General features: G+C 39.0%; 5 protein-coding genes and 1 long non-coding RNA gene across 12 annotated transcripts in view; 3 read left to right on the top strand and 3 right to left on the bottom strand.

The window, feature by feature from the left end:
* LOC140934639 (uncharacterized) overlaps nt 1-3,324 on the top strand; it is a 6,062-nt gene extending 2,738 nt beyond the window's left edge. Inside the window, exons 3-5 of the mRNA XM_073384230.1 lie at nt 1-25; nt 1,583-1,801; nt 3,008-3,324. The exon at nt 1-25 is cut by the window's left edge and continues 353 nt beyond it. Of these exons, the coding sequence (XP_073240331.1) occupies nt 1-25; nt 1,583-1,801; nt 3,008-3,324 (561 nt within the window). The remainder of the gene's footprint in view (nt 26-1,582; nt 1,802-3,007) is intronic.
* A 2,829-nt stretch (nt 3,325-6,153) lies between these two features.
* On the top strand, nt 6,154-11,232 carry LOC140935630 (uncharacterized). Of its 2 annotated transcripts, XM_073385200.1 has the most exons (2): nt 6,154-6,304; nt 9,341-11,232. In XM_073385200.1, the coding sequence occupies exons 1-2, from the start codon at nt 6,206-6,208 to the stop codon at nt 10,838-10,840; spliced, it is 1,599 nt and encodes a 532-aa protein (XP_073241301.1). In that variant the 5' UTR covers nt 6,154-6,205; the 3' UTR covers nt 10,841-11,232. The 2 variants fall into 2 exon arrangements, with proteins under 2 accessions (XP_073241301.1, XP_073241300.1); XM_073385199.1 differs by lacking the exon at nt 6,154-6,304 and having other exon boundaries at nt 9,131-11,232.
* Nucleotides 11,233-20,552: 9,320 nt separating this feature from the next.
* LOC140935627 (uncharacterized) lies at nt 20,553-22,242 on the bottom strand. Its single transcript, XR_012165228.1, has 3 exons — nt 22,110-22,242; nt 21,008-21,119; nt 20,553-20,685 (listed from the first exon to the last, which is right to left on the bottom strand). It is a non-coding gene; the product is annotated as an uncharacterized lncRNA (long non-coding RNA).
* Nucleotides 22,243-33,200: 10,958 nt separating this feature from the next.
* On the bottom strand, nt 33,201-45,849 carry LOC140935623 (NAD-dependent protein deacetylase sirtuin-1-like). 2 transcript variants are annotated; one of them, XM_073385189.1, is made up of 12 exons: nt 45,540-45,849; nt 44,361-44,446; nt 42,887-43,042; nt 41,779-41,931; nt 41,224-41,371; nt 40,503-40,582; nt 38,921-38,981; nt 37,046-37,113; nt 36,397-36,457; nt 35,092-35,351; nt 34,731-34,950; nt 33,201-34,194 (listed from the first exon to the last, which is right to left on the bottom strand). In XM_073385189.1, exons 1-12 carry the CDS (start codon nt 45,841-45,843, stop codon nt 33,485-33,487), a joined length of 2,307 nt encoding a protein of 768 aa, XP_073241290.1. In that variant the 5' UTR covers nt 45,844-45,849; the 3' UTR covers nt 33,201-33,484. The 2 variants fall into 2 exon arrangements, with proteins under 2 accessions (XP_073241290.1, XP_073241292.1); XM_073385191.1 differs by having other exon boundaries at nt 34,731-34,920.
* A 2,624-nt stretch (nt 45,850-48,473) lies between these two features.
* Nucleotides 48,474-57,417, bottom strand: LOC140933515 (ubiquitin-conjugating enzyme E2-17 kDa). Its single transcript, XM_073383099.1, has 6 exons — nt 57,261-57,417; nt 56,961-57,024; nt 56,728-56,759; nt 56,527-56,604; nt 51,394-51,499; nt 48,474-49,893 (listed from the first exon to the last, which is right to left on the bottom strand). The coding sequence occupies exons 1-6, from the start codon at nt 57,282-57,284 to the stop codon at nt 49,754-49,756; spliced, it is 444 nt and encodes a 147-aa protein (XP_073239200.1). The 5' UTR covers nt 57,285-57,417; the 3' UTR covers nt 48,474-49,753.
* Nucleotides 57,418-66,722: 9,305 nt separating this feature from the next.
* LOC140933519 (A disintegrin and metalloproteinase with thrombospondin motifs 2-like) overlaps nt 66,723-71,439 on the top strand; it is a 33,802-nt gene continuing 29,085 nt past the window's right edge. For all 5 annotated transcript variants that reach the window (XM_073383103.1, XM_073383107.1, XM_073383105.1 and 2 more), the window contains exons 1-2: nt 66,723-66,868; nt 67,002-67,038. In XM_073383103.1, coding sequence (XP_073239204.1) covers nt 66,797-66,868; nt 67,002-67,038 — 109 coding nt within the window. In that variant the 5' untranslated portion in view covers nt 66,723-66,796. The remainder of the gene's footprint in view (nt 66,869-67,001; nt 67,039-71,439) is intronic.

Here is a 71,439-nt window from a genome sequence, read left to right as displayed (position 1 = left end):
GATCTCATGTTCCAACAAAATCACGGTTAGTCAGAATAACTTTTCTTGTATCTTGACCAGTGAACGCACTAGGGGACTGGGACTGGAGTTGCGGGCCTCTTTATTTATTGTTTGTTTAGGTTATAATAGTTTTGAATATGGCAGTTGCCTAAAACCAGTCTAGTATCTATCCAGGTAAGGCATCGTTATGAACTCAGGGTTGTGCTGGGACTTACGACTTTACAATACAGCACTTGAATCTACCAGGAGAAATATCAGTTTTTAGACATGATTGAAGATTGTTACCTCAAGTACAAATTTTAGTGCGTCAAAAGAAAATCTTGCTAACAATTGTTTGTAATATCAGTTTTTTTATTATTTTAGTGTTAATATGTAAAGGGTAAATAATAGAAGTTACAGAGACTATATAACAATTATTCACCGAAGTGGAGGTGGCTAGTAATTTACCGAGGCTGCGTAGCGGCGAGTTAAATCCCACCACTAGCCATTGATACTGAGGTGAATAATTGTTTTAGTATGTACTAAAACAGTCAGATAATTAAGCTCAAAAATGATGATTTTTAACTCATTTACTGTTGCGAACGATTACAATTTTGGCGCGCAATGACCGAACGGCCGCGGTCTCCGCTTTTTCTTGCCGACAGATAAGACTTTTGAAGGCTTTGTTCAGTTCTTGCGGGGAAATTTCTTTAAAATGAGTTGTGAATTATTTTTGTAGTTAAAATCATTCTGTAAAAAAGATTATTAAATTTATGACCAAGTCCACTTAATAAAGTAAGGCAAGACTTGAGCTTAATTAAACATTGGTACACAAAAGACTTTTTCACCGGTTTTATCGATAAATTCAAGTCAAAAAGACAAAGCTTTACCTTCTAAACTTCGTCACCTTCTTCGTGTATTTCGGGAACAGCTTGCTTGATTAGTTGTGAAATTTCTTGTTTGTAACGGCAGCAAACCGGGAAGACATTTTGCTCGCAACTTACGCGAGTATGGCGTCGCTCGCTCGGAGGAACTGGAGGTGAATCAGTGAATAGTTTTGGTTTTCAAAGTCGGTGCTTTTCGCTACTAGTTTGGCTATAACAAATAGCCTAGTAGTAGCTCAACCAATCAGAACGCAGCATTGATAATAGCCCTCTGGTTGGATTTTACTGATGCAGGATATTCACTGACTGGGTAGCCAATCAGAGCGTGCGAAAAACACTATCCACTGTTTTAGTATATACTAAAACAATATAAGGCACTAGTCATTTTTTTTCATCGATCCATTGAAATGGAAATATTTTTAGCTGCGTTGGTATAAATTTGTTAAGGATGTCACATCTCTTAAAAGAAGCGTGAGTGGCTTCTCGATCCTTCTCGATCCTACTTTGTTTACAAATATGCCTGAAATAGGGGTCAGTCACCTACGCAGCCGTTATCTTTGGTCGCCAAAAATAGCTGCTGCCCAAAATATATCAGCTGCTGCGTAGAAGATTGGAAGAAAGGGTCTTTGAGGCAATAGGATAGCCTAACATTATCCCTTAGTCAAATATTTCATGTCAGGTATACTATCGGTTTCGTTCTTTCTTATCCTTTTCGACAGCTGCTGATAACATCAGCCAGGAAGGTGGCAGACAACGAAGGAACTCAGATTCATTTCTTTGTCTTTCTCTCAGCCCAAAGGAGGATGAAGTGACTTTGATGCTACTGAACCAGGCGGAAAATAAATGGAATTTCAAGATGCAAATTCTTGAAATTGAGATTGACAAACTAAAAACGGAGCTCGCGATATGTGGGAAAGATGGTAGGAGTATAAACAAATGTCAGCGGACTTATAAACTAATGACGTAGATAAAAGATTCTCTCAAGTTCAGCAAACCTCCTGTCTGACGAAGTGTTCGTGGTGTTATAAGTCAGCACAAAATTTCCTATAACATTGCCCGTATAGCTGAGTACATGATGACTATTACATTGATAAAAACATGTTACATTTTTGAGCCTACGATGAAATCTATGTACGTATACTTGAAGAGGCATATAACTGCAGCAGGCATACCGCCATCGTTTAAATTTCTGTGCAACTCCTTAGCCTTAATACTGTTGCCTGTTAGGCTCAGTCAAAGGTGTATACATCAAATCAAGTCTATTATAACGCGACGGGTATGCTCGTTGTCTCGTTTAGGGGTGTAAATTGCAGATTTTGGTCTCACTTGGGGTGTTTGGGACGGAAAGTCACTATATTTGCCCATTCAGATATCGCTTTGGGCTGTGCATAAAGAGGTTTACAAAAAATGCCGTGATGTCATCGAGTTTAGTATGGTCTAATTTAGGGGCCAGTTTAAGCTTGAGCCACACCCACAATGGCCTTCCTTAGGGGTTTAATTTTAATTTACCGACGAGTATCCCCATCCCCCCGCCCCCCTCCGTGGAGTAAACCCTCACCTATTCCTCTTTGAAATGTCGAGGCGTGTAAAGTCACAACCGCGCTGAAAACAAAGCTACCGTAGTAAGGCCAGCGTACGTCATATTGACGAACAAGACTATAACAATGCCTGTTTTGATCCAATGACAACCGAAACACGAGGTAATTCATGCTGACTAGTAGATTCAGTTGAAAAATGTGTCTAAAAGAGTGTCCCCAAGATCTTCATATGTCAGAGTGGAAGGGTGATAAGAAAAGTCATAGATAAAAGCCCGGAGGGGAAACACCCTACTGTAAAGAACACTAAAAAAGAACAGAAAAATTATATTAAATGAAAAACGACTTAATCGCAATTACTCTAACTCGTAGTTTGGCTGTCTGGTTTTGGTACCCTCGAGGTGGCAGATAAAGTTAAAGCTATGCACAGGTTATTTTAGTCTTCTTTGGGGTTAACTTTGAATTTTTCGACCAGCATCCCCGTTCCCTTCACATAGATGCGACACGGCTCCAGGGAAAGAAGCCGAACATACCTTTATCTCAGTAGTATTTTCAAACCCAATGATCCACTATCCTTTTTTTTCATTTTGATCTTTTTCATGTAAACAGCCTTAAAAGTCGAGGAAAATGTCCCTTCAGCTGTATATACTATAGCAAAAGAAAACGATGTGCCAGCTGCCGTCTTCCCGCAGACAAAGGAAACAACGCTTAAGTTTCATCAGGTTAAGGTAAAACAGCTAGAAGAGAAATTCTGGAAACTGAAGGAAAAGTTGGAGGAGACAACCAAACTAGCCATGGAAACTAACCAGACTGTTGCGAAGATTTCTGTTTTTGCTAGTCTGGATAAAGGTACTCCAAAACAAAGGATGGAAATGGAACCTATTGGACACATGGCTCGAGAGTTTGACGGTGAGTGGAACACTTGAGTTATAGCACTATATCTACAATTGTGTTTATGAGTTTAAGCGTAGAATAAGAAATTTCTTTTTTCCTTTTGTTTTTCTTTTGTTGTTTCTTTTCTTTTCATAGATATAGAAATAAATTTAATTTAAGTAAACTTGAGTTTCTTATTGCTTTTTCTGTGTAACCTGGGCTCAAAAGGAAGGTTACCATCTCATGGACTCAAGTGATCCGGGTAATCAATATTGCGTGAGAAAACTGCATGTAAGCCCGGTTTAGACGCCGACCTTTTCATGAGCCGAACCTAATACATTGAATTAAATAAGTACATGAAAAGTTCGGCGTCTGAATCAATTAGGAACGCCTGTTTCAATTTGGAACGGCTCAGCCGTTCTTTTCGCCTAGCCCGGCCGAGAATTTCGCCTTTGGAGCGAGTTTGGAACGCCGGGCTTTGATTCAGACGCCGAACTTTTCATGTATCGAACCTAATGCATAAATTATTATATCGTATTTTGTAAGCAGTTTGACCGAACTTTCGCCTTTTGAACTTAGTTCAGCTGCAATTAAGATCAGCGTCCGAATCAATTCAGCCGGTCTAAATAATTTGGGTCGGCTTTAATTCGAATTAGGTTCGGCTCATGAAAAGTTCGGCGTCTGAACCGGGTTTTTTTACTCTCTGATAGTCTACTGATTGCGTGTGAGTGGGGGTTTGGAATTATCCATTTAGATGAGCTTATTTAAATGCTGGCGCTCACCACGCAAAGTGAAGTCATCGAGTTTTCTGAGCGCACGCCAAATTGCCCAGAAAGAAAGCTTTCAAAGCATTTTCCTACCAAAAACCCATCCCAATACCCATGAGGAGGGGAAGAAATGAGAGACTTTCCTGGCCTTTAAGAATTTCGCGCGTTTGTGTGCGCTGTTTTTTGATGCGGGAGCGGAGATTTGTGAATCGAGTTTGCACACAGTAACCAGCCTTGATTCGCATCATATGTAATGTTTGTTCAACACTGAACAAACAACGAGCCTCAAAACCGTAAAAAAAATTATGGCCATGAAATAAGCCCAGTTTACTCAGGAAAAGCAACAACAAACCCAAGTTCGCTTTTGCGTTAGTTTAATTTATTTCTATATTTATGCCTATATTTCTACGCTTTAAAATAACTATATTGCATTTATTCTCAAACGAAGTTTATAATCCTTCGCAAAACGGTATTAAAACGCAAGGTAATTTATGCACCGAGCTTGGATCGGCCTGTGTTTAAAGCTATTCCTGAACGTTTTGACATAAAACTATGTGAAATTGCATTTCTTATGCCCTTTTTCTTTAATAGAGATACTATGACAAGTCCGATGTCGTCGCATAATCAATGTAACACTTATTATAAGAAACTTTTCGGCTTTAGCTAATAGCTCTTGGCCTATTAAATATCTCTTCAGTGTATGCAATATACATTCTAGGAATTCTTGCAATTCTTTCACTGGTGTTTATCTTTGTCTCTTTTACTTTTTTCATTCATTTATTTACTGCACTAGAAATACGTAACTCGCATTAACCCTCACGAAACTGTGCTCTTTTTTACAGCGCTCTCAGGTTAAGTCGTGTGGGGCAGAGTTAGAAACTGGATGGGTTAGGGTAAAGTAACGGCTCCTAAGTATTACAGTCGCACTTCTAATAATACGGACACCGAAGGGAAAGAGTGAACTGTCCGTATTAGAGACGTGTCCGTATAAACGAGGTCACTATGATGACGTCACTTTATGACTCCACTTACAGTTTTAGGTGTTCAGTAGCAAAGCCAGGCTCACACTCGTCTTTAAACTGCGTTTAAGGTTATTAATTCACAGTACAAAGACACTGTCTTTCAGTAGCATACAACATTGTACACAAAAAGAAACGAGCTACAGCGCAATGCTGCATGTAAAAAGTTGTAACGTATACGTAAAGCACAATTGTGAAAGCGTCTTTCGCTGTTTTGCAAGTGCAGCGAACCGTAACTAGAGTACAAAATGTGATAGAAAAGATCTTTATGCTAACTGTAGTTATTGAAGCCTTCAAAAAGTCGGTTATGTTCCTCTGTACACCTTTCGCAAATCGTTGTTTGGTATACAGCCACTGGGGTTTACATCACCTTGCATATCATCAGCCAGACTAGACGGGATTCACCCTGTGCATATTTAACTGATCGGGATTCGGGATTCACCTGATCACCGCAGTGTCCGTAATAAACAGGTTAATTTTATATGAATTTACTCTCTGGGGCCAAGATTTAGCGTCCGTTATCCGTATTAGAGAGAGTCCGTATTATAGAGTTTTTTTAAGAAAATAAATGACAATTTTGTCGAGACATTGGAAACTGTTCGTAATAGAGAGGTGTCCGTACCGAGAGGTTCCACTGTATTTCTTTTCTTCTTCGATTCTTTTTCCTCTTGTGCTATTTTATTTTTTAAATATATGTATTGAAATCATATTAAGCATTGTTTCGGCCGCCATTTATTAATTCAAACACGGTGGGTTCGCGTGTGGGCCAAAGTACAAGGTACAAACTTTGATCCATCGGCAAGAAAGCACCAAAATTGTGACATGTGTGCTTTCCACGGTGTAAAATGAATTCCTCGTCGGGCAAGGCGATGTTGTCCCAGTGCTCCGTGCTGTCTTCTTCCCCTTCGTTGCTATCGCTGAATTTAAGGGTCGCCATTCTCGCTTCAGCGGAGTTTCGGTGGTAAATCGTTCAGGGCCAGGGTTTCCAGCAACTTGCTGGCACACTCAAGCACACTCATTACACAGTTAAAAACTCATGTGAAAACTCTTGTGTTACTCCCTTGCTCTTCATTTTCCAGAGGATAGAGCATTTGAAGTCAAACGGTGGGAGAAAAGTACATTTGTATGGAAAATGGAAAGATTTCTTTATGATCAGCCACAGATGTTTGTTGAGCCATCGGGAAAATCTGACAGCGGTGCTTTCAGTCAAAGTGCTTTTTCTGAACTGCAGAGCGAAGAAGATAAAGGTAATTACCAATTTGTTGTTGTTGTTGTTGTTGTTGTTGTTGCTAGTTTAAACTACACATACTCATGTTCATAGCCGTGGCGGAGTTGTCTGACAAATAATAAATGCAGCATGTCTTTATGCCGGAACTAAGAAGCTAGGCAGAGATTTTTCTTATCAAGTGCAACAACACTACACGAAAAGCGTAAATGGATATATTATAACCAGGGACAGATATAGTTATTTTATGAGTTTAACTAACTACATTTTCATATTTTGGCCCAGTCTTGTTTCCAATCGTCCTCGGCGATTTCAGATGTGATGTCATCCGTTAATCCAACCTAGTTCCCAGGGTTCTCTCCCTTGCTTCGAGAAAGAATCCTAGTTGCAGCTGGTCATATGACTATCTGTGACAATGAACTCCTCACCAGGGAAGGGCTAATGCCTTTATCTTTATCTGTGGTCCATGTAGTAACTACCCTGGTTCCAGAGGTCTGTTCTCGAAGTACCAAGGATGATGAGAAAAACCGTGCTTACGGTTTGATATAAGAAATTAGGAAAGAAACAAAAAAACTCTGGCATCCAGGGTATGGAGCAACTGAATATGAGCTAAAACTCGAGGCAGTAATATGTATATATACATGCTATTTGTGTTAAGGTAAATAAAGGAGCGACAATTATACTGTTCATCACGCTTTAATGAAGTGCTTCGATCGTGTACATTACACATATGAAATATTACGTTTGAGCTTTTCTAACAATCCTGTCAAAACACTACGAGATTATTAATAAATGAAATTCAGCTGAGTAGAATTTAGCTTAGAGTTTCTGATTCGGTCCGTTGCTTTGCTAAGGTTCATCATTTAAAAGCTATTTAAAAGACAACATGAAGAAGTAATATAAATTACCTTTGATTCATGCTGCATAGTTTTTAAGGACTGAAGACTGGTTTCAGTTCGGCACCGAGGCTAGCCTGAGAAAACAGCTGACATTCCACGACACCACCACTGGTTTCCCCGCGAAAAGACGTCTGAAAAACGAGTGCAGAAATTCCATACTGTTGACGTGTCACCACCCAGAACTGGGTAGTGCCTCTAATTGGTCGCACCGCGTGGGAAATGTGCTTCAACCAATCAGAGGCACTACCCAGATCTGCGTAGTGACGCGCCATCGGTGTGGAATTTCTGCGCCCGTTTCTGAGTCGTTATTTCGCGGGGAAACCAGTGGTGGCATCGCAAAGTGTCGACTGTTTTCTCAGGCTAGGCCGAGGCTGGCCGTTCACGGCCGTTGAGTGCACTGACTAGTTTGCATGAGAACTCGGCGTTTGTTTTTCTGCAACGACCGGCGGTCTTACAAATTCTTGATGAGTGAAATTCTTGTATTCTCTGCCCAGATTCTCCGAAGATGCCAAAATTTATTTGTATACCTCTTCATCTCATGATATGATTTCGAAACCTATAAGGCTGACGGCTTCCGGCTTTAGTTTTTCGGTAACCCTCGCTTCATACCACAGCCAAGAAGAATCGAAAACTTTCAACGTAAATACTTTCCGCGAGTCAAAAGCAACTACAACCATTTTCAAGTCGAATGCACGTGTATAATATGGAAAACTTTGGCTATAAATTTGTTCTTATGACAGACATACTTCAAACAGTCAAAGCAATCCTTTTTGCAACCTCTCCAGTGTATTTTGTATCTTTCTCACAACAGCGCCATTTTTATACTTTCCTACCCCTTCCATGAGGTAAATCTTTGTTTGCCTACAGATTTTGGGGGTTCAGGTGACCAGCCGCAATCAGGATTCTTTCAAGCAAGAGAGAGAACCCTGGGAACGATGTTACCGTTAACCTCGTCGCGGGATGTTGTCGGGAGGATGCGCCTGGCCAGCGAAATCCAAAATGACTCCAAAATGGCGTCGCCCCTTGACTAACCATTCTGTGAGAGAAATAACAGCCACTACATTTTTGGTTTCTATCATCTTAAACGGTACAAAAATGATCGGAAGGGACGTATTTAACTTACACAGTCGACAAAATCATCTTCAAAGACAAAGGAATAAAATTTTGTCGCGTAATTCAGTCTGGGACTTTTTCCCGCGAAAAGGAGCCAAAAGGAACTTTTTGTTTCATTTTTTGACAGGCTTCGCGCTGGCTGTAGCATTCGGTTTCAAGGCTCCTCTGCTCACTAGCATGGCGCTTGGATTGAGTATAGTGAGTTAAGAGCTTCCTCCCGGGTCCCAGGTGCAGACTAGGAAAGTGCCTCTATTCTGCAATGCGCCCGAAAGCATTTATCTCCAGACAGATCCCCCAACATTTTTTTAGCTTTGCCGTAATTTTGGCTGCGTAGATTACTCTGAAATATTACATTCCATCACCTTCAGACTTCACTGAGTTGAACTTGAAAAAGCTATCAGTTATCCCAAGAAAAACCAGACGTAAAGGCACCGTATAACTATTCGAACAATTATGCAAGCTGGCGGTTTTAATGTTCTCAGTTTTCGTGCTTAACTTTTTTATTAATTTTTAGTTCATGCATGGGTTATATGTAACGCTGAAACAACTAACAATGTCGTTAGATACTATAAGAGATTTGTATTCTTATTTACTTATTTTTGCCGGATCCATGGTGGTCAGGAGATCCTTGCCTCCACCCCAACTCTTAATGGAGTCATCACATAATATACTTTTCTATTTTACGGATTGACTAAGTGCTTTAAAAATGAAATTGCTACCTCTTAATCATCAAATACCATTTGTATAATCAAATTTGCCTTTAAGAAAGTATACCGGGCCGGTAAAACATGTGAACGGTGAATGAAGGTAGAAGTTTGGACCCCCACATAAAAAAACGTCCTAGATCGGCCCCTAATAATTGAGAGTTACGTATTTACACAGAAAGTGTCATGCCTGTTGGAAGCGAAATGAGAGGTGAAGGATTGGAAGGGGGGGTGAAAACTCGGGGACTCAAAGAGGAAGAAGCCGCTAACGCTGAAAAGCTTGGAATTCAGTTCAAGTTTAACAGTGGTGATTATCTCCAGGCTATTGAATATCTCCAAAAGGTTCTAACTATTAGACAAGAAATAAGGGACAGAAAAGGAGAGGCATCGGCTCGTGTAAACCTTGGATATGTGTATTCTCGTTCTGGTGACTACGTTATAGCCAGAAAGTACCTTGATAGTGCGCTTGAAATAACAAAAGAAATTGGGGACAAAGAAGGAGAAGCTAATGCCTATGAAAAGCTAGGAATATTGCATCATGTTCGTCGTGACTATCAAAAGGCTGTGGACTATCACGAAAGAGCACTTAGACTTAACCAAGAAACTGGGAACAAACAAGGGGAAGCTGCAACTTATGGAAACTTAGGAAATGTGTACCATTCTCTTGGTGACTATCAAAAGGCTGTGGACTATCACGAAAGAGCACTTAGACTTAACCAAGAAACTGGGAACAAACAAAAGGAAGCTGCAACATATGGAAACTTAGGAAATGTGTACCATTCTCTTGATGACTATCAAAGGGTTGTGGACTATCACGAAAGAGCACTTAGACTTAACCAAGAAACTGGGAACAAACAAGGGGAAGCTGCAACTTATGGAAACTTAGGAAATGTGTACCATTCTCTTGGTGACTATCAGAGGGCTGTGGACTATCACGAAAGAGCACTTCGACTTAACCAAGAAACTGGAAACAAACAAGGGGAAGCTGCAGCTTATAAAAACTTAGGATATGCGTACCATTTTCTTGGTGACGATCAAAGGGCTGTGGACTATCATGAGAGACAACTTAGACTTAACCAAGAAACTGGGAGCAAACAAGAGGAAGCTGCAGCTTATGTAAACGCAGGAGTTACGTACCACTCTCTTGGTGACTATAAAAGGGCTGTGGAGTATCAAAAGAGAGCACTTAGACTTAACCAAGAAACTGGGAACAAACAGTGGGAAGCTTTAGCTAATACAAACTTAGGAATTGCGTACCATTCTCTTGGTGACGATCAAAGGGCTGTGGGTTATTATGAGAGAGCACTTAGACTTAACCAAGAAACTGGGAACAAACAATTGGAAGCTTTCGCTTACAGAAGCTTAGGAATTGCGTACCATTCTCTTGGTGACTATCAAAGGGCTGTGGAGTATCATGAGCGAGTACTTAGACTTAACCGAGAAACTGGGAACAAACAAGGGGAAGCCGCAACTTATGAAAACTTAGGAAATGTGTACCATTCTCTTGGTGACTATCAAAGGGCTGTGGACTATCACGAAAGAGCACTTAGAATTAACCAAGAAACTGGGAACTTACAAGAGGAAGCTGCAACTTATGGAAACTTAGGAATTGCGTACCATTCTCTTGGTGACTATAAAAGGGCTGTGGAGTATCATGAGAGAGCCCTTAGACTTAACCAAGAAACTGGGAACAAACGAGGGGAAGCTTTAGATTATAGAAACTTAGGAATTGCGTACCATTCTCTTAGTGACGATCAAAGGGCTGTGGAGTATCATGCGAGAGCACTTAGACTTTATAACCAAGAAACTGGGAACAAACAAGAGGAAGCTTCAGCTTATTGAAACCAAGGAAATGTGTTCAATTCTCTTGGTGACACTTAGACTTAACCAAGAAACTGGGAACAAGTTGAACAAGAGGAAGCTTCAGCTTATGGAAACTTAGGAAATGTGTACAATTCTCTTAGTGACTATCAAAAGGCTGTGGACTATCACGAAAGAGCACTTAGACTTAAACAAGAAACTGGGAACAAACAAGAGGAAGCTTCAGCTTATAAAAACTTAGGATATGCGCACCATTCTCTTGGTGACTATCAAAGGGCTGTGGACTATCACGAAAGAGAACTTAAACTTAACCGAGAAACTCGCTTAGTCAGTATTTTTATTAACAGAAAATACGTATCCTTTTTGTATATAAAGAGACATCACATGTTAAATTTACTGAGCTGTCTGGATTTCGTCTTCGTGTTTCGTGTTTCGTGTTTTTAATTTCGTTTCGTGTCCGAGCCGCCACATGCGGTACAGTCGACTCCCAATAACTCGAACCTTCAAGGGAAATCGAAAAAAGGTTCGAGTTATCGGGAGTTAGAAGAAAATAGCCGACAAAGGTAAAAAAAAGGTTTTTACTGCACAGTGAACATTTTAATCACATTTAATCGTAGAAATGTCAAGTGAAAATTAAAAGATACTTCTAGATTATAAATCAGAACGTAACATAACAAAAGATAGCCTTAATAGAGCATGCGTTTTACTTTTTTGAGAAGAGAAGCTGCTTCACGTTAGCCTGTGACATTCAACATCAGCTTCCACTAGTAAACTATCCTGCTACAACACGTCAAAAGGAAATCCAAAATTAAATGTTTCCGACGCCAGTATACGGCTTTTTTCCCGAACTTTTAAGAGCTCAAAACGTAGTTCGAGTTATTGAGGGTAAAATTATATAGAAAATGACCTGAGGGGAAACAAAAATTGGTTCGATCGAGTTAGCGGGAGTTCGAGTTAGCGAGGGTTCGAGTTCTCGGGAGTCGACTGTGTTGTTGTTCCTTCTCTCGGGTACGCATCAACATTTTAAAACAGCTTTGGTGTTATAATCTGTTACAATCTTGTTACAGGCAAGATGTCGCAAAAATTATATTTTCCTTGTTTTCTCAAAATAAAAATCTGGCCAAGTTGAGAGTACATTTTAAAGTACAAGTCGGCAACCCGTGAACCAAATTGACTGAAACTTGGCCAACTTACGACCAGGTAGTTATTCGAAAAAGCCCTTTCTGCTAATTTTGACTTCTTTTATCGTTTTTTAGTTATAGTAATTTTTCCACAGGCAATGCTTATGACTTGTTATCCCTAACGTCATCTGCTTATTACAAAAGAACAAACACACTTGCCAAAAAATCTGAGCCCCGTTTTTCAGTCAGACGCGTCAAGAAGAGAATGCGATCTTAATCTGTTTCTAATGCGTTTATTGTTTTCGACTTAGCCTGATTCTCAGACGTCCGAGATCGTTCAATTTACAGAGATATATACTTTTGCGAAAAGCTCGTCATTTCTGAAACTCGTTAGCATTTTGGAATTTTTAAAGAAATTGGCCGTAATCTCCAACTATTTAAAGCTTTTAGAAAACGTACGGTTCATAAGGGTAATTATTTTAGCATGATCCGCGCCAATTAAGACGGTACTGATACCTTAAATACCGAGGAAATTCTCTTGCTTCTATTGTGTAGACGACTAGAACGGGAAGTTCGTAGGAAAGGAGTGGCGTAAAAGTTACTGTACATGTTATGAACATGTTATGGCTTGTGCAAATCATTTGCATTTGATTTTTGCGAGGTGTTCTTTTTCAAATCAGTTCATTCGTTGAATAAGTAGTTTTCCGTCTCAATATGGATTCTAAAACCTTTTTACTGTGTTATTTAAATGTCTTTTCTAAACTTTCTCTCGGTATTAAAGTAAAGAAACTTTGGCAACTATAATATAGGGAGAAAACAAAATTATTTCGCGTAGAATAATTAATTACTGCTAATAATTCTGAATTTGACTTCAGATATTTGGAATTAGAACTTAAAGCTTTAAGTTTAAGTTTACGGCAAACGTCAGATTCAAGTTGACAATTTTTAAAATAGAAAATGAGCAGATAAAAACAGCTCAAAACTATCCTTATCACACGCTACTTTCGAAATAGAGAATTCCAATTTTCAGCAATACCATCAATCAGTTCCGGACTGCCAATTCTCTTATTGCCCTTCGTGGCTTGTGACCAATGTGGTTAAATATCGGTTTAGAATCAGAAAGAGGAATACATGCACTGACAATTCCATTTATAGAGGGGAGTGTAGGTTTTGAAAGTATTTTGATGTAGGGGTGCTATGTATGGTAGCCATATATCTGTCCTTGTCCATTGTAATGGAGTCTATATTAAGTGTAATATAGTTCCGAATGTTTTAATCCTATAAGAACCGTGAGTAAAAAAATATCACAGATACCTTATACGAGCAAAACGACACAGCAAAATCGAGGTGTTATGGTAACACCAAAAAAGTGTAAATTTGTGTGAACACCAAATAGGTGTTCAGTTAACACAACTGTCGTGTATATTTACACCAAAATGGTGCAAATATGACCTACATACGATCCTGAATGCGTTTAAAAACACCTTTGCAGTGTTACAGCAACACTGACCTGGTGTATATTTTTTCTATATTGGTGTTTAGTAACACCAAAATTGGGTTAACGTAAACCAATTTTGGTGTTAAAATACACCAAAAATATGTCTCCTTTACACTGTTCTGGTGTTTTTGTTACACTAAAAAAGGGTAATGATGACACTGAATATGTGTAAAACCCATTGCAGCTGTGTGCACACCAAAGTCAGGTAAATTTACACTACTGGAAATTTTACACTGTATTAGTGTAGATCAACACTTCCAATTGTGTTATAACACACCGTTTGAGTGCTGAGCCAACACTATTTGTAACTCATGAAGAAGTCTTAAAAGTAGACAAAGTAACAGCTAAGACAACAACCTGTAAATTTACTCCCATTTAATTGCTTTACCCTGAAAGTAATAAAAACTTTGATCTCTTCAGAATTCAGTAAAACAGCATGAATTAAAACAAGTGTTAAAAACTAAGAGGGCTGTACACCGTAGGTCTTTCTTTTCTAAGACTTTTTAGGGAGGTTAATACGACGATGACGGCGACAAAAATGTTACGAAAAAAGCAATAGATTTATATTAGCAAAACAACATCTTTGCATGTGCATCACATACTTTTGCTTATTGTCTTGCCGTTGCTGCACGACTACGACGTTTAACTACCTAATTTCACCAGTTTTGCGGAGGATGAGAGCACACTGCATGAGAGAACGATTTTCTCATGCAACCTTTTTTTAAAAATTCAAATATTAATATAGTCCTATACGGAACTACAGAAGCCGGAGAGATGAAATTTGAAACAACGTGGATCTACTTTTTAAGAGACGTTTTTGCCACCGTCGTTGTCGTATTTCGGCTTAGCTATTGATGTGGAAGGCAGATTACACAACAAGTCGTGCAGATTTAATTTTAGTTTGCTTTAATTACGAGCTTAGAACTGATTCAGTTCATTCATGAGCTGTAATACCTTAGTCGGTATAGTTTAACATTGTCCATTCAAAACTTCTCCTTGGGACAAATGAATATGAGTGTCTGCATTCTTCCGCATATGCTATATTACACACAACATATATTAGAGTGAGCAAGGCGTTGGTATGTCCTCCATTAACCTTTAGAGGGAGATTCCTTTCCCCACTCAGGTATATATCATCTGGGGCTTGCAGTTGCCCCTCAAAGATGATGAAGTGCGTCATTCCCTCCTTGCTGTTCTCGGCAACTTTATTTGCATCAACACCATTCTATAAAGAGGAAAAAAGAGGCAAAAGAACACTTTCAATAAATGTGTTTTCTCAACTGCAGCATAATAAAAGTCAATAAATATTGAAATGAAAAGTTTTGTATGTTCATCCAATTCTTCAGATGGCCCGAACCTATGTATATGCACGTTGGGTATGTTTTTGAATCGCGTTTTTCATTTTTGGCATCCTTAATAAAGAATAAAGCAAATTAAAGAAAATGTTGTCTATTTTTGTGTAGGTTTAACTCTATTTGAGATATCAGCTTATGTTTAAAACCGAATTTTTACAAAAACTGTCAAAAACATCACAGAAATCGGTTGAATGGTTCCCACACATGTCCAATACTCTCGACCAGATTCCAGTGGACAAAACCTGGAGTCCGACGGAGTCTAGTCGAAAAATAAAACCGGAAGTACAGTAGAGTCCACTTGAGTTACCGGAAGTTTAGTCATGAGTGAAACCGGAAGTGTAAACAATACTTAGAGGAGGGTTGGAAAGTCGTCCGATGGAGTCCATCGGATCCATTGGAAACACATCGATTCCGATGGAATCTCAGAAAGTCTAGTGGTGACATGAGTCAAAACAAGCACACTGCACGTGTAACATAACTCGTTCTTTAAGCCCTAAGTCGAGAATGTCAAGCCTAACAGGCAACAGAACTCGCCATGAGTCGAAACAAGCACGGACGTCGGTACACATAAGTCGTTCTTAAAGCGATGAGTCAAAACAAGCACGCTACACAAAAATATAACTCGTTCTTAAAGCAATGAGCCGAAACGAGCACGCTACGCGAATGGCATAACTCGTTCTTAAAGCCAAGAGTCGAAACAAGCACGGTACCCACGTAACATAACTCGTTCTTTAAACCCTAAGTCCCCCGGGCCCTTATTCGAGACGGACTGGCACGCTTAAAGCCACGAGTCAAAACAAGCACGGTAAAGCTATGAAACGGGGCAAAAGCCGCGCGAAACGAGGACAGTACACAAGTATATGCTTCGTTCTTTAATGGTAACTATAATATGAGCTACACTTGAGTAGAATTATTAAAAGAAACATACTGGTAGGGGGTAGGCATAACATTGAAATTGACATTACATGGATACAAAATGTACTAAGTTATTGAACTTTTACGCGCGCTCGCGTTTCGCTCGCTCTAAATATAAAACCGGAAGTACAGTAGAGTCCACTTGAGTTACCGGAAGTTTAGTCATGAGTGAAACCGGAAGTGTAAACAATACTTAGAGGAGGGTTGGAAAGTCGTCCGATGGAGTCCATCGGATCCATTGGAAACACATCGATTCCGATGGAATCTCAGAAAGTCTAGTGGTGACATGAGTCAAAACAAGCACACTGCACGTGTAACATAACTCGTTCTTTAAGCCCTAAGTCGAGAATGTCAAGCCTAACAGGCAACAGAACTCGCCATGAGTCGAAACAAGCACGGACGTCGGTACACATAAGTCGTTCTTAAAGCGATGAGTCAAAACAAGCACGCTACACAAAAATATAACTCGTTCTTAAAGCAATGAGCCGAAACGAGCACGCTACGCGAATGGCATAACTCGTTCTTAAAGCCAAGAGTCGAAACAAGCACGGTACCCACGTAACATAACTCGTTCTTTAAACCCTAAGTCCCCCGGGCCCTTATTCGAGACGGACTGGCACGCTTAAAGCCACGAGTCAAAACAAGCACGGTAAAGCTATGAAACGGGGCAAAAGCCGCGCGAAACGAGGACAGTACACAAGTATATGCTTCGTTCTTTAATGGTAACTATAATATGAGCTACACTTGAGTAGAATTATTAAAAGAAACATACTGGTAGGGGGTAGGCATAACATTGAAATTGACATTACATGGATACAAAATGTACTAAGTTATTGAACTTTTACGCGCGCTCGCGTTTCGCTCGCTCTACTATCCCTGAGGAAAAATGGGGGACTACTCGTAGTCTACTTTGCATGTGAAAAGATCACCATTGCTATGGTACAATATAACAACTCACACCTTTTACAGAAAAAAATTATTCATTTAATAAGTGAAGTTAAGTATTTCAGTGGTATAAAATAAATGGAACATATTGCATGGCCGCTCGGAGATATGAAATTTCTCTTCTCATGTTTGAAACAATATTTCACTGCTTCCAGCAAGGCTTACCCTTCCTTCTCTGTTGGATTGCTGTTAATCATACCTTTGTTGAGAAAAGCATGGACAAAATTCTTATAACAAGTTAGAGTTAATTTGTGTTTTTCATGTAAAATCATGCATGCCCAACCCTATTCTGCACCCTACAGGAAATAATTACGTTGGATATATGCACGCAGTTTCAATATGTAAAGGGTGTGGGAAACAGTGATAGATTAAGTACAGGGTATTTTTCAAAAGGGTAGCACCTGGCTATGAGCCAGGGCACAAATAAATTACAAATACTCAATCATTGTTCCAAAGACTTTCAATGCAGGATTGTAGCTTTTATCCTGAATATTAGACAGTGGTATTACATCTTAAGAAGAGACAGTAAATTCCTTTTAGCTTGTGTTTTGCTTTCCCCAGTGTGAATGAAGAGGTGTTCTCACAACAATTTACCCATCATAACCTTAAAATTTATATAGGTCTTGTGTCCAAAAATTATTGACGTGACTTATACACAATTTTAAAGAAAGCATTCTTTGGAGCACTATCACATGGCTAGGCTTGATTTCCATGCCCTAAATGTTGTCACACATGACCTACATTGGGGAAACATAGCATCTGCGGTAAAAACCACAAGCTAGTAAAGGTCTTTACTATTACTTCTCCTCTCATAACTGTACTTAACAAAAAATTTTCTTTGGCATTGTATCATGCACTGTATTTTACTAGCTTTATAGCCACTGCACTGCTTTCATCCCATTCTCAATGCCCTTGTCAAAGACAACTTTGAAGAAGAGGAAGAGTGAGCACAAATATTCAGTAAAGGGGCCAGAGGAAAAGACAAAAAAACCATGTAACATTGATTTAAAAATTGCAAAAATAATTATGTTTCAATTAACCAATCACTTCCTGCTATCCTACTATTTAAAAGCTTTCCCAATATTTCCCCACCCAAATGAAGCCAGTAACAGTGTCCATTGAAAGAAAAAAAGGGTAGCAATAAAAGCAAATAAAGAAGGGAAAGCGAAATTTGTGACTCCAGCTGAGTTCCTTTAAAACCACGAAACCATCTCATGATTTCTATGCATGCCCCAACTTTTGAAAATAATATTTTCAATTTGCATCTGTAACTGAACGCTGTGAACTACACGGCTTTTAAGTAGTCTTCTGGTAAGATTTAGCTCATAAGCCAGACAGTGACTAGAAAACGAAGCCACTAGCTTCAAAACAAGTTTCTCAGCAAAATTCCCACGAGAGGAATGGGATAAAAAACAAAACAAAAACAACAAAACAACGATGAGCTGAACTAAAAGGATAACTATTACAAAGGGGACTCAGGAATGAAAAAAGGTTTATCAGACTGCTTTGAAGGGGCTGGTCTCACTTGTCCGTTTTCATCAGCCAGCTCTAGGAACTCCCACACCTGGAGCTGACTGATCCCTGGCCTTTCCAAAGCTCCCAGCAAGGCCTGTCCCTTTGTCCTTCTTTCACCTGTCACCATCTGTGCCTTCTTCAGGAATAGCCGCCTTCTGCAAATAAGACCTGACTTGTTATCTTCATTGTCAGAATTGAGAGGTGGGATAACAGCTTTAGTAGGTACAGGGGAGATTTCTGATCGGTTTTTGAGATATCCTCCTTGTTCCTAAGGTCATTGGGGGAACCAGACCTGATAGGTTTCTTCACTTCCTCATCTCTCTTTACCTATGAAAGATTGCAAGAAAAAGGTATGACAGAGAAAACAAAATTAAATAAGGTGGCTTGACTGGATTTTTTAGGGGGGATACCTTCCAAGTTTTAAAGCATTAACTACATCAGCATGAGTAAAGATATGGGAAAAAGGCTACCAAACATTACTATATTATATATACATGAAAATTTCTTATTATCTAGGTTTTATTGCAAATGGAGTCGCCATGGCAACCTAATGAAACCAATATGTTTTTTATTTATGTTTGTGTTTCTCTGTACCAGGGGTGTTTTTTAGAAATGGCTTAAGGGAGTATGTACCTGCCATAACTGCTTCAATTATGCAAAGTTTGAACAAATCCTGTGAGAGCATTTTCGAAATATTTTGAAACAAGTTTTTAGAATCATAAAAACAGTGAAATAGCATGCTATACATCCACACAATTAGCTAATATGTTAAGAAAATGTTAAGCTTTCGAAGCACGGTTTCATCTCATAATGATTTGATTCCGTTGAAAACTGTGTACAAAAAAAAAAAGGGGAATTGCTCTGGGTGATCGCGAGTGAGAAGAATTTTATTAACCTACATTGAGCTGCTTTTGTTACAGTTTTTGCACATAATTTGGTCCATGCCTGCAAATTTCACATTATTCAAAAAACCACTTGATAAATTTTTTCATAAACTTACCAATCTCAAGGTCAATTGTTAATAAATATACCCTGCAAGTTTCAAGAACATTGAAAACAGTGAAGGCTTTTAAAAAAGACCTCCAATATAACCAGGGTTGTCAGAAAGTTTTGAAGTAGATGACTGAGTTGTCAAAGTAAGCCGCCAGCTTAGGGATACTTTATTTAAAAAACGTCATCTGCAAAGAAATGCTAAGCAGAGTAGGCGGCCGATACTAACCAAGTAGGTGGCACTTTTCACCGGCAGCCTGCTACTTTTGACAACCGTGTATAACCAAATTTTCCCTTAGTGAGTGTCCTCATTATTCAGTGGCATTGTTTTCAAGTTTCATATGCACATGTACAATTTTTTTTTAGCAAAAGAAATAAATTTACATTTAAAAGAACTCTAAATTACTTTCCAAAGAAATATCCGGAAAATGCTAATAATTGTCTTGTGTCATGGATAGCAGTGAGAATCGAAACGGTGAACATCACGGCTCATCATGTAGGATGTAATACAACTAACTACATGTACGACAGAACTACTGGAGAACTGACAATTTGACTAACAATAGACGACTGTTTAACTGTGACAATAGACGGACCAAAACGCACCAATTACTGATTACGAGTCTTCATAGCCAATAACATCACGGCTTAACTGACAGACGACCAATAACATTGCAACGTAATTGACCAATCAGATCAATAGCCAGATATAATACCATCGACTAACGTGATACAACTCACTTTGACTCTGAAGATGACTACCGCACAGGTTGTCGAAACTTCAGTCACTGTCAACAACAACAGTCCTATTCAGGACTACGTTCACCCGGACGATCAAACTCAACCTGCTTTTGAAATGACTCCTGGGTTCAAACCTTTCACAATTAATTATCTTACTTGGGTTACAACATCACAGCAACTTTTAGAAAGAGTTGCTGCGATTTTCTTAAAAGATTAGCTAGTTGTGTGGATAGCATGCTATTTCACTGCTTTTATGATTCTTAAAACTTTGTTTGAAAATACACTGTATTTCCAAAATGCCTTAATTGAGGCAATTATGGCAGGTACATAATCTCTTAAGCATTTTCTTAAAAACACTCCTGGTACAGAGAAACACAAAGATAAACAAAAAATGTAATGGTGTCATTACATTGCCATGGTGACTCCGATAATTGCAATAAAACCCAGATCATAAGAAATTTTCATCTTTATATAATACAGTTGGGGTAACCTTTTTCCCATGGATATCTTTACTCATGCTGACATAGTTAATGCTCAAACTTGGGGGGTACACCCCTAAATCCAGTCACGCCACCTTAATTCTGGCTCTGTTCAACAAAAAATAAAATAAAATTTTTAACAATCTAAAGTCAACAGTTACATGTATTACAGTACCTCACTGTAGCTATTTTCTTTCTCTCTTTTTCTCTTGAGGGCATGACAAGTCATAAGAGGCCCAGTAGAGGTCAAATATCTGACATAAAGAGGACATAGCTTGATCCTCTTGTTTTAGCTTGAATGTGTTTTCTAAAATAACATAGAAGAATTCCTCACATCAGATGATGCCAGAGAGTTTCTTTTTCTATCTGCTTTTACTCACTGCCATAAGAGTTTCTGAGTTGCAAAACACACCCTAATACCAGACTCAATTTGATTGGAGGGGGAGGGTGATATTCTGCAGATTAATTTTGTTGGAAAAACGTTTTGTAAGAAAATCTCTCTCTGATCATGAGCAAAAATATAGTATCAAGGTCATTTCATGCCAACATAATTACTGAAATTTGTTTAACACCTTCTGGTAGTTTCTTATTCAAAATCAAGACAAACTTGCAGAAATTATATTCTATACCTGATGCTATATGTGGTGTATGTGCTGTAGCTGAAATGCATTCTTGTCTTAAATCAGAGCTTTCTTTAGACTAATTTTTCTGTGCTGGAGACTTTCATTCTATTCCTCTAAACTACAATGAACAAGTTATTACTAGTGTTATTGTAATAATAAACTTTTAAGAGTATTGTTTCACTAAAATCTGTTATATTTGATTGTTGCATTGTCAAATAGAAGTCCATGACCGAAAATAGCATTGTGTACATATTTATGTTGCAGATTGGGTTCTCCCCACTTTGTTCAGGTATAGCAGATAACAAAAAGTAAATACTTTATGGAAAATGGAGTAAGTTTGAGGGCTTGCTTTTTTTTTATTGGTTGCCCATGGGAAAATTTAACCTGAGATCAGCTCCAATTTTAGTGGTTCTCAGAGCATGATCTCTGGTTAGGGAAAATTGGAATTTTAGGTGACATCTTTATTGCCTCTAGAAATATTACATGGCCATGGTTATATTTCCACTCGAGGGGTGTAATTTGCAGGTTGCAGGTCAGAATTTGGAAAAAAAATGTCCTGAACGGTTTACAGATCTTCCCAAGCTCTTAAAAACAGAACATTACAATGATGTTTTGGTGATATCATATTCTTCACAGGGTCACGCAAAACTGGAAATATCAGATCTCAGTTCTATAAATTGATTCTTTAGTCCCAGGTCTTTCAAGGCAAGAAGGAAGGTTTTAAAATTGTCAGATCAGCTGATCTCATCACTCCTGCCAAAGGTAGCATATATACTTAAAGAAAAGACTGGTTCCTCGTCGCTATTATTGTCTGCCGTACCTACGATAGAAAAGGAAATTACACAGCCAAGGTGACCCAATTTATAAGTGCACTCGACTAAACGCACAATAAAGTTTCATCTAAGTTTAAAAGCAAAAACAAATTTCACTGAAATCCATGTTGGATGGACGTTGTGGATAGCCAGCACCATTCATTATTCTTTTTTTTTTAAAGTGTAAAGTGACAAGACAAAACAAAAATATATTATCTCGAATTCCAACTGAGCTTGAGAAATTCTGATTTGTAGTGCAGTGTGGTACTATGGCCAGAATTGAATTTAAAACTTACCTCTTTGTATAAAGAGGGAATCGCAAAATCTAACTCCCTCCAAACAATTATTTAAAACCTTCCTTCTTGCCTTGAAAGGTCTGGAACTAAAGGATCAATTTACAGAACTGAGATTTGAGATTTCCAGTTTGGCATGATCCTGTCAAAATCATAATAACAACAAAACATCAGGGGCATAGCTAGGAATTTTCAAAGGGGGGATCACACCGTGTCACACCCAGGGTACTTTTGCATGTAGTTTGGGGTGTGGATTAATTTATGGTGAGTGTTTTGGACGTCTAAAAGTAAGTTGGGCGTATTTCTACCAATGATAATGAGACTGTTGTTGACGGCGACTGATCAGTGGAATAGCCAGAGGAGTATTCGAGGGGTTCCGGAACCCCCCTTAGGCTGCAGCACTACCTGGTAGGTATAATTTTAAGAGGAATGAGATTTTAGCTTTTAAAGAAAATGAGAAGAAAAAAAAATAAAAAGCATCACATTCTATTTCAAGGGTTACATATGTTGAGGTTTAATCAGTCTTTGCAGTAGTCTTTTTTACTTTAATTCTATTACTGTGAGGAAGATCATACATGGCCCCTGTGTATACAAGCCTGCAATGTGTGATTCAGCACCTTTGTTGGTCTAGATTGCTTTCAGTTGCATGTTGTAATGGTTTGACCATGAGAGAGCTTAATAGAAACTCGGTGGAGGCATAAAAGTGAAAAGGTAGAATGAAATCAGCCTTGATGTTTGCAAATCAGTCTGAGGAAATTGTCTGAAACTGGAACACAAACACTAACAGCATGGCAAACTGCCTAAAACATACAGTATTCAGGAATTCATCATATGCCACCCAGGTTACCACGATGCAGTGCCTTTTCCTTACATAAAAGCTACTCAGTATCAGGCTTCGAAAGCGAGACATCAATGTCTATTAGGATACCATCAGCTCTAATTTTCATGTGGTGGCTTTTCTGTAGGCAGTGCAAGTGGCTCAAAGTGGAAAAAGACCTTTCTAGTAGTGCTACATATTTCAAGTACTACGTAACTTAGCCTGCGTAGCAGGCGCCTGCAAGTAGTGAGCGCAAGAAAGAATGGGTGCGTGAGAAGGAGACACGCGAAGGGTTTTCCTCTCCCCTTGCGTGTCTCCCTCTCGCGCGCCCGTCCTTTCTTGCGTCCACTACTTCCAAGCACCTGCTACGAGGCTATACATTATTACGAATTACATCAGCAGAACGTGAGCGACGGCTTAGCCCATTGCACAGACTTAAAAGGTAATTGGCGACGACCATGACTGAATCGAGAGTCTGCTACTCTTACTATGATGAACATTGCATTATGGACATGTACCCTGAGGCTAACAATCAACACCTTTGCACCGAAGCATCCATGATGTTTCCTTCTTGCTAATACCCTAACTGAGTAAACAGCAAATCACAGGACTACAGTGTGTGTTTTTATGTATTCAATGATAATGAACATATATGTTGTAGTTACATTTCTATACCCAAAAACAAAAGAAAAACAAAAATTACCTGAGATAAAAAATTAACGGTCTACAACATAAACACTATCTCTTCACTGGAAGCGAAAAAAAGCTAGCTTCATATGGCACTGTTATTGGAAATTTGTGCTCAGAATCACAAAACGAAATTTCAGACGACCTAAAGTATTAAAACTTTCCAGGAAACCCACTGAAGATTTATCGTCAATCTAGACAAAAATACCACATTAGGAACCCCTCTATGCAAAAATGCTGGCTACACCCCTGCTGATGTTTCGACAACCTGTACGATAGTCGTCTTCAGAGTAAAATACTTTTTGTATTACTGAATTAGAGTCATGGCAGCAAAAAATCGTACTTTTAGCTTGTAAAGTCCTTATTATGTAAGCCGTTCCTTTACAAAAGATGTGCCTTTACCTTTAAACTCCTCCATCTACGTTGTCAGCCAGACGATGATAACATAAAAAAATGGAAAATTGACATTTGACAAACCCAAGCAAAGGTCAAATTCACAATTTACCACAAAATAGTGTGTCAAATACCCGGGGTGGGGGGCAGGGGGGATGTTGAAATTTTCAATTGATCAGCACATAAGGTTTATACTTCATTAATATGCTTTTATTATGAAAAGATTCGTCATTTTTAAGGAACTGAGGAGTTCCAAACCATTTCATAAACGAACCTAGACTTTTATAATTATCATCACTCGGATAAGTAAATGTTAAAAACTACACTTCAAAACCAGCTCTAACACATTATAATGAATTGCCAACTGGTCTACTTGCATGTACTTGCATGCAGTGGTGCGCAACTGTAAGTACATGCAGATAATAAATAGTGGTATTTTCCTGGCTACTTACTTTTGAATCAAAATCTCAGGCAAGAGACATCTCTTTCTGAGGGATGCCACAGTCCTTCTGAGGGATTCCATTTGCAACACACCTCCTTCTAAGGATACCAAACTCCTTCTGAAACGTCTCCTTCGGAGGGATGCCAAAATCCTACTGAGAGATTCCATTTACCAGTTTCAAAATAGATAACTCCGTCGATTCTTCCCTCGGAGGAATTCCAAATTCGCACTTCAGGTTACGTTTTTGCTTTCTTATGCTCTGGTTTAATATCGAAAGATTCCACAATTTCAAGGAACAGTGGAATTTAAGATAATTCCATATGCCTTTTCCTTGCCGTTCGAATTCTTTACTCGTAAATTCTTTTAGAAAGTCAATGATCGAAAGATGCGCCATCTTGGCCATTTTGTTGATCAGGCAACTCTTGTTTCTAGTCGGGCAGCACTAAAACATGGAATCCGGAATCCGGAAACGGAAACGGAATCACGGAAACGGAAACGGAAACAGAATACGGAATCAAATATCGATGATAGAAAATTAAAGAATTTCACAATACACAATTTAGTACAATCCAAAGAGAATTTGTCTTAGTTTTCTTGGCACTTCCCTTAAATATATTCTTGTTATTGTGTCTTGATAAGGTTTGCCGTAGTGTGGGTTACTGCACTGCAAGGCCGATGAAAGTAATTTTACGAGTAATTTTTATTCACGAGTTCATGGGTTGAATAATACAGTTAAATGTTACTTTTGTAGCTAATTGTCAAGAATAGTCGAAGTTAGCCTCAGACCACACCACGTGATTGTCCCCAAACTGAATACTCCACACATGACCGACCGGTGACGTGACCACAGTTCCGGTGTTTTAGAAATAAGTTCAACTTTTTCGCCAAGCTGAATACTGATGGAATACTGGTGTACCGGTAATTGAGTTTACGTGGACGTCCGTATTTTTGTTGAAGAGGCTTATTAAACATGGCGCATTATTTTTATGTAATCCGGGTTGCGGAATCAAGCAAATGCATGCACAATTCTCTCTTCCCTGTGGACTCCACAATGCCATGGTTCTCTTGAGTAAGTTGTCTTGATAAATAAAACTGAACACTGTTGAAGACAACCCAGAAAAGACACTGAGAAAAACTTGACGGCGACGCCTTTCAGTTATGCAAATGACGCCTCAGACGATTCAAACGAAGTCTGTCTCCATATAACTTACCTTTTTGTTAAGGCACTGGTTTTTGTCAGTCACGTTTTTCTCCTCGCTTTGCTGTCCCATGAGAATTTGCATTCATTGCCGACAGTGGTATCAAGCGTCTTTTCACCGGAATCGACTCCTCTAGTGACACAGCAGTCTCCTCTCCTGTACTCAGCTAATTTATTCATTTGTGCCTTTTTTTTATCTGTTTATTTATTTCATTGTCATTGCTAGTATTATTTTTTTCAAATCGATCGCTTGGAACCTTCTTTCACAGATTCCGTATTCCGTTTCCGTTTCCGTGATTCCGTTTCCGTTTCCGGATTCCGGATTCGGTATTTTAGTGCTGCCGAGATTTTTGTAAGTCTCACGAACAGAAAAATGAACTTTTCCATCGGAATCTATTCGTGTCAAATGGATCCGATGGACTCCATCGGAACGACTTTCCCCCTCCTCATCCATCATGAGTGAGATTTTTGTAAGTCTCACGAACAGAAAAATGAACTTTTCCATCGGAATCTATTCGTGTCAAATGGATCCGATGGACTCCATCGGAACGACTTTCCCCCTCCTCATCCATCATGAGTGAGATTTTTGTAAGTCTCACGAACAGAAAAATGAACTTTTCCATCGGAATCTATTCGTGTCCAATGGATCCGATGGACTCCATCCGAACGACTTTCCACCCCCTCATCCAACATGAGCGGAATTTTTCTAAGTCTCTAACGAATAGAAAATGAACTTTTCCATCGGAATCTATTCGTGTCAAATGGATCCGATGGACTCCATCGGAACGACTTTCCCCCTCCTCATCCATCATGAGTGAGATTTTTGTAAGTCTCACGAACAGAAAAATGAACTTTTCCATCGGAATCTATTCGTGTCCAATGGATCCGATGGACTCCATCCGAACGACTTTCCACCCCCTCATCCAACATGAGCGGAATTTTTCTAAGTCTCTAACGAATAGAAAATGAACTTTTCCATCGGAATCTATTCGTGTCCAATGGATCCGATGGACTCTATCGGAACGACTTTCCACCCCCTCATCCAACATGAGCGGAATTTTTCTAAGTCTCTAACGAATAGAAAATGAACTTTTCCATCGGAATGTATTCGTGTCCAATGGATCCGATGGACTCCATCGGAACGACTTTCCACCCCCTCATCCAACATGAGCGGAATTTTTCTAAGTCTCTCACGAATAGAAAATGAACTTTTCCATCGGAATCTATTCGTGTCCAATGGATCCGTTGGACTCCATCGGAATGACTTTCCATCTCCTCATCCATCATGAGTAAGATTTTTGTAAGTCTCACGAATAGAAAAATGTGCTTTTCCATCGGAATCTATTCGTGTCCAATGGATCCGATGGACTCCATCGGAATGACTTTCTACCCCCTCATCCAACATGAGTGGAATCTTATTAAGTCTCTTACGAATAGAAAATGAAGTTTTCCATCGGAATCTATTCATGTCCAATGGATCCGATGGACTCCATCGGAACGACTTTCCACCTCCTCATCCATCATGAGTAGAATTTTTCTAAGTCTCTCACGAATAGAAAATAAACTTTTCCATCGGAATCTATTCGTGTGCAATGGATCCGATGGACTCCATCCGAACGACTTTCCACCCCCTCATCCAACATGAGCGGAATTTTTCTAAGTCTCTCACGAATAGAAAATGAACTTTTCCATCAGAATCTATTCGTGTCCAATGGATCCGATGGACTCCATCGGAACGACTTTCCACCCCCTCATCCAACATGAGCGGAATTTTTCTAAGTCTCTCACGAATAGAAAATAAACTTTTCCATCGGAATCTATTCGTGTCCAATGCATCCAATACACTTGGTAGGACTTTACACCACTAGACTTCCGGTTTTCCGATGGACAGCAAGGGGATACGACTGGATTCTGGTCGACAGTATTGGACAACCCTCATGGTTCCTGCCGAAAAACGAATTAGGATTGTAGTACAAGCATGAAAGGTTTAGCCTGATTAAATGAGGAAATAATGTTTGCCTTATGCTCAACTTAATTCTGTTTGCGAGACTCCTTCACTGAATTGTTTCAATGCAACAGGCATTTTTCGATAAAACATAAAAGATAAAAGATAAAATAAAAAGGTTCGATAAAAGGCAAGTCCAGTGTAACTTTTCCAAACTTTCCTTCCCAAAGGGTTATTAAGTTTTTCTGGAATCACTGTCCATATTCACATGTACTTTCTGTTCCCGTGGAATCTCTAGGAATGAGTTTGTTACTGCCACAACACTATCTGAAGAATTGATTGACTTTGTCTTATTTTTCATCTGCAAATGAAGCAATCTTTCTTTTTCACGTTCTGTTTGACGCCACAGTTGGTGAAACTTCTCTTGATTTTTTTTTGACAGAAGACAGTTTTTCTTCAGTTGTCTGTCTTTTCTTTTTTTTCTTGAACTAGCTCTTCATGAGCGTTTTTCTTTATTTGTTTTATTTCAAGCCTTCTTCGTTTATTTCGAGCTCGTCTCTGACGCCTTTTTGCCTCATCAGATCTTTTCCAACTAAAAAAAAATGCCGCAAATAATAAAAATTTGTTCAAAGTGGGTTGGAAGCATTACTGTGAGTGTATTTCCTTTTTCTTTGTCTTTCTTCCGTCCTTTCTTTCTTTTTTGTGTTTCTATCCTTCTTAAGTTTTTCTGATAATTTTAGATAACTATAATTATTACCAGCTATCAATTCATCATGTTCCAAGTAATGAGCGGGCTGGCCTCTCAACTTTGGAGCTAGTTAAAAGCGGAAAATCCAACTTTACATAGCTATGGAAACCCACAACATGATGAATTGAAAGATAAAGGTAAGTTGTTTGGGAATATATATAACTGAGAACCTTACAGACATATTTTAATAACACTTTTTGCAGCCTCGATTATTGTATCACTGAACAGAACTTTACAGTTTTTGGTCTCAGGCACTTTTATCGAAAAAGACAGTATTGAAGTATCATTGGTAAAATGAATAGGATGGCTGAAAATAATATTTTTCATTACAGGTATCTCTTGTAAATGATTGAAAATGTTTATACGTTCTTTTACATTGTATATGGACAGCACACATTGGCAAATTGTGTAGGTGTAACATGAAATAGGTAATGATGTGTTTAGAATTTGCTTACTAATCCAAAACCTCGTTCCCAGGATTCTCTCCTAACCGCTCCGTATAGGCTGACTAATGCATTGTAACTGAGTCTTCTTTCTTCCACTGAACCTAATTCCCCACCCACCCTACCTAAGAAATATGTCAGTATTAACTAGTCTATGTTGCAAGCTTCTCATTGCTAGTAAATTCCCTATATATAATATTGTCTCTTTTGTTATAGTTTCCATAACTGACCGGATTGCAGGAAAAAAAGCTTACAATATAGGACCACATGGACAAAATTTGCAAATCCCTCCCCCTTCTACTCCCCTAGCCGTTTTCATATAAAATGAAATGATGTTTGTGACAGTCACTGTCCCTTTGGAAGTGTAAATAGGTTCTCACCTCTTTTTATCAACTGTTGGGGCGCTAGATGCCTCGCCAACTGTTTCAGCATTAACAGCTTCTTGTACAGGTCGCGCTTCGGTAGACACTTCGTGAATTATCCGAACTTCTGTGCTTTTATCAAGTCAAGTTTTCGTACCTTGTGAAGAAGATTAGCGAGAACGCCAGCAGGGGGCACGAGGGTCTTCAGGGTCTACTCACAGGGGCACCCAACGGGAAATTTTGAGAAAAAGACCTAAAAACAACAACAAAGCGTGAATAAAGTTTTCTGAGACTATTTTAAGCATTTTGGGAGATTGCTGGAAAAAAATTATCTGTTCCTCACTCCCAGCAAGACTGATGGAAGAGTTCCCAGCCAGCAACCTTACAACCTGCAACCTGACTTACTGGGAAGTTTCATAGGGCACAATTCAGATCTCGAGTGGTAAGTAACCCATACAAGTAACCCGTAGCAGCTATTCTAGACTTCAAATCCCCTCTGACACCCTGAATTATCTTTTTCCCAGCAACACTTTCCTTCCAGGGACTATTATTTCTTCCACATCTCCCAGCCAGCAAAAATGTGCCTGAAGAACAGATATTTTGAGGAACAGATCCATTGGGTGCCCCTGTACTCATTCATGCACAACCGAACCTGTTCAGCTTTGGAAGTTAAAAAGTAAAGAGTTAAGAAAGGAAAATTAAAGTTTTTGTAAAGCTAAACTTTCAGGCCTTAATTAATATAATGCGAAATAAAAACGTCAACGTGTTCCGTTATTTCGCGCCAAAAGTGCATTTTCAGTTGGGTCAAAACAAAGATGTATCAGAACACCGTTTTACGAATTGTAGGTTCGTGTCACAGTATATGAGGGTTTTTTTCTTTAAAAGCAGAACATATTATTTAGTTAGGACAGGCTATTACCTTACCATAAAAATTATCGGCAAATGCCTGAATACTGAATACCCCTCCTTCTTCATCCACTCTTGAACATCTTCGCAAATAAAAATAAGTGAAGCCAGGTTTTACCCTTAAAACAGACAGACTAAATAATTTAACTCTTCCGTGCAGAATCTACAGACGGTGAATTGGAAAGCTACTGCTTCGCTGTGCGTGAAAATATGAACAGCACCCAACGTTGAACAAGACACGAAACCTTTCCGCTTTTCTCTGATTGGACAAAACATTACTTGATAAGTACCGTCTTGAAAGGAATGTTCACAATGCAATCAAAGGGATTAATGAAACCGTGAGAACGTTTTAGGACTGAGTTGTGATTGGTCGTATCCGCACACAAAACATTCCGATGTTGTTTCGCTTGCCGACGTTGATAGACGCGTTTCAATAAAACTTACAAGATCACTTTCGTGAGCCTCACGCAGCATAGAAATATAAAAATGATTGGTGTTAAGCAAATGCGATGTTTTCGTCATGTTTCGAAGGTTAACTTGCTTATAAGACAAATGCCGTCTTTTTAGAATATTTTAATTTTTCCACAATTATCTTTGTTTTCACCTTTCCAGCGTATAAACACTGAAAGCACGTGCTTTCAATTAGTCACGGAAAGCACGTGGGGCCCTGGTAGTAGATGCTCGTGTCACGGTGTGTGTGTGCATGTTTTTTTTATTTATTTATTTATTTATTTAGGGTTCTCTGCCCGTAATAAAGTACGTGAGGATAATTGTCATTATTAAATCAGTCAATTTTTGAAGAAGAGGAAATTACATCATCCTTAATAAAGGATTCACATAACTTTTAGCACCAAGAAGTATAACTACTTTCATTGTTGCAGCACTGCCTCACATCTCATATTTTTTGAAAAGCAATAGACCTATTCGGTCTATTCACGTGAGCAGGGTGGTTAGTTTAAACATTTCTGACCTGGGATATGCAATTGATAATTTCAGATTAAACTCCGTTTTAGTGTTTTGATACACGATTTGGTGTAAAATAACACACCAGTTGTGTTAAGTTCTTGCAAGATTTCTGAAACACAGACGTAGTGTAACTTTACACCGCCAACGTGTGCCACATTTCTTGATTACACCATTTTAGTGTTTTCTTACACTGAATTGGTGTATCTTTTAAGAAACACTCGGCAAGTGTTATGATAACACTAATTCAGGGTGTGTTCCTTTCGGTAAATCCAAAAACGGATTTTAGATCTAAAGACGGATTTCGCGTTCCTTTCGGCAAATCCAAATCCGGATTTTTGATCTGGTGAATCCTTTTTGAAAAAGGATTCACTGGATTTGAAATCCGAAGAATCCAAAGCCGGATTAACAGATTAGTGATCTACGCTGTTCCATTCACAGTGGATCCGAAATTAGTCAGATGATACAGCGGTATTTCCAGTTGAAGTATTCCCATAGAGGCCGTAGAGTTTCCTCGTTGCTGTCATTTGCCGCAAAACATCTGAAAACATTAGAAGATTGTTCCTGGTACATTAAAATATCCAAATACTAACCATTTCTCTCTAAAGATTGCATGAAATCGGAAATAAGTAAAAGTAACAAATGAACTGCTATCTAACTACAAACTCGCTTGTAGACGCGACAGGCATTCGATCGTGCTACATAAAAAAAATCCGAGCTATGCAACTGGATCGAACTGGCCGACATTCTTTAGATAATTTTCAATTTTAATGCGCTTCTTTCTTTGTCTATTTTATATGTTCCATCGTCGCTATTCGAACTGCCGACCACTAAATTCTGCACGGTATAATCGCATAATTTGTCAAACAGTAGAAAACACGTCATTTTTTGAGAGGCTGTCGTGCATATTGCACGTGCTGGCGAAAGGTTACCAAGGTTACAAATCCAATTTCGGATTTCACGTTCCTTTCGACCGAGAAATCTGGGAAATCTAGGATCAAAAATCCGTTTTTGGATTCGCCGAAAGGAACACACCCTCAGTGTTAATGTGTATCTCCCTTGGTGTTAATTTACAACCTCGAATTTGCTGTGGAATGACATCTTAACATAAAATATCACATGACTTTATTGTTGTTGCCGCGCTTTTGATTTACAGGAACGCTGTAACAGCCACCTTGAACTTTATTTAGTATATGTATTTACATTGTTAACGTTGACTGTTCAGACAGGTTGGTATAGCAATCTCAGAATAAGATATATAAATACTGTACACTGTTGTTTACATACTTTTGTACATAAACGGACCCACTAAAACATTATAGATAAGAAGTGTCCCAAGTTTCCAGTTTGAAGAAGGGGGCCGGTTATTTCAAATAAGTCTAACTTTAGACGGCGGTTCGAAGCAACAAATGGACCTCCGTATACAAAGAAATTATATTACGTACATTTAAAGCCTGTACTATATGCCTTCTTAATTTGCTACACAGTCAAGCAACTCCCCTTAATGCAGACACCTTAGTGTCGCTACTAAAAAAGGACTTTACGATTCGATAACGGAAACGTCCATGAAAACGTAGCTGAAAAATAGACTTCGCTCCCTTTCAGACTTTTTCGTGATTTTCCCAGGTCACCCTGTTACTTAAAATTAGCGAATTTAGGTTAGAGCTGAAGAGAGGGAACCGCGCCCGAGTTCAGACAGACATGGTAGAATTTATCGCCTTGCCGTTCCAGTTCTGACGTAAAATTAAAATTTGGTCATTTCACGTCATAGTTGTGTAGGGACAGTAAAGAAATGTACAAAAAAGCGCGATGCACGTGCAGAGTTGTTGTTTTGACCAAATTCTAATGTTTTTTTCAACGTTACTGTTGCCGTCGCCGTCGTAGTTTCGTAAGGTCGTTATTGTCCCTACTTACGGACTTAGCACAAAAGGCATGAATCCAACCGACAAGACAAAAAATTTGATAAACACTGATGTAAATTTTAAGATATATTTCAGTTGTATGTAAATGTCCTAAAGTAAAATAGCGCTCACTGTCCTTTGCAAGGGGAGTCAATAAAACTGTGATGTCGAGTCGGTATTATAAAGAGATTATTTCAGTCAAAAATTCAATGAAAATGGCGTAGAACGCTGATTTGTTAAATACCGGGTAAACTCCGCTCTCATGAATAATCAGCTAGGGTTTTCATCACTTGAAAGGATTGGCTGGCCAGACTGGCCCCTTTGCATCTAGAATTTATATCCTAATTTTGTTCGAAAGAGCGGATCAAGATGTGCAGAGTTGCCATTTGACCGCTCTGTTACAGTCGGGGTTCAACGAAGAGTAGTACCCCTTTAAGACTTAGTAGCCCATGAAACGGCGGTCACACAACACTCGTAAAGCCAACTAAAAAATCGATCTATAATGGTTAATGAAGAATGTTAAATAACAGTGCAAGAGACAGTTTTGTGGAATAAATAAAGCTTGATATAATATCAGGATTGCAAAAAGTCCGAACTTATTTCAGTCCAGGCTTCGTCAGAGACCTCGCGGCTAACGTTGAAGGACACATTTTCTTCACCTTTCTTTGGAGATGCATCTTCAGTCTGATCTAAATTCTTATCCTCCATATGACTTGGCGTGGTTACCAATGTATCCATGGTAACTGCACTGAAAGGACGATTTGCCAGTAGTGCCTCCGAAGTGCCTAACAAACAGTTAGGGTCGCTGGCCACACTCGCGCCCACAGTACGCGGATCATCAAAACTCGAGAGTCGACTATTTTCTTCACTTTCACACGTATAACTGCTCAGCCCACCAAGAATGAGAGACAACGCTTGCCGAGTGTCCTCGTTATTGATAATGGGCTCCAGTACTTTTTCAACATCTGCCTCACCTTCACCAAAGCCGTCATCGCTGTTACTTTCACCTTCACTGCTGTTTACTGTAACTTGATTGGTCGATGGCTTACACCCGTCTAGGTTACTCCTGTCGTTCCCCGCCTGATCCCCTGTTATATCACCAAGCTGGACACGGGAAGCTTCACTGTCGTCTATCTCACCCACACTGTCACTATCGCTCTCCTCGCTGGTGCTGTCCAGGTAGCCTGGTATGTGTCGTGAGGGGGAGGGGAGGGGAGAATCCATGACTTCCGCTCCGTAAAAAATGTAACGGCTTGGAGGCATGAAGAGAAATCGAGGTGAATCTAGAATCGACAGAAAAAGTAAGTTCTTTATTAAGAATTCGGTGTCTGTTTCCACAGTTTTTCACCTTCTTTACAACGAAAGAATTTTCCGTTAGCGTTAAAACATTAACAATTAGGTCTATAACCACAATCTGTTACTCTGGACTGACTGCTCTTCTCTAATTTCACTTTATGGACGAGTATACGAATTTCCCTTGAAAACGATCTATTGCGGCAGATCTAATGCTGGTAGTCTGCAAGAATTTTATATCGACGATGATGACAATTATTTTAATTTCGGACACTGAAAGGCAAGAATTAAGACTACAATTAAGATGAAACGAATGTAACCAGAAAATTGACGCAGAAAAAATCATACCCGCGTATAATGATTATCTGTTTTACTTCTGACAGGTTCAGTGAAAATTGGGAGATTTTATCCCATCACGAGTCATAGTAACTCAAATTACTCTTAATTGCAATTTATATGTATTTTTTATCAGATGTGACACTACTAAATTTGCAAATTTACCAACATGTCAGCAGCTCGATCATACCTTCTTCATGCGGTGTGCTGTTGTCGAAGGAACATTCATTTCCGAGATCACTGGCCGAGGCTCTCGGCTGGTCCCGATAAGAGTCGTCTCCAGTCTCTTCATACCCACTGCTCTCACCCACAGTCACGTGATTGTCCGTCGTGTTTGGTGTGACATCTTCACTCCTCTGCTTCACGTTGCTTGATGGACTCTTCTCGTTGTTCGTTCCACCTGCAGTCGTCTTAAAAGGAAAAGGGTGCATTATGACCTCGCAGTCAGTATTATAAGATTTTTACGCATTTGCTGTACACTACAGATCCCAAATTCAAGATGCTGGAACTTTCAAAAAGCCTACGTAAGTTCAGTCGTACTCAGCATGTACCTGTTCACTGCGTTGTATTTCTTCAAAATTAACCCCTTGATGCATCTCTCCCGTCGTGTTTTCTTCATTACGCGACAAAGGCCTTCTTTCCACGTCAGGAATTTCAACTCCTTCCAGTAGATTATTCCATGCTCCACCCAGCCTTTGGCACAACTCAGTAATGATGACGTCACAGTCACCTAGCAACTCAACATCAAATGTCATATGCCTGAGAGGTTCCCTGTTGATAAGAATCTGAGGCACTTCTGGAGGTAGGTGACCTGTGGTGAACAAAAAAATGGTTCCTTTTAATATATGCCAGGGTAGTCTTAACAGTAGGCAAAGTGATGTTAAAACTAATGAGGGCATTGGGACCCAGTTCTTGAAGGTTCAGGTAACAGGCCACTTCAGAGTTCCAAAAACCCTCACTTTCAAAATGAGGCTAGGTGCAGAACCTTTCTTGTGAAAATGAGTTTTATTTGCATGAGAATGTTTTTTTTTCTATATCAAAGGCTGTGCACCTACCCTCGTTTTGAAACAGAGGCCCGGGGGAACTCGGAAATGGCCTATTACCAGGCGCTGAAGGTTAGACAGCTGTGTTGCATTCAATACGTGCACTAGCTACAAAAGGGAAATGAGACCCAAAGAACTTCCTACTGTTCAATGCCCCGGCTAATAATACTGCATGCCGTAAAATTCCGAAAATAAGCCCCCTGGGCTTATATTTTTCAAAGGCCCTTTATGAGGGGCTTATCTACGGAGGGAAGTTTGCGTTTCAAAATCGATTGGGCTAGCCTTACAGTAAGTTGGAAAGAAATTTACCGTTTTTGCTTTGTTTTACTTTGTATTTGAGGGCAATTTCCAAGTACAAGCTCTCGGGGGGGGGGGGGGAGGGGGGCTTATATTTGTAGGGGCGATTTAACGGAGGGTTTTTATTACGAGCTTGGGGGGGCTTATATTTTGAGGGGCTTATTTTCAGAATTTTAAGGTCTTCCGTGCTACTTGAAATCAGAGCGACAGCCCTATTTCACTGGTTTTGAAAGTCGTTCAATAAAGCCATCAGTAAACAAAACAAAATGGACTGGTCAGGGGGTACTATGTCTGCCATTCTTGAGATTTTCATTTTTTAATATGGTTTAATTAGGCCATAAAGTTACCAGGACTTTTGAAAAACAGGCCCCTAGTAACGTAAGGTTAATAAAATGCCACGTGACTTGTAAAAAATACACGGCATTAAGCAAGCAGTGTACTAACTCACAATTTACTAGAATATAACTGACTTGTTGAATGGTAAAAATGGCATTTTAATAATTATTGCATACATACTAGGTATCAAAGCAACAGGTCTGACTTTCAAGGAAGATCCAATGACTATCAGTAAATCAGCCTAAACAAACAGGAAAGTGATGTGTTTGGTTATATCTAAGGTACAATGCCTGTTACATGCAATAAAGTGATTATTTGTTGTCTTTAGAAAATCCCCCTTTCCCAATTCACCCTAATTTCCTCAAGGCTTCGAAGGAGACTAAATTCACCAATATGCAAAGGCTAGTCAGGAGCACGAGTTCAGTCCAATTAGTACCCGTCTGTTTCAAGAACAACAAGAGCAACGTCATGGCCTACATGAAGTTACCAAGGTCAACTTAACATAAACTGCTCTATTTACAGTAAACTCTATGTCAGAGTTAACCAGGTAATGAATGATTATGAGTAGAAGGCAAAAGGAAAATCAAACATTATGAAGCACAACATTTTTAGGTACGAATTTCGATTTTTTTTTGTTAAAAATCTTTCACTCTTAGTCGTTGGGTGCAGCTTGTCCTTGAGTGCAGGTTTTCTGCCGAGTGTTTTGCATTGTTTACTCTAGCATCTCTCACGTACATTTATCAAGAAAAAAGAATTCTAAGCTTTTAGAAAGCATTTCAGCACAGTACGTTATGCACATTAAGTAATAACATTATTTTCATTCATGTACCTTGTCAGAATCTGCTTCTAGGTTATGATAAAACTCTGGAGGAAGACTTTCACCAAAGAAAACAATATCTGTCATAATAGAGATTCACCAGGTTACATAAAACAAAAATCAAATTTTCAAATATGACTATAGCTCTTTTACATGCTGTACATTCATTTCATGTAAACACTTTAGAAGAGTAAGTACTCACATAAGGAAGTTATTTAATGGGTAGTCCACTGCACTAGTGATTTACAACATACCACTAACAATAAATATTATGTTCTCTTTTTGGGGTGTGTCAGGAGCCAATTATCTTAAAACCGGCTTGAAATGTATGTGAAGTTTAACTGTAAGGAATAAACTGAAACAAATGTGGTCTAAAACAAAATACTGAGAGGATCCTGCTGATCACTTCCTTTTACTGTAGTAAATAACTTCCCTACCTTATCTAATCTTTCACAAGCTGACCAGTGCTTAAAAGATCTACACAATTGATATGTTGTATTCTGTAGTTGCTCCTTAAAGGCTTAACTACAGAACGCAAGGCAAACTTTCTAGGTATATTCATCGCGGAGGCTCGGCAGCTCGATAGTCCCTACAAACGAGTCACCAAGCCGTCAAGCCACTAAACTATATAACCTCAACTGAAGAGCCACTGTGCCACTGAGCCACTAAAATGTATACCTTATCGTTCTTTAAGATGTTGGCCTTGACTGACAAGCAATTGAGCCACCGACCCACGAAAATATATACCTTTACTTTGCTCTTAAATTTTATACTTTTACGTCTTTTTTTAAATTCAGCGCTATACTTATAAGTCTTAGATCTTTCTTGTTCTTTAAATACTTGTCTTGACTAGCAAGCCATCAAGCCACTGCTGCTTAAGACCCGTGGCCCTGTATTCTGTAGTCACTACTGTTCAAAGAAGTCATAATTTAAGAAATATGAATTTTCCTCTCATAATTTGGCTAAAATAATTTCTTGATATCATCAACATTTAAATAGCTCATGGATTTAAGTCTTCACTTTTGCAAGAATGAAATATGAATTTTCCTCTCATAATTTGGCATAAAATAATTTCTTGATATCATCAACATTTATATAGCTCATGGACTTAAGTCTTCACTTTTGCAAGAATGAAATATAAATTTTATTCTCATAATTTGGAGTAAAATAATTTCTTGATATCATCAACATTTATATAGCTCATGGATTTAAGTCTTCACTTTTGCAAGAATGAAATTTGAATTTTCCTCTCATAATTTGGCATAAAATAATTTCTTGATATCATCAACATTTATATAGCTCATGGATTTAAGTCTTCACTTTTGCAAGAATGAAATATGAATTTTATTCTCATAATTTGGCATAAAATAATTTCTTGATACCATCAACATTTATATAGCTCATGGATTTAAGTCTTCACTTTTGCAAGAATGAAATATAAATTTTATTCTCATAATTTGGCGTAAAATAATTTCTTGATATCATCAACATTTATATAGCTCATGGATTTAAGTCTTCACTTTTGCAAGAATGAAATATGAATTTTCCTCTCATAATTATTTTGGCGTAAAATAAGTTCTTAACATCATCAACATTTATATAGCTTATATAGCTTATTTAAGTCTTCACTTTTGAAAGAATGAAATATGAATTTTCCTCTCATAATTTGGCGTAAAATAATTTCTTGACATCATCAATATTTATATAGCTCATGGATTTAAGTCTTCACTTTTGAAAGAACAGGTAACTTGGATTTTTTATCAATGATCTCTGCAATCTCACCCTTGAACACCACCACCCTAAACTGTGCACTCATATTGTATAGTAAGGTAGGTCAACAAAATGTTCTATGCAAATAAAAATTATACATAAAATATCAGGATTTACCAGGCTTCATAATGGCAAAACAGCTCCCATCCTGTGGGCATTTTGGGCAAAGTGGAATGACCTGAAAATATTGAACAAACTCTAGAAGTTTAGGACTGGAAGACTGACATAATAAAATGGAGAATTAGTCTCCATAATAGGTCAAATTTATCATTTCAAAACAGAGGAAAAATGATCTCAGTTCAAGTTAGGTCACAATGCTTGCAAAATATCTTGTCTAATGCAGGTGTTAGAGGTGGTTTGCCACTTTTTCAGTGTTGTTCTCTTGATCTGGCACCGTCAACAACCTGACTAGGGAACCAAGAACTCATGATTTTCTAGTAATCCCTAATTTTTCAGCACCCATACTTTCAGAACCCTGCTCGCTTGTGCAAAATTCGTTTGTTTACAGTTGACACTCAATTCCATGCCTAGCTGATTGACCAAAATCTGACAGCTCAGATGATGGGAAGCCACAGTGGAGCCACTGGAGACGGAATTCAAATTTCTGTGATGTGACTACAAGCTCTCTCCCAGGGCTTCTGATATTTCGCGGAAAAAAAAGAAAAATTTCGCGGGATTTTCAGAGGCAAATTCGTGGAAAAATTGGCCGATTTCGCGGGATTTTTGCGGGAGAAAGTCAAAATTTGCAGAAAAATCGGCCGATTTCGCGGGATTTTAGCGGAAAAAAGTCAAATTTGAAGGATTTTCGGGGCCAAGTTCTTAGAAAAATTGGCCGATTTCACGGGAAATTTTGGGGGGAAACTTCGCCAAGAAACAATCAGTAAACAACAGCTAATTTCGCGGGATTTTTTTGGCAAATTTCGCTAAAATCGATCAAGTTTGCGTCGATATGACCAGCGTTGTTTAACGTTTTTTTAACAGGGATAATCATTTGCTCTTTCAACAACAGTTCCACAGGAAAAAATAACGGATTCCCATTTTCGGATATTTGAGGGTATTTAAAGAATACCCACAAAAATCCTAAATTTGGAAGAGTGAGACAAGTCCCAATCAGGGAACTTGGTTGGGAATTCCCTGGTTGGGACTTGTCTCACTTTGCCAAATTTGGGATTTTTATGGGTATTCTTTAAATACCCTAAAATGTCCAAAAATGGGAATCCATTATTTTTTCCGGTGAATTCGCTCGAGAAATGAGCGAATGCTAAAGCTATTAACATTATGGTTGGTGCCCAGTTTTTCGCAACATTAACCTAAGAACGCCTGGTAGTTTTGGGACGTTGTTTACTCCTTGCAGTGACGAAGTTTCAAGATAAATTTGGACGTTTGAGGTGAATAAAACAGGCCTAAAAGCCAAGATAAGTATTAAATATGTTTTGCTGACATGCATTGAGAAATATTTCTGGCAGATTTCGCAGTATTACGTGTTTTTTTGGAAATTTCGCGGGATTTCGCGGAAATACCTGAATTTCACGGGTCCGGGACCACGCGAAATATCAGAAGCCCTGTCTCTTTCATTTTTGCCCCACTGCCAGAGTGCACCAGAGAGATTGCTATAGCAGACAATCTTTTTAGGGTTATATATATATTTTTTTCAACATCCTCAGTGCTTAAGTTGGTGAACTCTTAAAAGTGTACAAACCTGTTGGAAAATTTCTTCCCTTATGACTTCACAAGACACTTGGTGTTTACAGTTTGTACATGATGCTGCAGAAAAAGACCCTAAGAAGGAAAAATAATACACAACTGTTTTGAAAAGACATCATTGAAGAGACACTTTTCTAGTGTTCTCAAAAGTTTGAGAGCCTGATCACAATTACAGGACTTGAACCTCCCTTAAGCGACCACCCAAAATATAAAGACTGAGTGGTAGCTTACAGGAGGTGGTCGTTTACAAGAATCGAACCACAGGGGGTCTATTCTGAGAAGAGGTCCCGGCACATCTACTTTATGGAAGATAATTTATTGCATGCAATGTCTAAGTTAGGATATATGTAGTTCCATGTTGTCACTAAAGTATTTTATATAATTATTCTAAGTAACATAGTGCACACAGCAAAAATAGAGATCAGAGAATGCATAAAGTGGTCATTTACAAGAGGTTAAAAACAATAGAAAATCATTAACCATCAGCCCCAAAAAGTGGTCGCAGTCACTTACTGGAGGTGGTCGTTTACAAGAGGTTTCAACTGTAAGGCTTTGACTGAGAAAATTTTGGTGTTTTGGATTGGTGCTAACTTATGGGAGGTGGTTGCCTACAAGAGGTGGTCGCACATGGAGGGTCCACTGTACATGTATTTCAGTGATACACTGACGTTGTTTGTAATACATCTTTACTTCTATATTTTATATCTAAAACTAACCATGACATTGGATTACTCTTGTTATGCCTGCTATTTGTTCCAGTGTGTCAATGTTCTGTGAATAGTTCTTTAAAAGCTGACCATTTGATTCCAGCTGCTTTATGAATCGGTGACCCAGTGAGGGAGCAAACTGTCCAGGATAGATTTCCTATTATAAAAACAACAGTCATGATAAACATTACAGACCAAACTCTAAGAAATTTAACAATTAAAATTCACTGAGATGCCAATACATGGAAATCTAAAATCTAAATCTCTGGTAGTGTCTCTTTTTCAATAGCCCCAAACATCAAGGTCCCCCACCTTACAAAAAGTAAACTTGTCAGTGATGTAATGTGTGCAAATGTTGCCACAGAGAGCATACTATGATCAAAAAAGTTTAAAATTTAGGGGAAAATGGGCTGTAGTCCAAAGTACACTCATGGTGGTGTACACTGTATGGTGACTCATACAGGAAACCAGGAGATGTGAGTGGTATCCAGGATACTTCATTTGGCATTATTATATCTACAACATGGACATGTATTTTTCACGAAGATCAAAGAATTTATTTACCTTAGCAAACTTAAAGAATGGTCTTGGATTCTGATAGAAGTACTCAATGTCAAACATAGCTTGAGGGTCTGGAAGATCTGGGTACTCAACACTTAGCTTAGCATAAATTCCATCTCGAGATCTAAAATCTGGGATGCCACAAGACACAGATACCTAAAATAGGAACCCAGAAATTAGTGGTATTAGTTTTTATTTGTAATTTTTTTTGAGGAGCAAGGGTGGCGCCATGGTGAGAGCACTCGCCTCCCAACATCTTGACCAGTTCAATTCCTGGTGTCGACGGCATTTATGGGTTGAGTTTAAATTTGTTGTTGGTTCTCTCCCTTGTTCGAGGGTTTTTTTCAAATTCCAATTCGATCTGGAACACATGGACACATTCAAAAAAGTTCTCAAGAACTCCTAAGTGCTTTGTGGGTAAACAAATTACTATAAATGATGGCATAAAGAGCAGACATCCTGCTTTAAATAATGTCATGTCCATAAAATAGGAATTAACAGTGAAACCTCTATTAAGCGGACACCTTCAGCACCTTCCCAAGTGTCTGCTTAATAGAGGGTGTCCCCTTAATAGAGGTTGTAAAAATTGCACAATGTTTGTTAACGATCAACATTCAAGGGTTACTCAGCCTGTGCTGTGATAAAGTTGCATGTTGTTAAAGATGAGCTATCCAGAGTTCAAGTTCATAACCTTTCATTACCAACTTTAAATTGTTTGTAAATGCAAAAACATTAACTGACTTCAGTCCATATTTCAAGGACGTAATCCAATACTACTTTTGTCAATTCAGTCTGGTGTCCACTTAATAGAGGTTTTTAACAATAGAAATTAGGCAAATACAACTTATTTTAGTGTCCGCCTCCGCTTAATAGAGGTGTCTACTGAATAGAGGTTCGTTGTAAAGGGAAATATAAGACGTTAATTTCGGAACCCGGCTTAGTGTCCGCTTAATAGAGGGTGTCCACTTAATTGGGGGTCCGCTTAATAGAGGTTTCACTGTATTATATTGATCTACTAGAAAAACATAAAGTAATATTATTTATCATGTGCACTTTATGCACATTCATTCCAACAAGGTTTGTTAATGAAGACAAATCACAGATAACATACCCCGGCCCCTGTGAGAACAATAATGTTCTTTGATCCTCGAAGAAGCTCCACAACATCATCCAGGAAGTTGATGTGGTCCAGTTTTTGTCTTGGAGTGGGCTCTGTAAGGATATCAATGATGACTTTCCACAAGGTTCCCTTGTCCAAGGCAGGAGGCTGCAAAGCAATTAAAACTTGGGTAACAAATTAAATAAATATGAATGACACACTTGTTTCCACCAAGTTTACATTTTTCTACTGCATCCACTTGTAAAATACTATGCAAATGAGTCAAAATCAAATAATTTGGCCAACTACATGTAAACTTAACTAGGCTTGAAATTTTGGGTTGCTTAATGTAAAAGGTTAATTTTATTTACTTAACTTTTTAATACACAATAAAATACAAAATGTTGTCAGGATACTGACAGAAGGGAAACAGTCCATTTTGTTTACTCGTACTCACTGATGCTCACCTCGGAGAATTAAAACAAATTATAAAATAATTCTTTTTGTCATGACTGTAAAAACAGTATAATTTGTTGATACAAGGATTTTCATTGGTTTCAAGACGCCTGAGCTGATTGAGTGGAAGTAAGTTTGTTCACCCTTAAAAGTCAGGGAGTTATGTTCCAAGGAACATGATAAATTCTTGTCCAGTTAACTGGAATACATGCTTGAGTTGGGAGAAAACTATAACAGTGCCAATAATATATCAGGTTCAATATTATTGAATTTGAAAAATTAAAATCATTATTTTCAATATTTTATAAAAACTACTATCAAAACACAAAAATGCTTATACAGGTATAATTATATGTATCTAACCCATTTGCCCCTGGAAATTTAATGTGTTTTGAAGATATTTGAGTTGTTTTCTGGTTACTGCCTTACTATAAGGAGCTCAAACTCACCAGAAAGCAATTTACAGGTCATACACTACATGGCGTTCTAATCCAGATGCAAATTAATATTAACTTGGGAAGTTCGGGCATGCGCAGAAAGCAAAATTATGACATAGTTTTGGGGTTTGCAAGCGACACAGCAGTCTTGACTTTTATTTTTCGCTTTCTCTCCTCCCCTCTTTTTTCACTTTTTCTTGCCTCATTTTTTCTCTTTTACTGGGCATTTTTTAGACTTCATTTTGATGGGAAAATTTTTTGGGAAAGCTTTTAGGATCGGATTAGATGAAAAGAAAGGTAGATGGCTAGTGGACAAAGATTTTCATGAAAGTTATCAGGTCAATGTTACAAGATTTTTTGCCTTTTTCTCCACTATCCTTGACTGAATTGTGTTCATTCTGGTATGGTTTGAAAGATCTCTTCACTCTGCACAAGTTAGTGGACATAGTTGTCCTTGACCATTAAAACTGATGATGTCACAACAAAAGAAGGGACGTGGATCCGCACAGGCAATTACAGGCAGTTCAGGAGCAAATGGGTCAAACTCCATATTACATATATACAGCACTAGTAATCTACTAATCCTGTCTTACCAGCTGGGTATGGGGTAGCATATAAGCCAAAATATCTTCAGGATTAATACCAAGAGTCATCTGACGCTGGATCCAGCCCATGGGACCTTGAAGTAAACAAATTTGCCAAAGGTAAGTTGCAAGACAAGTGTTCTTGTAAAAGGGAAACACAAACAATTATTTATGAATGAATTTTACCCATGTAAAACATTTGCAAATATTTATTTGAGATCTTTTTATGAGTGTGAAATAACAGTCTCCAAAAAGGTTGCTGTTTTTTTTCGTGCATGAATTCTGCAGAGGAGCATATGGGGCCTTGTATGAAGAATATTATGGAGGGGAAGGGGTGGTTGTAGTCTGCCACACAGCCACTTTTAGTGTTGTTATGCAATGCTCCTCCCCACAAACAGCTTCTGAGAATTGAACCACATTCCTTTCCTGCAGTTAACCAATTAGAATCCAGCTTCCTTTTTTTGGAAGGTGTTTGCACCATGTTTGCAGGGCAGCTTTGCCTCTATTGGTGCCCCATGTGTGAATGACAGAACAATCAAAATCATCACGTGAAAACAAGTAACTAACTAGAGTAGTGTTGTCATAGTCAAGTCCTAGTCAAAATTTATGAGATCCTGGTAAGAGTCTTGTGGGCCTATCAAACTTTTTTTTCACTTGGACCTTTGTTAACCGCTTAAAACAGACTTTTCTGCAAATTAACCTTTTCGTTGCTTGCAGACACAGAGCGCATCCAAATTTAGCGATGATTGATTGATTTGTCGAAAATTGAGAAGCATTTTCCCTTCCTAGTGCCCTGCAGTTCACGTATTGTTAGGTTCTTATCCAAGATTGGTTCGTTCTTTAGACCACAAATACAAAGTGAAAGGAATGTGGTTCGATTCTCAGCAGCCGTTTGTGGGAGGCAAGTTACGTGACGACACTAAAAATGGCTGTGTAGCAGACTAGAGTGGTTGGGTGTGTACTTCATGTTGTAGCTGGACTGGTTATTTAATGTTTAGATATCGTTGCACAACACCTTTTCTTTGAAAGAAAATATGGTATTTGATGGGAATTATGTTGGAAAGGATAAAGTTCAGCAATAAAATTGTTATTGTTCACCTTGAAACAATTTAAAACAAAATGGCGGACACGCGATAGTAGTAAATGACAACATTCATAGTGATTTCAGGGCATAGAAATTCTTATTACCTGCTACTGGTTGAAAATGGTGTTCATCTATATCATCTAAGTCGTCTTCGACGCTAAAACAGGTCGGGAAATCGTCGCTTTCGAATCTATCCGATGAAACATGGACGCCATGTTGTTCTATTTCCGACGGTTGACTTTCGACCAAATAATTTTGTTCAGACTCAATTAGACGTACAAGAGAACCCTCAATTGATTCTCTTTGATCTATGGTGTCTACAAAGCTAGTATTCTGATCGCAAGAACTCTCTGATGACCAACGAGCTCGCTTTGAAGTAGTGAATTCTTGTTCTTCGTGATCCGCCATCTTGGAATCGTGACTAGTTTCAGGTTCCTTTCAAAAGACGAAGCTTTGACTACCCGACCCAGTCCTTCCCGTTCTTTGTAAAAAAGTTTCAATCATCGCCCGTAGGCGGCGTGCTCTTACTAAAAATTGACAGATTAAAAGAAAGTTTGCTCGCAAACAGCAAAGTTGGAAGAGACTTTACTAAGGAGCAATTTAAGAGAAATACTGTTGCTCGCCTCCTTGCATCTTTTTGCGGAGTATTTGTCTAGATTTAAAACACGCCCACTAAGCCGGTAGATGGGCGGTGTGCGATATACACAGACTGCAAGCTTGCAGACTGGCAGCTAAACGAAGTAAGCATTGTTGTGAAATGCTCTAACAGATTCCCTACCCTAAACTACCCTTTAGAAGACCTAAAGTTAGGGATAGGGAATCTATTAAAACATTTCACATACCGGTAAATGGGACACACTCACAGTCCCATTGAAAGTGGACACGCCTAATGAAGAAAATCGCTTCCAGTGAAAAATTTTGCTGTTATTATGGACTGCTACTTTTGACGATTTTCTTTAGAAGTAGGGTCCACTTACACTCCCCCCCCGGGGGGGATAGCCTCTTGCGCAGACGTTCTCATGGGAGGCTACCCCGAGGAGGGTACTTCCTTGATAGGAACAAAACTGAATGCAATCAGCTGGCAACAGAATAGGGCTGATTTATTCATTAAAGGCCAATATATCGGCTTACAAAATTAGCCTTCCTTAGGGTCAGAGCTACATTGATAGAAACTACTATAACGGCCGTTATACAGTCGACTCTCTCTTAACAGACACCTCTATGAAACGGACACCAATAGTTGGTCCATCCCTGCCTTTCCCTTTACTTGACTCTATACTTCTGTAAGACGGACACTTTGTGCCAAAAGCTTCGTCTTGGGAGGAAATACTGGCCTCAAATAAATCAGCCCTTTACTGTATTGCCAGCTTTGCATTCAGTTTTGTTTTTTAATTTCCTCTCAAGTGACGTATAGCTCTAGCATCTCTACATTAGAGATCCGACAAGAAAGAACCAGTCGGTGTCAACCGTCGAGTGAGTGGACCTCTGCATTCCAAGGCTACTAGTAATAAGCTAATGGGGATATGCTGCTGGATGGGGTCGCATTTTTACGACTGAATTGACTATATAGTAGGGTTACATTTTCATAAGAGTTTGTAGAATGGGGTCACAAATAGCTAAGATGGGGTCTATAATTGTTCACACAGTAGACTATAATGGGGTAGGGGTTCTGGGAGGCCATCGACGCATACCCAGAAAAATTGACCCAAGTAGCTCCCACCCCCGCCCTGGCTCGTTACGTGTATATCAGATTAGATTCAGATTTCAGATTTTTTTATTTTTTTGCACCTTTTCAAGAGATTACTACAAACGTTACACTACAACAAAATACATAACTCATCAAAGGTGAAATGTGCGCCGTGACCAAAGGAGTTAGTTTTTCCAGTTGGTCATTCACACGTGCAACTAACTGGCGTAAACATATACATAAAACTACGAGTAACGTACTCCTTGGGTATTTAAAAGGTACAGTTTGTATTGCTTATAGGAGTTATTACAAGGGAGCTTTTTTAATTTAGACGTAATGTTTTTTGGATCCGAAGGGCCGAAAAAAATTTTGGAGGGGGACCGGGCCCCCAATTTATCTAAGGGTCTGGACGACTGGTCCCCTCCCCCTTATCTCAGGGTCTGGATCAGGCATAGTCTCCTTCGCAGCTGTTATTAGGGTCGTCACTCGTCACGCGTTGCGTGACGAGTGACGCCCCTAATAACGGCTGCGAAGGAGACTAGATCAGGCACTGCAACCTCTCTTCAAAACGGTAACCGGTTGTTGTAAGAAGATGGTTGTTTGAAAGAGAAAAGAGGGATGTAATAGGACACTAACATGGGGACAGTGCTGTCAAATTTGAAAGAATCGGGAAGTGTACCCTCCCCATAAAACCATGTTCACCAAGAGTCTCTAGTTGGTTAACACCAAACTTGTTTTGTGAAACTGCCCAACCTAACCCTCCCCAATGCCGACATTAACATTTACTTCTCACGTAGGGCAAAATGTTGGCTTAGGGGAGGGGTAGGTGGGCAGTTTCCCTGAAAAGTATGATCCCTGTGACCATTACGACCCTACCAGGTAGGGGTGCAGGGGACGCTGTTGTTACCACTGTGATTAAGGAGTCTTTTTCACATTGATTGTGGTAACTGGTTGGAGAGGGTTTTCTTCTTCTGACAAGATATAGACAGTCCTGTATACAACTAACCCTTTTAAAGGCACCAACTGAGAAAGAAAACCCCATTGAACCCTTTAAGTCCCAGAAGTGACCAACATCAATTTTCTCCCAACAATCTCCACACATCGCAAAGATCAAAGGTTAGATAACTAATGAAATGATCAACAAAGCAAAAATGCTTTGAGCTTTCATCAAATTCTCTCGACTTATTCTTATGGGGACTCTGGAGAATCTCCATGTGGATATTGGGGTTTTAATTAAGGGTTACTGACTTTTACTGAGGAAAAAGATGTAAAGCACTGGATGAGTGGACTACAACCATTAACCCATTGCTAAAAAAACTACAAAATCAATGAAAAAGAAGTTACAACATGCTGTGTAAAAGAATACATAATTTAATGCTTAAACCAACAAGTTGGAACTTAATAAGTTTCCTATCCTCACAGATTTCTTTTATTTTCTTACTCGACACCACATGATGTAGCTAACTTCATAACACCGTTTTTCTCTTTAAGCCGGGCACGTGGTATTTCTCTTAGATGGTAAAAGTAACTATATTACTAGCACTTATGCCAGAGGGATCAGAAGGTAGCCACTAGCCTGCATAGCTGGGGGGATTGTGTGCCCAAGGTGTTTTCTTGGCTGCAGAGCTAACCAACTTGCTCCCAATCTTCACATGGCGCTACCACCAAAAAACTACAGCACTTTCCTGCTAATCCTGCTAGCTACGCAGGCTAGGTAGCCACAAGCCCTTACCCAGTACAGTACAAAGGAAGCAAAATCTAAGGCTGCAAAGTCAATTGCTAAATTATCTGTTTATACAATACAAATGTATTTCCACACGACAAAAAGACAATTTAGTAATTGCTCAATACTTATGTATTGCACTTGCAGGAATCTTCAGTATTATTACAGTTAAACATTATGAACAGCGAGAGTTTTCTTAGGGATGGTATTTCACCCATCAACTGCCAGTAACAAACTACACCACTGCCTCTTTAGACATTAGTCATGTCTCTGTTGGACAACATGCAAACCGCATAACTGATACAAAACTGTGATAGTAAAAAAGTAGGTTTAAGCAATTACAACCTTCATATGATGACAACATCTAAACTCTCCTTAAATATTGATCTAATTATTTGACTAATGCTATCAACGAAACAAGTGCTTGTGATATACAAATGTATACTTGAAAATTATTTTAAACAACTGGCAAACAACACTCTCAAAAGAAGTGATTTAAGGAGAATTTGCATGTTGAAGAAGAGATTGAAAGTGATGACATATTTACCAGCAACTGCATTTATATGTATATATACAACAACACAAAAGTAAAAACAATCATTAACACGACAGCACATTAAGAGCAATCATTTAGGCCTACATTAATCAAGATCTGAATTGGATTTCAGGCACTTTTACAACAAAAGAGGAAAAACAGCTAACTATACATTCAGTACAATAAGTGCTCTTTCAAATCTTCATTAAGGCAGATGTTAACAACAAGTATAACCACTCAATCACAGCACATAAAAGGAACTTAACCTTACAGAATGACAACACTGGAAATTACCTTTTACATAGTCTTAAAGAGTTGCAAGACTTCACAGAGCCTTGCCAAAGAAAAAATATCAGTTTTAGTCCTTAGATGTTCACATGGCATATTTCCGGGTCCATTCCTTTGCTGTCTCCCCATATTTGTCCCTGTCTGTCTTATAAATGCGTGCTATGTCTGGCACCAATGGATCATCAGGATTTGGATCAGTAAGCAATGAACATATTGACAAAAGAACTAAACGAGAAAAGGAAAAAATAACATTATACTTTTCTAGTACGATGGAACTTCTAAATAATGAAGTCCTCGGTATAACAATTCTCTTTACCCCAGTAATAGTAAGATATATAGAAAAAACCTTGACATAGCAAAACCTTCTTTTAGCAAACAAATTAATTTTGTCAGTCCCTTGGCTCTTCATTATACATTTAACCAGGTTTCACTGCAACATAGTGGAGCACTTGTTTGTGAAATCACAAGGATAGCATAAATAGCTTTTGTCTTTATCTATTATAGTCATGCAAGTAAAGCTTGTTGTTATTGTTGTTGTTGTTGTTATATGGCTCGTGATAGAGACTTCCATACAGTGCACCAAACTCAAGCAGTGCCACCCAATATTACTAAGCAAATCACAGGTCACATTCCTAACAATCTGGCATGACATTACTGGTTTATTTAAGAATGAATGGCATTCAAGAATCAGAACAATTCTTAAATTGGTGTTAACGGTGGCCCTGGTTGAGTTTGTTGCACCGTAAAAATGTGAATCATGCTGGCCAACAACAGGAGTATCTGTCCTTGTAACCAATGTTTAAACAAACCAAACAGCAGAACTTGTAAGCAAACAACAGAAACTGAAAAACTACTTTTCTTATCATAAACCAAAAACAGAACATTCTTAAAAGGAAAAGCTATCGCCCCAACAGGACACTAAAGCCGAAAAACAGCCATATTTAAGAGTAAAACCCACAAAACAGATTTTCAATGTGGCTTAAAACAGATAAAGCAAATGTCAATATTACAGTGTATAGAATGAAAATGCTTCATTGATGAGTTTGTGAAATCACTGTCTCAACTATTCCCTACAAAACCTTTGATTTTAGCCCTTCTAAGGCCACTTGTGGTGAAAACAAATAAAAAAAGCAAACCATCCCTCTTTCACACGCTTCTCAACTTTCAAGGTTAAGAACAAGGTGTCAAACAATTCGTGCTCACTTATATGTCAGTTGTACAGGCCATCTGATAGAGTGTGATAAAAAATCAGAAATTGTGCGATATTTTTAGGGTAGATTGTGTGATAAGATAGAACTATTATGTGATAAATTATGCGATTAATTTACATTTTTTACCAGGGTTAATTTACATTGTTTACCAGGTTTCAAAAGAAAAAAAAACACTTAAATGTTGTTTAACAGGCAATTTGAATGAAAAGGAATAAGAAAATATCTATTTTAAAACAAAAAGTTAAATTTGTCCGATTATTTTGACCCGGAAAAGGAAAGGGACACTAGCTTAATATTTCACTGCCTTCTCCCCTCACATCCTCCTCAATCGTTTTTTTTTTTTTCGTCCTCGTTTCAGCTTTCGCATTGCTGAATCTCTTACTTACAAAAAACTGCCAGCCATGCAGGCTATATTTCCTCATATACTGTATCCTGGCCCTTAGAGTGCAATTTGTATGTGTACCATGGGAAAATGTACCATTGCAGCCCTAATAAGGGTAAATGTGTAACATACCTTTAGAAATTGTTAGTGCAGGACTCCACTGTGATCGCAGAATGTCAAGACAAATACTTCCATTACTGTTTATGTTAGGATGATATATTTTGGTAGTAAATGAAACCTAAAATTAAGGAAGAAATAACACAAATCATTTCAAATATCATTTTCACTCAAGACTACTCTATACAAAAGGAAAATTTCTAAAACTTTACAGTACTAGTAATAACCAAAGGTTATGGAGTGCAGGCGACAATGATCGAAGGTCAAAACGCTTTTCTCCATTGCTGCGCTTTGCATATGTTTAACGTGACAGATAGTCAAAACAAGGCTGATCAGATTATGAGTGATTGAATGATCAAACTGCATTCTGTGCATTCTGTTCATTCTTGGAAGTTCAAACAATTGCTGGCTAGGATTAGGATTGCTGTCTCCTCTTGTCTCCCACAATTAAGCACTGCCTCGGACACCTTATGAGCTAAAGAATGCTGGTCAATGACCTCATTCTTTCAAGCTGTATCAACAAAAATCCTGAGGAAATCGACTTCAGACCAAAGAGGTGCCTTACAGCTGTAACAAGGCCTCACAGGAAGAAGTGACTGAACAAAGTTAACAATGTATGGTTCATACATGTACAACTTTAGACAAACAAATTTCAAGGATTTTTTAAGGACAAATAACAGTTTTCAAGAACTAAGATTTATTTAATAAATTTGCATTCTTCTTTGATCACCCTATTAGCTAAAACATGTCATGGAGTGTCCTCGCTCCTCAACACTTGGGATTTTTCACCAGTAGAGATGTCTACGTCTCAGCGACAGAAATTCCATACTGATGACGTAATGTCTGGAATCTGGTCAGGAGCTCTGATTGGTTGACGTAGTAGTTATATTATTTTAGCCATAGTTTACGAATGACAGACAAAAGATGAGGCCACAAAGGTCAAATGTAAACGCAATGAATCTAATAATAACAAAACAGTTGATATTTGTGGACTATATTTCCCTCTAGAAGAAGCATTTGAGCTTTGCTGGAGCTCGTTCGCAGATGAACACAAAACTTTACCAAAATCGACCAGCAGAAACATAACATTGAACAAATTTGCATCTGGAATCCAATGACTAACAGATTAATTACATAAACATTGATTTACATCATCAGTATGGAATTTCTGTCAATGAGACAGCAAGGGTACAAGGGTATAAGTACATTAGCAAGGGAACAGACGGCAAACATCATAACCATTCTTCAGTAGGATGCCATGAAACAATAAGACTGGTGCATTTCTACATGCATTTATTGTTATCAGCGATTATCATATGACCTTGAAAAATAGCTCCTGTAAGTGTTGGTTATTTGTTTTATCAGCCAATGGATGAAAAGATTAAAACATGGACTCTTCATTTTCCTGCCAAAGAAAACCCTAATATGGAGAAGGAATTGTTCAATTGGCCAATCGTGTTGCAGTATGATCTCAAAGCGAAGTATTGATTGTTTTCTAGAAAGTTCTCGGGCATGAAGTTTTTTCACCCGAGCGTTCGCTTAACCAACCAAAAGCCACGCGCGTTTGACCTGTTCAATAAACGAATCAAATCGCTCTATTTCCATTCATTTGTTGTTTGTGTTTTGTTTTTGCGCATTTTCATTTTAACGTCATACGAAAATCACTCTATCAAGTTTATTGCTTTCAATGAATGGTTAGTATTCAAAAGAAGCTCCACTTTTAAGCTTGGTTGAACCTTTATATGAGAGGAATTTCCCCAATTTCAGGACAAGCAGTTTTTGGCCTTAGGCAAGTTACTTTCCTGGCTAGCTTGTCCAACAGGCAAGGGAAAGGACAAGCTGCCACCTTTAATGGGTTCAAGAAAGCTTGTGAAAAAGAAATTACTTCATTTTTGTGCCATTGTTCCTAGAATGAACAAAACATTTTGGGCTGGTTATTTAAACGGAGTTTAACAAGGGTTTAAACAAACGCGCTCTAAGTCATTTTCAGTTTGGCTCTTTGCCTAACTCTTTCATCTAAGCACCATTTATTGTGAACAGTTGCATTAAAGCATATGGTGTAGACTAGAAAAGCATCTAACTTCTTAAATTGACCCACTAAACAGGCCTCAAAATTCAAAAAAATTCTCAGGTCACCTTTTGGCGACCAACTAGAGAAATATAGTCGCCAGATGCAAATTTTTAGTCGCCAGTTTGTATAATGTAAATGACGCTGCTCATAGTCTGGGCTTCTGATATTTGACGCCGTCGCAAGGCCGCGAAAATCACAAAAACACGCAAAATACTGCGAAATTTGCTAGAAATCTTATCAAATACATGTCTGTACAACATATTTGAAACTTTTCTCAGCTATTGGGGTTATTTACTTGCCGTAAACTTGTAAATTTGTTTTGAAACTTCGTCACTGAAACGTGCAAACGTCCCGAAACTCCGAAACTACTAGGCGTAGATTATGTTGCGAAAAACTGGGCACTAGCCATGATGTTAAAGGCTTTGCTATTGGTTCAGTTCTAGAGCGTATTGTTGATGAAAGAGCAAATGATGACCTCTATAGAAAAATATTACAAACACTGGTCTGGTCAGCACAAAACCGATAGATCTCAAACGAAGTTTTCCCTGAAAATAACCACAAAATCGGCCTTTTTTGACCAACTGATTTTCGGCTAAGTTTGCCCCGAAAATTCCTGCGAAATCGGTCGATTTTTCTGTGAATTTGCCCCTGAAATCCCGCGAAATTTGACTTTTTTTCCGCGACCTATCAGAAGCCCTGCACAGTATCGTGCGATCCATCAGATTTGAAAATATCGTGGATAGAAGTCGGTATAAATTTGGAGGTAAACTGGCTTTGTTTATGCGATTTGGCACATTTTTTATGATGAAAAAGCAAAGCAGGATAACATGAGATCTGGTCGCCACTTTGGCGACTAAACTAGAATTTTTAGTCGTCAAGGAGAAAATGTTAGTCGCATTGGCGACTGATCAGTCGCAATTTCGAGCCCTGCTAAAGAAGAGATCCAGAAGTCCAAAGATTTCTTAAACAGTGGTCTAAGTTAGACTTCTTTTAAATAACCGACCATTTCTGTTTGCAATATAAGTGCCTGCAACTTCGACTGAAATGAAAGTAAAGGTGATGATGACTGCCAAAGGTGCGTTACTCTAAGAAGCAATCGAAAGCAAGGTATTTCCATCAATTTTTAAAAATATTCCACTACATACACGCACTGTAAGTGTACAATGCAGAAATTACCAGTAAACTACATGGAAAAAAGGCACATGCAACTTAAGTTCTATCCAGTGACTCAATTTTACTTAATAATTCGTGACAAGGGTTTCTTCCTGAAAGTCAGTGGAGTGGACTCGAAAGTGTTAATGTTGGAATACCTGGGTGCTAAGAGCTACTGATCATAAACATCCAGACAATCATTTCTAAGTATTTCAAAGAAAACTTTTCCATTACTCAGTCAAGTGTTGATGAAATGAAGATCATTTTTGTCTTGGAAAGGTAGAAAAAGGGCAGAGGAACTCATAAACTGGTGAGAACTGATCAAATTCTTCCCAGGTCATATTATTGCATGGTCCACGTGGTTTATAAACTCATCGTATTTTTTTCACGCTGCAGTACATTAAGCCTATGTATTGTCAGTCAGTTTCTCCAATTTTAATGCAATATTTTCCTTTCAAACTTCACCAAAAATAGTAGCTGTGACTGTGACAAAATTGGTCGTGGTCTTGACAAAAGCTGATCAGAGGAATCCTCAATCAACGTAGTAGGAAAGCAAGAAAATGAACCAGGCAAGTAAAACTGAAGACTTGCTTACCCGAAGGGTAACCTTTTACAAAAATACCATAATACCCTTTGTTTTCATTTCAAAATTTTGCATAATTACTCGTACAATTTCTCTTAGGGGCGATTGCAAGTTCCAAGAAAAATTGAAAATAATTATACAAAATTTTTGAAGGAAAACAAACAGTATTATGGTAAAAAAAAGCCTCTTTATACTTTGCACTGGATAAGCATTAATAAAACCAATAGCACTTTTAGCTTTTAGTTCCTGTCACACTACAATGTGGGCCATTATTCTACTGTTACTTGTCTCACCATTTGATTGTGACACAAGTTCCAAGTAAAATTGCCCAGTGCATCACCTCCTGGCATGAACATGGTTTGCAATACTTTTGTGTCACATAAAGATTAATGCAACATGAGCATTGGGAGACACACTTCAGGGGGTGTTACACAAGACGATGTCTTTATTTGAGCGACTTGTTTTGCAATGGCAGAGCAAAAAAAGTTGTATATTCCCTTTTTGAACTACCAAACCAACAATGCTTAACATGGTACATGAATGCCAATGAATGCAAATCATAGACAGCATGTCCAAGAAAATTTCAATAAATTACTCAATTCAGTGATAGAATACTAATCGAGATGGCAGAGCAAATTTTCTAAGTAAAAATTACAACTTATGCAACAGCAAAGCTGACATCAAACATCTGATAACATTGTACAATTCCTTTATTTTATAGAGGACATTACTTCACCACAATGGCTTCGACAACTTTTTACGTTTCGCCGTGTTGTGTCTATGCAAAAGTCAGTTAGAAAACTAGCCTTGAAAAGATCGATTGAGCAATATCACTGATGATACCACTGGTGTATGATCATTTCATTATAACATTTTGAAACCTTAGTATAAACGGTTTGCGTCGATTATAATAAGGAAGGCCAGCTCACTAATCAACAAAAAGCAAATCAATACTGGCTATATTCCTGAGGGGACCACGAAATGTGTACATTACGAAAACTAGTAAGTACAGTCTTTGAAACGTGTCTCACGTTGAAACAAAACGAACGTTTGACACTTACCGACTGCTACACAAAATGAAGAAGCAGTTATGCTTATCAAAGCACTTTTTTCACATTTATGGAGTTGAATGAGACAAACACAAAGCAAAGGATCGATCGCAGTTAAGTGGAAACCGGAAGAACAGTAGGCTGAAACACAGAGTAGAAGTTCACGTACGTGATAGATTCACTACTTTTTACACCTCTTATACTCTGCTGTACTTTGCCCACAACACAACAGAGGTTACAGAATAATCTTAACAGCATAAATGTTAGTCTAAACTAATATTTTAGGCGCCTACCTTTGGAGGTTTGAATGGATAATCTGTTGGAAAGTGTATCGTAAGGAAGAATACACCACCTTGGTAAGGGCTGTCGGGCTGTTCGCGAGGAAACAACGAAACACAGAAATTAACACCAACTTTGTGCAATAGCATTATGAAACAATTTATTAAGAATGTTTCTGTGAATTTTCAGTTTTAAAACAAGTAAGCATTCCTTACCGGCCCCATGATAGTCGCTTGCCAATGAAATACTTCAAAGTACACGCGATGTCAAAGGAGAAAAAGAAAAGGCATTTTTATGAGCAAAGCATACAAATAATCAGTCTGGATAAAACAGTCATATTTAAACATCAAAACTAATGAGCAAAGTTACATGTAAAGGCAAGATTAGTTTGACTACAAAAGGTTTTCTTTGAACTCAATCAAATACAACATATTCATATTTCGCTTACAGTCCTCGCCAACCGGTCCGGCTGAACACTGTGCTGGCGGATCCCTTCCAAGATCTTGAAGTTCCTGAAATATCAAAATAAAGATGAAAAATCAATTTGAAAATTTAAAAGATTAACTAATAAAGAGATATCCAAAGTTTACAGAGAGCTAAAATACTCTTGACAACCACAACGAAAAAAATGGCACCTTGGCCGGCCCATCCATACAGCTTTCGTCGCAAGAGTTACCGTGTAGCAAACCGTTCACTAAATACCTTCAAACCTTCGAAAAAACGGCTCTGTTATACCCTTGATCCTTACCTTATTGATCCTTTTTAATGCCATCCCCTCTGTAAGCTATTATGCCGTAAAAAACTCTACAAGAAGACAAATTTTCACTGTGATGAAGATCCCAAACTTCCTGTTCATGGAGACCAATGCAAGGTAAAACGTGTGTGCTATTTGTTCTGCTATTGGCTTAAACAGATCACATGATCTGCTAGTTCCCAGATTTCCTTGGGTGTTGGTCTTGCTTCAAAGTCAGCTTTGTACCAGGTTGGCACGTCACTTTTTCCATCGGCAACGTTATCAAAATGGTAAATGAAAGAAACATGCTTTAAATGTACCTCTGGGAGCACGAAAGTATTTTTATTCAATTCTACATAAGACGATCCGCGAACTATGCGCATGCAAATATCAGCGAAATATCAAAGGCATTTGATATGATACAACGCACAATGATAGGCGGCCTAACAATGGTCTTTGGCTAAGTTTCCTGGTCTGTTCATCATGTCGTCGGGAGGCGAAATCAAACAAATGGAAAAAAGTAACAACACTCAGAAGAAAATTCAGATAAAATAAACGGCGCTACTCAATAATTTTGCCTTCAGTGGCTAATCCAGAATTTGAGTAAAGACTGGCTGGATCACAAGACACTCACAAGGATTAGCCTGCGGTCAGGCTCACTCGGCGTGCGAGTTTCCTCGCGCGATGAGGGCTCCGCCGCCAAACGTTTCCCCGAACTTGCGCAGATCAGCCTGCTCGCGGGCTACGCAAGGAATGAAGAACTCAAATAAGTCTTCCTCAGTATTGCGGTCCTGTGTTAAGTTAGCCTGTTACAGGTTCTTAGATAGAAGGCGTGACGCGTAAGTGAAAGGCAGGTGAAAATATGGCGGGAAAAAGGAAGGGAGAGAGAAAAACACACCCTTCCTCTCCCCAGTTTCGTCCCGTTTTATTCCGCTGCTCTGGACGGACTATCTCAGAACCTGAAACAGACTGGCTAGTGTTAGTCGAAGGACTGGCCCCTCACTGACCACAACTGAGACTCCTCCCCTGTATACGTCACTGAGAGGTACTTGATGTGTATCGAATCGTTCGATAATAGGCCACTTGCACTAAGAGGTCACGTGACCAATGCTTCCTTTAAACAATGAGTTGGAATCTTGCTGATGCCAAAAATGGTTAGAGCATACAAAAAGTATCTTACACCCGAAATTTGAGAGGAAACGCATTTATGGGAAATATTTTATGGCACTTTGATTTTTCAGCAAAGTAGTATGATTTATATTGGCCGCCATGTTGGAGGGCATGCTCTTGCCCTCCAACATGGCGGCCAAAACTACTTCTTGCTTGTATCTCGTTCAGCGTTTCATAGTTACGCTCAGATGTGCTGTAAGCGTTATGACATCATCTTTTCAACATTTTCCTTGAAGTTTAAGTGCAAAATTTGTGTTCAGAGAGAGGTAATTCATAATTTTAAAAATCACATTTTGGTCACGTGACCATTTACGAAATTATTCATTTTAAGAAAATGGTGCGGGTTTCAAAAACCAAATCACCATTATTTTGTTTAAGATATGACCCACTAATCGTTTTTCGAAGGCAAAATCATATAACTTTCATTTTCATAAAAACGATGTCACATGCCTCTTAGTGCAAATGGCCTATAGTGGCTCCTGATTGAATAGAAATATAAATAAAATATATGAATATATAAAAAGTACACAGAAGTATAAAATAGGAAAAAGAAAGAATGAGATATCATTGAGTGTTCCATTATCCTTCCTTGGCAGATCTTGGTGAACTCATTGTTAGCGTGAACTGGATTTAGGATCGTGATCTCATGTTGTGATCAGGAAGGCAAAGGAAACGCTCAATTATGTGGTGATTCAAGTTTGGCCTTTGGGCCGGCATTACAACGTTCATCTTTGAGTAATTCCTCAAATTTAATTATTTGTTTCTACCGCCTTGCTCACATCCTAAGAGCTTACCCGAGGCATTCTTTCTGCTACCACCAGTTACAGAGATAGATTCAGGGTTTTTAAGAGGGGCCGGTTTCACTTTTTTAGACGGTCGAGCTGAATTTAGTCGGTCTCGCTGAAAACGAGACTGCTCGCAGTCTAGGGCCGATGGCTGGGAAGTCGAGGCGGTTCTGCCCCATTCGCGGCTATGAAATTATGCATAAAATGGGCTTCCGGCATAAATAAAGATTAAATTATCGTACCTCACTTGGCTGTTATTACTTTTCTTTTCATGAGCAGCTGAAGCCATCGATGTAAAACACCCGTCCAAAGTAACTGCAGTTATTTTCTGTAATTAACTTTTTTTTTCAGGAAAGGGGTGGGCTTTTTACCGGGCCTAATGGTTACAATCTGGAACCAAAAAATAGGGGAAGAACCCCCCCCCCCACCCCCCACCACCACTACCACCACCACCCCGCCCAAAATCGCGGATGAAGTCGGGCGTACCATTTTCCCATCCCCGTCCAAGGAGAGTTACCCTGTAAGCGCAGAGGTTTCTTTCCGGCCGGCATGTCCTTTAGCATTTGTGAAATCTTTCGCGCCTCTGCTCGCACGGTAATGAAGACCAAGAGATGGGCGCTATTGATTCTCAGTGTATTATGCAGTAGTCAGTGGAAAGCCCCGCACCTCTATACCCGGGGAATAGTGGGGCATTACACCAGGCCTGCCTTCTACTGAAGCAAATTCCCCACTGTGCGGAACAATTTCGTGCGTCAAAACGTCACTTTTGTTCCCAGCACACGGGGCAATACAATACTTTTTTCCTCGAATTGGACTTTTACAAATAGTAAAGTCAACAGTGCTGTTCACTTCTCACATAGCCTCAATTGTAAAATTGAATGATAATCTATCTTGAGTTACAGAATTGGCAGTCCAAACTTCAAGATCTCTCCAAGTGATTATAGTTACGTGAGCCCTCCAGAAGTATACGCCCTGACCCAGAACAATATTCATGTCATTTCGTCTAAGAATAAAGATTATGATTTACTGCTTCTGTTAAGCCTTGCTAATGGTCTCCGTTCAGGCGCTGATACTTGTGTCTAATACTATCGAAAACCCCGCACACTGTGCAAAACCGACCACAGGAAACCCAGACTCACAACAGTCTACTGGAAGCCAAATTATAAGGATTTGCATAGGAATTTATCGTAAGATCGATAAAACGGTTAAAAGGTGCATAAACAGCTATCAAAGTATACATACCGTAAATTCCGAAAATAAGCCCCGGGGCTTATACTTTTCAAAGGTCCTTTTTGAGGGGCTTATTTTTGGAGGGGCTTATATTCGGACGGCTTATCTACGGAGGGAAATTTGCGTTTCAAAATCGATTGGGCTAGCCTTACAGTTAGGATTAAATTTACCGTTTTTGCTTTGTTTTACTTTGTGATGGACGGCAATTTTCCAAGTACAAGCCCCCGGGGGGCTTATATTTAGAGGAGCGATTTAACGGAGGGTTTTTTGCGTAACCGGTTTGGGGGGCTTATATTTGGACGGGCTTATAAATGGAGGGGCTTATTTTTGGAATTTTACAGTACCTCATAAAGAGTTTTGTCTGCGTTGTTTTCCTACTGTTTCCCGCCAGCTGAGAAACCAAAACATTAAAACTTGCTAAAATGGCGTTTATAGGGCAGGAAACAATAACAAAACGACACAGACACAACTCTTTATGAGGAATGTATGCTTTAACACCTGTTAGTTTTACCGATCTTACGATAAATTCCCAGACAAAACCTTATAATTTGGCCTCCAGTAGGGCTGTTGTAAGTCTGGGACCCCTGTGAAGTGAAAGTCTAAAATCGCTAAAATGTCCCGCTATTGCGCCGCATTCCCTGGGTAGGGGTGGGGGGGGGAGGTGCTGGGCTTTCCGCTGATTAGTGCATTATGTCCAAGATTGTAGCCACTTCTCCCTAAATCCCCAACCCTTCTCCCCACTAAAAAAAACATACGAGAATCCCCCTCTGAGCGAGTATCAGAAGCAAGTCGTGTCAAGTGGCAATTCAAGATACAACGCATACTCAGCTCCACAAGAAAAACGACTCAGTCTTACTCGTTTTCAAAATTGCGTTTGACGAAGGAAAACGCTTACTTTTCGAGTCCCGCGGTAAATCGCGCGGGTAGCGTTCTGATGCCATGTGATTTCACGGGTTGGGCACCATCTTATAGACTGGCTGGCTGGCTGGTACATTTTACCTCGATCTCATGTGTTCAGTTTTTCTAGCCCGTGAACTGGTATCTATCTTGTGACACTAGCCCACGGATGAGACATTGGCGAGTTTTTGCCTAGTCCCTGTACGGCGTTTTCCTAGTCCCTCTGGGTCAATTCACTTCGGTGACGTATCCGAAGCGAACGGGCGGGAAACGCCTAGACAAAAACAGAACGCGCATGCGTGCGTTGCTTTTTGAAATTCAAGATGTTGTCGATCTTGTAAGCAGCAGAAAGTTATGTTTTCTTTTTTTACTCTTGTGGATATTTGCGGGATTGACTTTTGCCGACCGGTTTTGAAAAGTCAGCAGAATATTCATAGTCCTGCTAGTAATAAGATTGATTCTGCTCCTTATCCTTCAATCTCATCATCCAACTGAGCTATCGAATCGAAGTTGCAGCTGTTGGACCACGTGACCTGAAACGCTTTCGCCGCGCGCAATAGTGAGGCCTAGGGACTACAACCCTGGTCAAAATTCTTGAGCCACTAACGCGATAGCTCGTCAAATTGAGGCATCTTCCCTCCCCCTTCCCCCTCGGTGCAGTGTTGACGTTATGTATTCAAGTTTTAATTCAACACAATCAACACTGCTTGGGGGAGAGGGGGACAGCAGAAATAGCCCCTTATAGCAACATCCCCAAGCTTTTTTAAGAGGTAGAATATGAGTTAATTTAGCAAAGTGCGTCTTTGTGCCTAATTTTCTCAAGTATCTTAAGACGTTTTGACCAGGGTTGTAAGTCGGGCGAGTTTGTGTTTATTGTAGTTTTGTTTATCGTTTTTCCCACAGTTTTTATTTAAGTTTATTTTTTATAAGAAAAGCTCCATTCTAAGATAATCGGATATGTAGATATTATGTTAACAATGTGTTCTGCACACTGTATTAGTTTTTACGTAGTTTTTATCGATTCTAGCAAGATCAGCTTAGAGCGATCATATTTAATTCTATTACAAATTTAATACATCTTTCCGCTTTTAAAAGCTATATTTACAGCGTTGTTCTCACATTTTTGGTCACCATTTTGAAAAATATTCAAGAAGTTGAACGGTTAAACGTGACCTTGTCATCTCACTAATTCCGGGTGTGTTGTATTTGAAAAACAGTGCTGAGTAGGTGAGTTGTGTCACCGCAGTGTCACGCAACAAGGGTTTGAAGTCATACACGACGCTTTGCAACCTCGTCCCCAGGGCGCTTTTCCCTGGCTTTTTTTGGGGGCGCCCAAAGCCATAGCCTGAGTATCAGGCGTTTCTGGGGAAAAGGGGCAAGATGGAAGCGAAAAAGGGAGAGAGCTGAAGGAGAGAAACCTCCTTTCTCTTCTCCCCCTCCCCCCTCCCCCACCTCAAATCTCCTCTCCCCTAGTCCCTTAGGAAGGCCTGATACTCAGGCTACCAAAGCCAGGGAAAAGCGCCCTGGGGACGAGGTTGGACGCTTTGACACTTTAATTAATGCAATGAACTTTTCAGATTACTTTAATTTTCTGCAGCCCAATTTTTAGCAAATTTTATTGACCGTACAACAGTGCAAAAGAATATCTTGAGGATCATCAAGTCAAACAAATGTTAAAAATACAGGACGCTGTTTCATTTTTTGAGGAAAAATGAAAAAGTTACAAATTGTAAAGTGGGAGGATAAGCAATAACACTGATAAAGACAACTGCTGATATTCATACTGATAAAAGTGTTTGATTTTGATTTCGCAATCTTACAAGTTCACCATGTTTTAAACCACTTTACGACTACCACTCACTACCCACCCCTCCCCCCCCCCTTCATCGAACGCACTTCCATAATTTGCAGTTACGTGCAGTCAATCTGTATTAAGTGGTCACACTCGGGAATAAGCCAGATGACCGCTTAATGGAGGTTGACCGCTTAATAGAGATTTGCTAAAAAGCCCATAATGTGGCAGAAATTTACCCAGAGAGCAAACTTCATGACTCTATTTACAATTTATTAATCACAACAACAGTCATGAGTGATGCGGCGTATGATAAAAGTATTGGATGTTCCGAGGAGTTCACGCCTAAAGTAAAAATTTTTGCAGTAATTATTGTTCGTAAGGGAGCACGTCTTTACAATCAAGCACATCATCAGCAATTTTAAAATCTCATTCAACATGAAGAAAGAAATTCAGTATGGTCATCTAATTTGGTGAAGCAAGTCACTGACTTTGCTCAGCGCCAGCGAGAGTTCTTTGAGACCAAAAATACACCATTTAGTTACCGTTGTGTAACAAGGTGGCCGTTTAACGGAGGTAAATAACAATAGAATTAGCCATTTGGGAAATTCAAACGGTGACCGCGTCCCCATAAAAGAGGTGACTATTCAATAGAGGTCAAATGTACAGTAAATACTGGAAGCAAATTTTGGGAATGGTTTGACTGTGTTACTTGTTTTAATTTAAAAATACGAAGTATGTGAAATAAGCCATTACCGAGTTGGCTCAAGCCTCTGTTTCATAACGAGGCTAAGTGCGAAGCCTTTGATGTAAATATGATTTTTTATTCTTTTTCAAATAAACCTTGCAATTAGCCTCGTTTTGAAAGTGAGGGTTTTTGGAACTCACTCATAGGATCTCTTTGCTGCTTTGTTCTTTTGGCGTCATTTCTCGAGGGTGGAGTCCAGGGTTGCGTCCGTCGCTGGCGTTGGCCATTCCACGGGGGCTAAGTTTACAGTCAAGTTGTCATCGAAGAATGAAAGTATGAGAATGCATTAGTTCTAAAACTAGGAATTCTTAGGTCTTTTTCATTTTAAAGAGTTTTGCTAAGCCTTCGAAGAAGCTCTCTATTGAGACTTTCAACGGGTTTGATCACCAAATTATCCTTTCTTAAGACAAAATAGTCCATCTCAGGATGGGCTCCTGTCCATCTATAAGATGATATGAAACGTATAATGATAATCGGTATCTCCCATAACAGAAACAATTGAAGCTACTGAATCGCATTGGCTGCGATAAAGATTTCTTTCCACAAGAAGTACCAAAACTGAGCATTCTTTTAAACTTGTTCTTTCCATGTGCAACCAGAAAAATGTTTAAAAGCTTGTGTATTTTAAACCTAATAACGCGCCGGCCATACATTCAACTTTTAAAAATTCCTTCGTCCGATTTAATAATAAGGCGAGGTAAGGTCGACTGAGGCAAATCTAGCCATACGTTGTCTCGTTACTTGACATAAAATATATACGCTCAACCTCATTCACTATCAAAGTTAAACAAGGCAGAAATCTACACTCTTATTATTTTTAATCAATAGTCTTCTTTCTTCTTCATTACCTTTTAGGGTAAAAACAAGTAGTATATGATGCCCACAGACATCCCAGTCAACCCTTTTTAGCTCTTTTAGACTATTTTTAATACTTCATGCTGAAGAAAACTTCCTGCTTGGGAAAGAAAGGATGTGCGGTGTCTCGCCACTCAATACCTGGGGCGTGAACGAACATTTCCGTCCTACGTCCGTGCCCCGCCCCCGGGGTCCGTGCAATTCTCAATGAGGAGACTATATATTCTGCTGAGACAAGAGCCATAGGCTCAGAAAATCACAAGATACTTACGAAAAAATATCTTTTTTCCCCTTCGATTCAGCGATATCCCTCCGAGAATTCGAGCCTGGGCTGGGCCCAAACAGTGTTTCAGGAAACAGGGAATTAAGATCGGCATGAATCAACTGGATTTTTTTTTTACTGAAATTTAACGTAATGTAAATTAAAACGATTGCTATTGCCGTTTAATAGTCTGATTTTTTAACCATAACAAACTGACCCATGTCTTCGAGTCATGTCTTTCACTGACCCATGCCTTCTTGTTGATGCATTCTCATTTATTCAGCCCCATGGTCTAAATAGAAAAAACAATCAGTCTAGTTGACCTGGACCTTTTAATTTTAGCTGGCTAATTTTACGTTTTACGGAGGAGCTACATGGCGGTAAAAAGATTTCCACTGGCAAATAAAATAATATAACTTAACCACAAAAGCCGCTAGTACAAATCGTATTCGTTTCACTTGGAGTCACCGTTTCACTGTTGTCCTAGCCTCCCACGCAGAGGTTCTTAGGAGTTCGTCACGCGTTCCTGCCCCGCGTTCGTTGGGGAGGAATGCGTAACGAGCACTGGGAAGGCTACTGTCATCCCTGAGACAAGAGTCCGTTAACTTAGTTATACAGGTAATTTTTTACTAGTACGAGTTTCTTCAGCGAAAAGTCAAAATGGATTTCACTGGATACGACGTTCACTTATCAGGAGTTCCAGCTAAGAAAATAGCAGGCCATTCCCGCAATTTTACCGCAATTTCCGACGGAGATCTAGCTGCACGACTCAAACCAATTTTCCAACCATATCTCCTTATATGGTGCTTAAGCTATTAATCCTGAACGTACTAAAGTTAAAAGCTCAACAAATACTGAAGATTTTGAAAGACAACCAGCAGAATTATGGAATCTTTTCCAGGTGTTCAGATAGTGAAGCGATGCTAGAAGGGTTAGAAATCGAACGAGCGAGAAAATAACGAGTAGAGACCACCGCCCTTCTCAGTCTCCTCTGTTTATTTATTTATGATTCATTTATTTACTCATTTAATTTTAGTATTCATTTATTCATTATTGTTTTCCTCTCCCTATTTTTCGTCCGCGCTCCTCTATCGGAACACATGTGGATTTAAATCCTGGAAAACATTTCAAATCAGATTGTCCGGCGTATGTGTCGATAATGTGTCACCAAGTCAGATCCACCGTAGCTTTTGAAAAGTGTTTTTCCTGTCCGCCATTTGTCCAAACACGTTTGCCAGCTAATTCACTTCAAAGCTGACGAAAACAAGGATAAACATTACAGTAACACTCTCTGACCTTTCATAGGTTTCTTTGACTTCCACCTACGTGATACAAGTTTTTCCAAGTTAGGTGTCTCAGGTCTGACGAACGTAATCATAGAGTTTGACCTGTTCTTCATCATAACCTCGCATGGAACGTACCTTGATTGTCGCTGTCGAGAAATTATTGCTGGTAACTGTCCTAGAAATTTTATTTTTTGGTACTTCTGGGAACGTGAGAAGATTAACTGACGGTAAAAATTACATCTTCACGTATAAACCTGACTTCATGAATCGGAAACGGGCAAATTTGGCAACGCTTAAGTTTTGACGACAGTTTTTTATCTCGTTTCAGTGACAGTAATCCGCGTATAAACCAATCGTGGTGTTAGCGGATATGACGTAATGGAAAGGCCTTCGGCACAATTCGAGAACAGACGGTCAACACTGAGAGACAGGCGGTTTACAACACCAAACATCGGTTGACGACTCACGGTTCTACGAGGTTTTTTGGAGCTGAGTTGAAGGATAGTGTTTTTTTATACCTGTAAATATGTGGAGCCTCATTGCTGTGTGTTTAATACTGCACTTGTGTGTATGGACAGTCGCCGACAGCAGTAAAAAGGTAATGACATATCAATCGCTATCCTTTCTTACGCCAATTTACACACAGCTTCGGGAGATTCTCATCTTTTTGTGGGAAGCTTTTATTTCTATCATCTCATTCTCTGACGGTAGGGGTTTCTTACGATTCGCAGGATCGAATGAGTCATCTCAATGCAGCAGAGAAACAAGGTAAGCATGATGAATAAATTCCTGAAAGACAGAAGTGACTGTGGTAGTCACAGAATTACTGTCATTCATTTGATCGGATTGTTGCTTAAAGTCTGCAAGCCGTTTCAGTCAGATTAGCACAAATCTTCATATTAAAAGCAATTCTCCTTGCCTTAGGTAAAAACCCGTTGCAAAAATACTCCAACAGCTATCTTCTAAGTACATATAGTTTAAATACTAGAAAACAGAACCCCAATTTGCCTCACCCGAGTGTTCTCGTGGCTGTGTCTTACAAAAGAGTTTCACCGCGCACGATTGCGGTCGGAGCTGATTGATTAACATGTCCGTAACCTTTCCTCTTGGCACACCACCACTGAAAGCCTTTTATTTCGCAAATGCAAACTTCATTTTCATGACATCGCCAAAAGGTCACTGCACTGAGCGCCTGCTTCACGGAAATGCAACACTAGATACCTACTAAGATAGCACACAAAAGGCGACTGTTTGTTTATGCTCACACCACTGAAAGGTTAAATATTAAACTGAAACTACAGAAATTTCTTGCAGCCTGTTACTTGTGCACTTGCCCTATTAAATCGTGTATCGTAGAGGATTGTGATACTCAGAGCTCACCGGCAGATGTTCCGTCCATGTTCCTTTTACCCAGCGTCTTCCGGTAGCAGGCGTAAACGGGGAGGGGGTTGGGAGAATATTAGGATTGTTTTTCGCTATTGTCGCAAGACCACCTGTGAGACCCGGCTGTAAGAATGTAAGAATGTTGATATCGAGAATGACTACCTGAAGCCAGTTAGCTCCAGTTCTATTTGCAGCTTGTAATATTGTCGTTGTATTACTGAGAAAGTCCGTTTAAGAACCATTTCCTTTGCTAACAAATTTCGGAAAGTTGCTGGCACGAAAGGAACTGTAGCCGTCGCTTACTTCTTGTTTTGTAGTGGCATTCTATTTGAAATACCATAAAGTGGAAAAGTTGGTAATGATACAAAAAAAAAAGCAACTGTTGAAAGCTGTTCATTTTTCTCAAGATAATAAACCCCTCTTTGTTGAAAATCTCGTCTTAGTAAAATGCCTTCGACAATTCCTCATGTTTCCGTTTTTAAAACCCTTTTAACTGTTTCAATTAACTTCCAAGAACAAATTGGCGCATTAGCAAAGTAAAAACTCTAAGAAGTGAAAATTTGACAACTTTTGGTCTGAACTTCTGCGCTTTACACTAAATAGTGACGTCATTAGCCGACAAAACGTACGTGTGAAATCTGATGAAAAATGTCAGGATGATTAGAACAATTAAACCTTGCTGTTAGCTGGTGTTGAAAGGTGAATAGGGGACGAAAAACATGGAGGTGACTAAGCAAAAAAAACTTTAGAAAAATCCAGAATTTTTTCGTTTTAGATCTTTACCCACCACCGGTGGACCGGTGGTTTTTGGCCTCTAGCTGAGTTGCCTGCGTTCAAAATCATGCTCTTGTACACTGCTGCATTATAATTTTAAAGTTACTCTGAGCTGCTCTTCAACCAAAGAAATGAAAACCCAGCTACATTCTCAAATCTCCATTTTTGGGCAAAGGAAACGATAAAACTATGCCTTTGCAACGTTCTACATGCATGAATTATTAAAAACAGCTAGCAAATGTCACATGTTCATAAGATCAAACACACGTTTATTAAATACTGATCATTTGTTTACCAGACGACCTTGAACTCGTTCTGTTATATAATAATAAAGTAGTTCTTTCATAATCAGGCTAGTGAACAAGTAGGAATGTAACCATGTTCCCGTTATTAATACTGTGAACAGCTGCGATCAAACCCGTGCATCCATCCCACAGGCGAAGAAACAAAACGATCCTTGAAATTTTTGTGGAAACAAATCTCAGTTGTGCATATACAACTCAACAGGTGGGCTTGAATTCATGCACATGCACAGCCCCATAAATGATTCCAGAAATGCAAACAATCTCAGCCATTCTTCTTTAGAAAGCAATATGTGTCAACCACCTTCCCTTATAAGCTTCTCTTATAACAAACCTTCACTTAACTGAAAACTTGGTGCAGGTCTAGGCAATAACACTGTAATCATTGTACAAAGAGAGACTTGTATATAAATTTTTTGAATGCGTGATCCTCACTTAGGCTGCATTTCTTTAGGAGGATCTGAGGTTACATCTTTGATCTCAGAAAGAAACGAAAAACCGAAAATGGATCCTTTTGGATACCAGCAAAATTGGCGAGAACCGACAAGAACATGGCAAGTCCATATTCCACCGGCAAGCCGCTGTGTCCAAAGGAACGCACTGATCGTGAATCCCAAATATCTAGATTTAGATTTAATCTCTACTCGGCGTGTTGATTCTTTGGATTAGCAAAGAGATGCAAAATCTGTTTTTAGGACTCGATTTTCCCGAAGAAATTCTCAGTTGTCCGAGTTAAGCCTTGCAACAAAGACACTACAGTGTTAACTATGGTCAAGCAATGCAATAGATGACTTGTAACTTACTTCAATTCCAGTCCGAGCCTTTCCCTATAATGATAATAATCTCTCGCTCCTTCAGACTGCAATGAATGAAAATGACCTCTGTTTTTAACATTCGGTTTTGACCCAAGAGAAGTAGTGCAAAATTAAAAAGCTATAAGCACCTAATATAATAGATAGCCATGGCAGTCGTTTTATCAAACAGACTGTTTGGGCAAGTTTTTTTTTCCTTTTGTTTTTTCGCTTTCTCACTTATTTGTTATCGTGTATTCTTTTCCTTTTCGCTCTCCGGTATTTCGATAATTACGCTCCTTTGTTACGTGCTGTATGTAAATTTCGTTATAGTTTGTTATCTCGCCCCTATTTATCACCAGTTTTACGGATCTATTAGTGTAACAATATTCGTCGAAGTAGATTTTTTTTTTCCTCGGTGGCCCTGACCACCAACCCTGTCATCCTCAGCATTTGGAATTTATTTTTTTTATGGTTTGGTAATAGTAAAACATTTGCTGATCGTGAGTTCATGTGTTGTGTTTTGGAATTGTCCCTTGCCCGTTCATAGGCGTTAAAGGAGAACTGAAGTAAAAAATCCTTCCATTTTTGTGTCACTTTTTAGGTAGCTCAATTTATAAAAAACTGAGTTTTGTTCTTTATTTGGGTTCGTTAACTCGGTTTGAAATGTTGGTTTTCGCGCCTTTGGGGAAAGCTCATACTATAGGACGCGGACGGTCGAAGGAAAGCGCAATAAAGGCGCGGCTTTCCAGCTCAAATTGATCTCTGTTATACTCTGTTTCGTTCTTTACCAAGTGCATTAAACAGGTTTTTCGGTTCTTTTGTGTTACTTAGTGGGTGTGTTTTACTCGATCGAGTTTTTGTCCCTTTCGCAAAATGCGTGATGAACAACTAAATCGTTTATCTGGAATTAAGGAAGTGAAAAGTATTTTTAAAAACAACGCCATTCATATTTTCTGGCGGAACCATCCGAAGCATGCCACCCGCTTCAATTGTCCCAAATTTATCCTAGACCATTTAAGATTTTTTGGAATGTCTATGGATTGAGGCGCATATTATAGCGTTAGCGTTAAACGCTATTGGATGTGGCTGGGAAGTCTGGCTATGAAGTCTATGAAGGACAACTAGATCTGCGTGGAAAAGTTTTACGGGTTTGTTTTAAGCCTCTGTATAAAAAAGAACTTAAAACCACATCGTTCCTGACTTTCTTCTCTGGGGACTTCAAGTCCACGTACAAGTAGATCCCGATATATTCTCGAGAGACACCCCACATCTTTGATACAAGCACTCAAGGGAAATCACTGCCAAATGTTAAAGACAAAAAGACTCATTGGCGAGACAGAGTGGCATGGATCGAGGCAGCGCGCGTGTAGACTCGAGTCCCGCTGTCTCAATCAAGGGTCCGGTCTTTGATCCTTCCCGAAGAGGAAGCATGAGTGCGGGCTCCCGGACAGCGGCTGGTGATCGAGCCTAGACAGCATACGGTCGAAGGAATAATGAATTCGCATGAATAGCTTTATAAGAAAATTTATAACAGTCCCAGATATGAGCTAAAATTTGGTAGTCCGGAATTTTCCTGACAGTTGAAAAGTTGGCCAGACGTAATCTTTGAGAAGCCTGCTGAAATCTCCGACGACTGAAGCATGGTGTCGTTCAAAGTGAGCTCCTAGTGGCTTTGTTAGTCCTCGTGAGGTCCGGATATCGGATATAAATTAAGTGGATGGTGCAGGTTTTTAACAACCGTCAAAAAAACTTTACAGAATTGCGCACTACACTGACATCTACAGGTAGATAAAAAAAGACCCGACAACTAGAGCTTAGTCTGCTAAGAGGATTAGGCATAAACTCATTTTGCGTTGAAAGGACTCTTAATGTGTCTACTACAAAAAACAAACACATTTTTATAAGCAATGAATCTT

This window comes from Porites lutea, chromosome 4 (genome assembly GCF_958299795.1).
Source record: "Porites lutea chromosome 4, jaPorLute2.1, whole genome shotgun sequence".
Classification (NCBI taxonomy): domain Eukaryota; kingdom Metazoa; phylum Cnidaria; class Anthozoa; order Scleractinia; family Poritidae; genus Porites; species Porites lutea.
The sequence above is the reverse complement of the archived record's forward strand: the minus strand, read 5'-3'. Positions and strand labels throughout refer to the sequence as shown.

Bases quoted from the DNA above. Each gene is read 5' to 3' on its own strand.
- LOC140935630 (XM_073385199.1), top strand. From the start codon at position 9,185: ATGCCTGTTGGAAGCGAAATGAGAGGTGAAGGATTGGAAGGGGGGGTG.
- LOC140935623 (XM_073385189.1), bottom strand. From the start codon at position 45,843: ATGGCGGATCACGAAGAACAAGAATTCACTACTTCAAAGCGAGCTCGT. The intron at 40,583-41,223 runs GTTAGTTTTAGA...TTTCCTTCTTAG, and splicing joins AAGAGTAATCCAATGTCATG to GGTCTTTTTCTGCAGCATCA. The intron at 37,114-38,920 runs GTAAATCCTGAT...CTATTATGACAG, and splicing joins TTTTGCCATTATGAAGCCTG to ATATTGTTTTCTTTGGTGAA.
- LOC140933515 (XM_073383099.1), bottom strand. From the start codon at position 57,284: ATGGCATTAAAAAGGATCAATAAG. The intron at 57,025-57,260 runs GTAAGGATCAAG...TTGATATTTCAG, and splicing joins CATTAAAAAGGATCAATAAG to GAACTTCAAGATCTTGGAAG. The intron at 51,500-56,526 runs GTAGGCGCCTAA...CCTTAATTTTAG, and splicing joins ATCCATTCAAACCTCCAAAG to GTTTCATTTACTACCAAAAT.